This window comes from Musa acuminata, chromosome BXJ3-10 (genome assembly GCF_036884655.1).
Source record: "Musa acuminata AAA Group cultivar baxijiao chromosome BXJ3-10, Cavendish_Baxijiao_AAA, whole genome shotgun sequence".
Classification (NCBI taxonomy): Eukaryota; Viridiplantae; Streptophyta; class Magnoliopsida; order Zingiberales; family Musaceae; genus Musa; species Musa acuminata.
Genome location: NC_088358.1, coordinates 28,187,513 through 28,240,878, shown reverse-complemented (window position 1 = coordinate 28,240,878; position 53,366 = coordinate 28,187,513). Strand labels below are relative to the sequence as shown.

Sequence of the window (53,366 nt, the reverse complement as noted above, 5' to 3'; positions counted from 1 at the left end):
TGGTTTTCATGCATTTTGATAAAGTAAAAGGCATCAAATCTTCCTTCGTTGGACTTGCATGGGTATTTTGCAAAATGACAACAAAATTAAAGACATGGAAACTATTGTATTGCATGTTAATGTAGACTAGTTCAATTTCTTTTACCATGGGAATGTTCTTGGTTCATTTCGGGTTTTATGTCTTTGTCCTTAAGCAATACTCAGTATTATATAGAGTGATTTGTTTATTGTTTGAATGTTGTTTTTAAATATTAGTTATCAAGAAAAAAAATAGTTGACACTGATATGCATATTTTTAGAGTTCTATATAGAATGTAACTGAGTTGTAGGACAGTCATGGTTGGATTGTCTTTTGGATTTTTAAGATTTTTAAAATTAAGGTTAAACTGATTTTTGCCTGGCCTTCGTATATAGAAAGGTGATTAAGTAGAACAATTTAATTGTAGATAATGGTTTATTAATGATTAGATTTTTTCTTATCATTAGCCTTTATTCTCTTGTTTAATGCCTTTTTCTCTCCATTTTCTTCTCCCTTTTGTTTGCCATTCCTCCTGTTAAACGTCTGTTTTTGTTAACATGGAATTTTCTTGAGTCTCCTTTATTTGTTGTCCATGCAACCTTTTATTCTCTTGTTTAATGTCCTCTCTCCATTTTCTTCTCCCTTTTCTTTGCCATTCCTCCTATTAAATTTCTGTTTTCTTTAACATGGAATTTTCTTGAGTCTCCTCTATTTGCCATCCATGCAACCTTTTGTTATGACAATCCTTAAAATAGTAAGCAATTTGTAGATGGATAAAACAGTAAATGTATTTGAGAAAAGGAATGCGGAGATAAACATATCAACATAATCATATTGATGCCTATTGGTCTTGTGTATAATATGTTAATTCGATTTCAAATCTTGAAGAAGATTTAGACAATGAAGGATTCAGAAGAGGCACACAAACTATTGCTACATCATAAATGTTGAAGATTGTTTGGCCTCATGAGGATTCCATTGTGAAGAAACAAGATGTTGCAAGAATGGTAAAAGCTGATGATATGCTATGCAAGGAGAAACATGAAAATAGTGTATACTGAGCATCTAATTGGTAAAATAATGGTAAAATTTTCAATTTTTTTCTTACTGCAAATTTCAAGGCCCTAGTGGGAGAATTTGAAGGGCAAATAATGCCGATCTATTGGTTCACCCACCAAACAATGGGGACCTCCATGTTAGTTTTCATCAATCCCTGGTTCTTGAATCCTTATTCTTAATTGAAGAGTCATGGGAATTTGATCGCAGATAGGGAAAACATTTTGGTGCAACCTGAGTTCATTAGGGTTTACCTTAGTCTGGAAGGGGTTTTGGTTGCTTTTTCCCAGTTTTTATTGTCAGATTTGCTTGTCTTATGAGCCCACAAAGGTTTCAGGTTAATGTAAGGATGAAAGTCTATTTGGAAGGATTAAAATTGATATTTGTTTTTTCATATTGAAGTGGGATATAATTGAGTCTTAAACTAAGTCTTGATTGTTTAGAGGTTCAACTATCTTTTTCTTTTTACAAAGCCTTGTCATGGTCTACTTAGATTTTGTTTGATGTATGGTTAAGGAAGACATGCTTTATTGACATGTAGATTACGAAAATGATGTATTCTTGGTTGGAGATCTTCTTTAATGCTTCTATTGCTTACATTTTTATTTTGCCTCTCCTTTTCCTTGACTACAGTTGTCTTATTTATCTCTTTTCTGTTGACAATACTAATCTGCTGGAAGAAAAGATACATGTTTCTCTTTAATTGTCTTTCTTACCTTGTCAAACTGTTTCAAATATCTGATAGAGAAAACAGTGTTCAAACTTTCCCTTTTTCAAAAAACTTCTGTTTGCTTACATTGTGAACTTTTGTCACATCTTTATTACAGCCTGTAGGTTCACACATGACAGAGAGAACGATGTATATCATGCAAGGATGAAGGACATATAAATCGAATCAAAATTGTTTTCATCAAACTTGTGATTTGTGAAGTGTATAGAAGAAATATGGTCTGATTTTTGAAGCTCAAAGAAGAAACGTAAAGGGTATAGAAGTTTGATAACTTATCATTAAGAGATTTTGAAGATCTAGAAGAAGTTTAGGAATCCAAAAAATAAACCAAGGTAGCAATGGAGTTATTAGCAGAATACGGAAGGCCTTCCATCTGAAGAGAGCAGCATGAAAATTATATCTATTGTCAATAGATGGACTATAGTTACCTAGAATGTGGTACATTTCGGGTTGTTGTGAGGGGTATGCCACCTAGCTTTATGCTAGGCATTGTAGGATTAGCTTATTTGTTAGTTCAGACAATGGTACATTTTGGGTCACTTTGCTTCTCTTGCAAGTAGGTAAGATAGTTCGGTAGAAATGCATGGGTCTCTGTCAATGCAGGACATGGAGGATCAACTATGCAGCCAGATCTCTGGAAGAAGACAAGATATTTTGGTACTGCTAATTAATTATGCTTCTAATTGGGTCAACAATAATGATCATTGAAGATTTAAAAGCTATAGAATAAATTTATATTGTCATTTTGTGATTTTTTTAAAAGAATCTGGGAGTAGGAATGCTATGAATTTCCTTTGCCTTTAATCAATTCGTATCTATAGTTTGAATAACATTAATGAGGTTTGATCCTCTATTTCGGCCATAGATCATAAGGTTGGTGTCAATACCGGCACGAGATGATATGACCGCAATCAACAAGATTGGTTGAACTGGATTTAAGCTATTGAAATCAACTGAAAAATAATTCAAAAATAAAATGACAAAATTATTACGAATTTTAATTTATTATTTTCTCTCTGATTTTTATCAAGAACACCATGTATTTTAGTGCTAATTTTCTCTAGTCTATATTTGTTTGCCAATTACCATCATGTTCATCAGTGTTTTTTCCTTCTTTAAATTGTCGTTATCGTTTTAGTTTTCAATAGATGGAGAATTTAAAATAGAATTATTTTTTTGACATTTTACTTTTTTAGGAACTTGCAATGGTTCTGTCAATGGTGATTCAGATATTACTTCAAATCAAGATGAAAATCAGAAAGCCATTTCAATGCCAAAGGAATTTTTGGCCAAAGAAATAAGTGATGGCATGATGGTATGATCTTATATATGAATAAGAAATGTTCAAGAGCTTCATGTAAATGAAAAAAATGTCATTTAGCATTATGGTTCAACCAAGAAATTAAACCAGAAAACAAAATCTTGTAGGTTAATGTTGTTGAAGGACTGAAGCTTTATGAAGATTTGCTGGATAGCTCAGAGATCACCAGACTTGTTTCACTAGCCAATGAAATGAGAGCTGCTGGTCATAGAGGAGAACTCCCAGGCAAGCTAACCAATTACCTGTTTCCTTATGTCTTGAAGGATGAGACAATAATCTTCTCGGATGTATTTACACTATAATTTTAATATCTTGATTTGGGATTTATTTACAAATGTATGCTTTTATATAATAATCAAGTTCTTAAAATAATAGCATATAACTGATCAGAGCTTTTCTTTCCTGGATAATAATATAATCTTAGGACTAAAGGGAATGATTTCTATATGATTTTTGCGAGAGTGTGAACTAATCCTGTGAAACTTGTCTTGCAATACAAATTTTGAAGGATGCTACACTTATTTTTCCTGCCTTTTTTACTAAGAATCAAAACAATGCTATACTATGAGCATATATATATTTAACTAAATTTGCATTTCAAGGATATAAGCTGATATCATTGGTTTCTGCTCATCATGCTTAAATGATGGATTTGAAAAACATGGTGCCTACTTTATTTATTGCTGCAATATTGTCTCATTTAACGCATTAAAGATTGTCTAACACAAATTTTACAATCAAATGTTATGGACTGACAATCATCAGACATAAAGGCCTAGAGATCAATTTAGAGAAGCTTGCTCTTGACATTGTATATTCATAATAGATTAACAGATCTATGGTTTTCAGACAGTATTTAGATATTTTTTGCAACAGGAATTGGAAAGATGCCTACTGGACATTTTGTAGAAAAGGTTATATGGAACATGTTTGTTGGGGTTTCCTTGGATTTGTTAGCCAGCGGAACTATCTCCCATAGTATGAGGACCAATTTTTTTTCCATTTCATATAGACAATTCTTTTGTTGTCTGAATTATATTACAAATTTTAGATTTTTAGGTAGTTGTCCATTGTGGTGACAAACATGACAATCTTTTCTCGATAAGGAAGTATAATACAAATACTCATACCTTGTTAAAGATTTTTTTCCCAAAAAACCTGAAATTTTTTAATGCTTCAAGTAGTTTTTTGAAATAATTCCAGATTTTGTTAGCTGCTACATTTTACACTTGCAAAAATGAAAAGCAGGACAAACACTTGCAATACTGAAAAGGCCAATGAGGGGGCATGGAAGGGAAATGCTTCAGTTTGGCATTCCCATTAGTGAGGGACCTGCAGAAGATGAAAACACAACTGTGACCTCTGGAGGTAAAGTCTGCCTTGATGACAAAAAAATTGTATTGTTTTCCTTTAGATGAAATATAAAATCCTCTTTATGTTGAATGCAAAACTTTCAGAAAGAAGGGTAGAGGCCATTCCTAGCTTACTACAGGATGTGTTTGATAACTTGGTTCAGCTACAAGTTTTGCCAGTTAAACCTGATTATTGCATTATTGACTTCTTTAATGAGGTGAGGAAATTTTATACATTTGTGATGCTCTGGAAACTTGTTTAAATGCGAGCTAACATGGGGTGCTTCTGTAAAGGGGGACCATTCACAACCTCGAACTTGGCCTCCTTGGTATGGAAGGCCTGTCTGTAACTTATTATTGACCGAGTGCGATATCGTATATGGCCGAGCAGTAGAATCAGATCACAGGGGAGACTACAATGGTTCTCTGAAGCTCTCTCTCACTGCAGGGTATGGTTTCTTTCACCAGAATTCTCATTGTACTTGTTTCTTCAAGTTTCAATCTGAGAAATGATTAGTAGGTGATTTAGTTTGTTTTTTTTATTTGCTTTTGATTAATCAACTATTTCATTGTTTCTCCTGTTTAGGTGTGTAAAGTCTGTTGAGAATTAAAATAAAAAAAATACTGAATCAGTTTACATAAAATATCAAAAAAGGAGAGTCAAAATCTTTAGTACTTTGGTATCAATGAGTTGGAACAGTAGTTACGAATGATTGAAACATTTCACTATTAGCAGGAAATTTTTGTCTATTCTAGTAGTCTCTTGAAATTTTTGAAAATGATATTATTTTTAGTCCTATGCAATCCACTGTTAGTGAGTTCATAACTCAATTTATTTGACAATGAACACGACAAATTCAAACTTGATGACTCAACAATGAGCACTCATGATAGAACCAGAACTGGGTATAACTTACGAGGCAAGCTGGTAACCTGGTTATTAATAAGTGCAACCTTTGAGTTGTGTTTCTTCACTTTACAGAATATCTTCTTTAAACAATTCTCCATATGAGACAAACACCTCGTAAACTACCAATTACCATCCTCTTTCGACTATCATCAACTACTGGATCTGACTTTCAAAAGTTGTCATGACTTGAAAACTACAAAGAACCTTAAAATAGTGGAAATCTTCATTTCTGCTCAGAACTGATAATTGAACGATTCCTCCCCTAGACAACTCTTGATCATTATAAACTGATATTTTATGTCCCTTAACAATAACTCACCTTGAAACTAAATTGCAATCTTAGCAGTCATATGACACTTTGAAATAGCATAAAGGTTCTTTTCATACACCAAATCCTTAAACTGCAAAGAAGCCGTGTGATTGTCTTATTGACTTCATTAAATTATATTTCTAGGTTTACAAAAGAGAACATCTATTGCTATTGCATTTTAACTATTTATAAGTTGGAAGCAACTAATAATGCTAAAAATCAATGTTGAGCTGAGCCATATCCTATCAGGAGACTGAGATATCAATCCTATCATATCAAATCATCATCGAGGCTTTGAAGATTTGCCCCATTAAACATTATCTAAAAACTAATATTCACATTATTTGGATATATCTTTTTTATTCATTTGACACATTGAATGGTGTAAAAAGCGATCATGCATGAAGCTATGTTCTAGATCACTTTAAGAAATAATCGATACAATTGATCTTGGTATACCATATTGAATACCAGACGGATATTATTGTTTTGATATTCCTATATTATTCTCAAATCAAATTTCATTCTATACCAGTAAAGTTACTTAAATCTTTTTCATTTGCTGCTTACTTTAACTAAAAAAGATTTTTTTTTGCAAACATCTCATCTCCATTACTCAAAAGAAAAAATAAATATCATAGAACTAGAACACATTTCTGAAAAGGCCAAAACAGGTCATAATTGCAGGTAGGATTGTTGTGGTTGAATTATGATACAATAAAACACTTCTTTGATATGTCATAACCTTTTTTTGTTTTATATTTATTGGCATTCCAGGGCTCTTCTCGTGATGCAAGGGAAAAGTGCAGATCTAGCCAAACGTGCTATCCCTGCCCTCCGCAAGCAGCGATTCCTTTTAACATTTGGAAAATCCCGACCAAAGAATACTCTACCAACTGTACATCCTGCCTCAGGCCTATCATCAGTTAGGTCACCAAATTTCTACCGTCATCCATCAGGTCGTAAGTACTATGGAGACATCCCCACTACTGGAGTCCTACAAGCGCTGCCATTCCATTCTCAAAACATGCCACCTCCAAATGGAGCCCAACCGGTGTTTGTGACACCTCCTGTGGTAGCTTCTACCGCTGTGCCTTACCCTACACCTACTATGATGGCACCTACAACGGCTGGATGGACGGTGGCAGCTCCTCCTAGGCACACAGCTCCTCAAGTCCCTGTTCCTGGCACTGGAGTGTTCCTTCCCCCTGGATCTGTTCATTTGCCTCCATCTCAACAATTTTCAGTGGCTCCAATCTCGGTTGCAGCTAGCTATACTCCACATACATTTGCATCACCTGAGAGCAATGGGGTGGAGAAACCAAGTTGTAACAATGATGCTTCTCCAAAGATCTCTCCGAGGACCTCTCCAAATAGTATTACAGATTTGACTGGGCCTAAGCTGGAAAACAATGGATGCTTGAGCGCTGGTAATGCTGCCCCTGATGAAGAACAACAAGCCGTTGCCAAGAAGTTTGTGAACAAGCTCACAGAAAATGTTGCCAAGTCAATGAACGAATAGAGACAGAAGAGGGTGAGAAAAAAAGCTCTTTTTGAGCACCAGCCAGATGGTCAGGAAATTGCAAAGGTATTTTTGGAGCAAATGTAAAGAGCGGCACAGGAATCACTAAATCACCTCTTATCCTTTTTTGCATGTTAAGAATTGATCAAACCTTTCTTTTAAGTTTTGTAGTGTTTTTGGGACTTTTTGTTTTATATTCAACTGTTAAACTTGCACTACTGACTTATAGCAAATGATGGCATCTTAAACTTAGTAGGATTCTTTTAGTACAATCTTGACTTTGATGCCATGATGCATAGACTCAGGAGAGTAAATATTCTACCAGAAATCAGTAGTGAATTGAGTGCTTTCAGGGCTTGTTTGATTGATTATTGCTCTTTAAACATAGTTGGGCAATAGTTGATGCCTTTGATTTGGATTTAATTAATGCTATTCACGAGCAGCAGCAGCACTTCTTATAGATCTTGTGCCTGTTATCGTTTCCAGACTGCTGCACCACGAGGAATTCAATTCCTCTCTCAACAATTGGCAGATTGACATTATGAATTCTCGTCCCTCGAGATCAATATCTGTGCCTTTTGGTTGTCATCGAGGGAACTTAGGCTCTTAATCCGCATGTAATAGACTTGTTCCAGTTTTGTTTACATATTTGACAAGATGTAGTACCTCCATTATTTTGGTTCCTTCTAAATGTTATACTAGATTGACTACCAAAATCACACTCCCATGTCACATGCTCTAGGACAATATCCGTCTAACACATTCTCCCATGGAGGTATGATGTTAAGTGCACATCAGATGCAGCTTGTGTTTCATGTGCATGTCTGACAGAACAACGCCACAAGTGCAAAAACAATGGCTACGAGACGATGCTTTTGGAAACAAAGAAGCATAAAAGGATATATCAAACCACGGTTGTTTAATATAAACATAGACCGGTAAGGTCCGTTGAGATAATTTGTTGTCCGTATACCACAGCTTTGCCTTCTCTTCTCCCTTGCCTTGAAAGCTTAAAACTTCGAAGCAACACCTCCATTCAAATCATGTAAAAAACATAAAGAGCTTGGAGGCAAAATTAGAATGTGTGTATCTATCCTTGAAGGGCGACTTGTGACGAAACACCATAAATGCCAACCAAGGGAATATAACCTGTGGCCAAAGGAATGGTGTATGACTTCTAATAAACTATTATATTTGTATCCCCAAAATTGATTGGTTATCGGTGGTCGAAGGATTCGTCGAGACAAAGAGGTTACATTGTTTATAACCGTTACGGTATTCACTGTTATATTGGCATGTTCAATAAAAATTATTCGATATATACTGTTTTATATGGTTTATCACAGCCGTTACTTCAAGATTTCTCAACAGAACACACCGACCTCCCGGATGACAAGAAATCCCCGGCGCCCATACGCCGCATTAAGCCACGTGTCAAGCGAACACGACCTCTACTAGACACGTGGTCCACTAACCGCCACCGGCTCTACGTTCCATCAAACAAAAGCAACGCCCTTTCCGGAGCCGAAAAATTCTGCGGCGCCAACATATACTCCTCGAAAAGGTACCTACTCCGATACCTTTCACTTCCCGTCCTGTGGGGCCCGTTCGACCTCTCGCTTTCTGTGGCCTACATTTCATAATGCACGTGCACACGTCGAACCGGCGGTTTTCCTCCACGGCGTTCCTTTGGCTTCGGCGCCGGCGTTAAAAGAGCGACCCGAAGGCGAAGCATCAGTCGACGCCTTCTCCGCATCCCTCGGTCGGTCGTTTCCTTTTGGTGTTGTTTGAACCCCTACAGATTAGGGACCAACAACTCTCGGTTCGTCTCTCCGATCAAGAAATAAAAGAATTGGAATCTTCTGGGGGATAAAAGCTTCGATTTTTCCACCCCACCCGCTTTGTCATCCCCTACCCTTCTTGTTGTTGATTTCTACGAGGCGCTGATGCTGACATCGGGTGCGAGCGGCCGCGTCACGGCCCTCTTCTCACTCCGCGTCCTCCGGGGGCTCGTTCTCCTCCTCCGGGCCGCCGCCCTCCTCCTCCTTCCCTTCCGATGGCGGCCGAGGTTCGTGCCGGCGGCGGAGCGGTCGGCCCCGACCCCCGCTGACGGGCGCCCGGAGTCCAGCAGCTGGAAGGGCGGGCACAGCGGGATGGTGGTGAGGGTGCCTGCCGCGATGGTGCCGCGGAGGCAGCGGGAGCAGGAGGCGGCCGGCAGGCGGGCGCTGGCGATGCGGCTGGTGGTGGAGGCGAGGAAGGAGGGGCAACGGGGGAGGGACTTCTCCATGTTCACGACGACTAGAGGCGACACTCTCTTCACTCAGTCCTGGACGCCTGTAAACAGGGAGACGAGGTAGGGTGTGAGTTCTCAAAGTCCACATGTTCTGGAGGATAAATCTTGTTCTTTTCTAATTTATCTTTTCTGTTTCTTTTCCTTTATGTGGATTTCGTATGTCGTAGAAATTTTAGGTAATCTTGCTCGTCGTGTTCGGATATTGGGCATCTATGCCATTTCTTGTATGTTCTTGTTCATGTCTGGGTTAATTTTGGAGGTTGCTTCTTGATTTTAATGAGCTTGCAACATTTCTCTAATTTTTCTTTCCCCAAAAAAAATCTCATGTCGTTGGATTGACAATCTCGGGTCACAAGTCTTGATCATGGGCTGTGAAGATAGGCAGTAACATCGGGAACATCTTTATTTCTTGCATTTCGTTGTTGATTCTTGTGATTCACGCTCCTTGCTTCACCTTGCAGTTATTTTTATTTTCATGGATGAAAAACCATTGATCCGATTGGAATTCCACCCAACTAGGATTGTTTTATAATAGATGCTTCTCTAGCTGCTAATGTACATACACAGTTTAGTGATGCTTCTCTACCCATGCTCTATGTCTAGCTATCAGTGCCAAGAAGATTACATATCTTCATATCTTCCCATTAGATGCTTATAAGCCACAACATCATGACTGCACATAGTGTGCCTTAATCAGTAGGATGTCTCCTGAAAACAAAGAAGTGCATACACTTTTATGGATATATAAAACCCATCTTACTTTGAATGCGATGGTCAAGGTTTTTTTGTTTTATTCTTGTTTGGTTTGAGGCAAAAGTCTATTTCAAATCAAATAAGCAACATTTGCATGTTGAAATTGTATCTTAAGTTCTTCCATGTTGTCTCGTTTGAATTCCTACAAATGGATCAGTTTGGTGCTTTTCTAGCTGCAATATGTTAATCGTTTCAAAGAGCTTTGTTAATATAGAGCAGGAGAGGTACTGGAAGGTTCAATGGCTTTTGCAATGACTCTAATTTTAACAACACCAGTTCCATATGACTTCAATGTGTTACCTCTCTTTTGAGCATACTCTTCTTTTTAAGAGTACGAGCTATTCAAGTTGGCCTGTTTAATGTTGCCCTTGACATAAAGAGCCTGTTGGAGCCTCATGTTTAATTTAGCTAGGTGATATATTAGACTCATATTTCTGTGATTTTAATGTAAAAAAGCGTTCTCAGTTAATTTCTATAATTTGACCAAAAGATAGATAACCACTTCTTGTTTTCAAATATTGACTATGTATTGTTATGCAGGGGTGTGGTTGTTCTGTTGCATGGATTGAATGAGCACAGGTATTGTGATAATTCAAAATCCTTTAAGTTGTACTCTTTGTCTTGTTATTTATGATCTTTGTGCGTAAGTGCATTTGTGCATCAACTGTGGTAGAGATGATTATTTAAAAGTGCTGTTGTTATCAATTTTGCAGTGGTAGATATGATCACTTTGCAAAGAAACTCAATGAGAATGGTTTTAAAGCATATGCAATGGATTGGATAGGTAAGTTCTTCCTCCGGGCTCTTCTTCATTGGTGCATTCACCTTGAGGTTGCTTTTGCTATTCATTGTTGTAAATATTACCATGTTTTTGTATAGACTATGTTTCTTGTTGCAAGTTATTTTTGTTGCAAAACTTGACTTTCTTTGCAGTAATGAGATGCTTTTACTTGTCAACAAAATAAATGAATCTTATGGCAATCCTATTTTACTTCTGTTGGCCTCAATTAAATATTAGGAACAAGCTTCTTGAGGGTTGACGTAAGGAGGTCAGATACAATTATTATCACCCTCATTCATTAGTCATGTATGGCTGCCTGTCATATGGTCAGCACTGAGAACAGAATCCATCATTGCTAGAATCATCATAATTGGATCTCATAGGCAACTACAGTGTTAAGATAAATGACTGTGACAGTTAGGTCCTTGCAATTATCCTAAACCAACTGAAATCAGAGAGGGATCAACAAATATATCTCACCTCCAACTCAGATTGTATCCAATTAAAATCAAGATAGGCACAGTCAGGTCAGTTAATCTGGTGAAGTTATGATCTTGTTTGGAGAATGGATAATACTTTGAATGAAATATTAGCAACAGTGTGACAATGGGCATAAACTGGAGTATGGAATACTTAAACATGAACAATATTTAAGGCTAATAATTTTGTTATTTCTTATGGCTTTTGCACGTTTCTGATATATTCTTGATCTCATTGTTTGTGTGTTCAAGTTAATCAGAGGCAGGTCCTGGTGTGACAGCAAGGTTGCTTGTCTGCTGTCTCGGTTTTATGGTTTCAATCATGATAGCCTATGTGCATGCAAGAGTAAAAGATGCATACACCTAGCCTCCACTGATCATACAATTGACAGGAGCCTTGTGCAATGAGTTAGGTGCATGTGCCTAACCTCCACTGATAATTCAATTAGCAAGACCGTCGTGCAATGAGTTGCTTATGTGGTCATCATAGACTAGTCATCAATGGTCATAGATTTAATGTTTGGCCTTAATCAAGGAAAGTAGGTCTGACCACAGTTCCGGAATCGGCAGTTTCAGTTCCCCCAAACCAGGAACCGGAACCGAACTGGCAAGGCTTGATTTTGGAACGAAAACCAAAACCGGCTTTTAAAATATAAAAAAATCATAAATTTATTTTTGAATAATAAAAATAATTAAAATTAATAAAACCGGTTCCAGTTCCTGAATCGCCGGTTTTGGTTTTCCAAACCTAGGAACCAAAACTGAACCGCCTAGGGTTGGTTCCGATTTAGTTTGGAATTGGCGAACCGACGAGTTGGTGCGGTTCGAGTTCAAACCGAATCGTGGTCGGGCCTAATGGAAAGGAACCTTGAGAAGTGTTGCTAACAGACCTTTTAGGATCACATGGTAGGATGAATTGCCATCATATGCTATTGGTCTAGTTGAATTGGAACTGGCAAAATTTGTTCTTGATGCAAGAGTAAAGCCATCATGTGGATGGACAGCAAACAGCTTTTCTGCGCCAGGATTATTACTGAATTTGATAGTTATGCCGAGTTTGCTTTGTGAATGATGGAAATAAATTGAAGTGCAAGTCAAACTTCTGCGAAGCATTCATGCAAAATTATGCACAGGCTTGTCAATAAATTTTGGTATTCTACAGTGTTCAATAACTTATCGCTTATTGGATATGGACTTAAAACTGTGTAACATGTACTTTTGATATAATTGCTTAATTTTGTATAATATATAGATGATATGACCTAGATGTGTTAATAAGTTAAAAATCTAATGTTGGTGATAATTCTCTTGTGGATCGCATCGGATATGCAGATTGTTCTGATTAGTTTTGTTCATAAATGTTGGTTGTCAGTTAATGACTTCTTGAGTTCTTTGTGCATGTGTATAATCTCACAATAACCTGTTACTAAAAACAGAACATATTTGTTATGTTCTGCACCTTTTGCATGCACTTGGCATTTACTTTAATATGTATTTTAACTAAATATTACAATTCTATCATGGACTTCATTTTCCTCATACCTTTCTTTATGATGATTTAAATTTTATATTGATAAGGATAAAAATATTGTGACTGGTAGAAAGAACAAAAATAGTGGTCTCTCTTTCCATTTAGGCTTCTGAAGTTGTACTACCTAATCATAGAGGAATTATGCTATGAATGTACTACCAAAATAGGTACTGCCTCATAATAACAGTTCCCCTGTATAAGTTTTGCCTAATAAAATATTTCTGGTTTGAACCTTGTTTTGTTTTGTGTTTCTCCTCAGGGCATGGGGGAAGTGATGGGTTGCATGGATATGTTCATTCCCTTGATTACGCAGTTAGTGACTTGGTATGATATCTTAACCATGGTGCCATGTCTTCTATATGCAGTTTTGTTTTTCTGTATGATAAGGCAGGCTGACAATTGTTTTTCTTTTTTTTTTTGTGGAAAAAAGAAAGCATTTCTAGAGAAGGTTTTGGCTGAGAATCCTGGGATTCCTTGCTTTTGCTATGGACACTCAACTGGTGCAGCTATTGCCCTTAAGGTAAGATGTGTTGAAATGTCAGACATTATGTTGGTGTTGACTATGTGGAAAAATCATCTCATTGACTTAAATGTATTTTGAACTATTCTTTCACCATGAATATTTGAAGGCAGCTTGTGATCCAAAAGTAGAAGGCTGGATTAAAGGTATCCTGTTGACATCACCTGCTGTGCATGTTCAACCATCCCATCCAATTGTAATGGTTAGTATTGTTTTGATCTACCTGCACATTACTAGAAAAAATATTGTCAACTTGATTATATACTACGTGGACACCACATTATATATGTTGGTATTAATGCAGCTACTACCATAGGGTTTCTAGTATTTAGGAAGCCATTGTCAAAGAATCTTTTACTAAGGGCTTACTTTGTGACTCGGTGATTATATCTGATAATGATCATGCTGTAAGAAGTAATCATCTCTGCCCACCTGACTCCAATATCATTTGGGTTTCATGTGTTCCTAGAATGTTCACTCTGTTTCTTTCCTAAAATAGGTTACTTTTCTCTAAACTGTCATATAAAACTAGAACAATAAACTTATTTTGTCAATATGAAGAACACATACCAGTTAATATTTGTTTGATGCCATATTTTTTATGACTAATTTCTATTAGTAGCTTTGAAATAAGAAAAGCTGGTTGTGTAGAATGCATTTAGATATGATACTGCTGCAAGTATGTTCAGAGTAAGAGAAAGAAATGGTGCATCAGTCGACAGCCAAAATATTGAGCTTGTGGCATCCTTACCTTATTAAAAATATGAAACATTGTATGTGGAAACAGTAAGAATCTGGTCAAAAAAATATTAAAAAAAATTTGACTCGAGTATTCTTTTCAACCTCCCTTTTGATTGGTATAATTGATCTTTGTTTTCTATTAAAACCACTGAATCATAGTACATTTATGAAAAATTTAAGGTATTCGATACGCTGCTTTGTTTCTAGGAAAAAATCGGCAGATTATATCCTTTCATTCACCTCTGCCAGTTGAAGAAATTATATATGTTCTTGCAAACAGCAAATAAAAAATGATAATACATTGTTATTGGACATCTTGTTTGTGGTAAATATTTGATAATGGTTGACTGTAGGTGTAGATGTAGTATTTCACATAACAAATGCAAGTTTGTGTGCAGAGTCTCAATGAATAATGTTTCTTTAGTATACTTCCAAAAAAACTGTTGTGAGTTTTGTTTGTAGAAGATGATAATATGACCTGGGAAATTATAAGCCATAATTCTTATGTTTTTATTTTGATAATTTCTGTTACCATATAGATCCAGGGAATTCTTATGTGTTTTAAATTGATATTCTGATGCAAATTGGAATTGGTAAGAGATGTTATTTTAGTTATCATATATGACATACATTTAGTCCTAAAGATTATATGGCTACTCATTGTTATGGTACTACCAAAATAAAAATGTCAAGGTCTGATGGTTATCTATTTGCACCTTTTTGTTAGTTTTAAAATTTTGAGATGAGATATGGTGAAGGTCTTTGATCATCGTTACATTACCTGTATCAGGTTCTGGCCCCTGTTTTCTGTCTCGTAGCCCCAAAGTACCAATTCAGTGCTGCTAATGGCGTTTCACCTGTTTCCCGTGACCCTGAGGCCCTCAGGTCCAAATACTCTGATCCATTGGTTTTCATTGGTTCTATTAGAGTTAGGACTAGATGCGAGATCCTACGCTTGTCAACCTACCTACTGCAGAGCCTGTACAAAGTTAACATCCCTTTTATGGTTCTCCATGGTACTTCTGACACACTAACCGACCCTGGAGGTTCGCAAAGGCTATTTGATTTGGCTTCCTCGACAGATAAGTCGATCAAACTGTACGACGGGCTCCTACATGACCTTCTAATTGAACCCGAGGGAGATAAGATCATGCAAGACATGATCGATTGGTTGAGCTTCAGAGTTTGATAGTTTGTTCGTGCTCAGACAAGCAGACTCAGATGAGCAGTGCTAAAATGACGATGCGGCGCCAAGTCTTAGCCAATTGTTGTTGAAAAGATAATACTTCAATGCAGCCAGTCGCTAACCAGCTGAAGATTATGATGTTGTCATAGGAGATTGAAAAATCATCTGATGTCCCCTTTCTGGTGTCGATGCATCAGCCAGGATACTAATTATTGTAATGCTATTTCGCCTGGAGCATAGGAGGGATGCCTCGTGATGTATCTTCTTTCATGTAAACAGTTCAAGTCCTTATGATTGGATTAATCTGCTACTCATCTTCATTGTAAATTGTGCTTTGTAAATTATGATTATATATAGTATATATATATAGTGTGTATATATATATATATATATATATATATATATATATATATATAATATTTATTTATTTGAGAGGGAGACAAGAAGATTAATCCTCGGAGGGTGCCGAGAGGGAGGCCCGATAGAGATAGATATGGAGATAGATGGATATGAAGATGGATTTCTTATAGGAATCGTGACGAATTGTAATAAGAGGACTCGTTAGCTGTTATAGTGTTGGGATGCTTGTCTCTAGTTGGATTACTAGGATGTGGAGTAGTTTTAGTGGCGGAATAGACCTACAATCATAAAATGGGGAACAACTAGCCTCTTCTGCGACTATGGATCAGGTGTATCGTAAGAAGCACGGACACGGAACACAACACTAATGTGAATAAGATTTAATTAATATACGTTTTATAGTATTTAGATTTAAATTTTATAAATTTAATAATATGAAAAAATAAATATCATCATACAAGTTAAAACAATTAAAAAATCTAAATTTAAGCATCCAAAATAAAAATTTATTATATCAAATAATATGTTTGATAATCTTCGAATATAATTGATATATGTTTTCTTATGACGGTTGTGGGAAGAAGTCGTTGACGTTCTGGTTAGCCCGGCGTGGTTCGGACCCATATGAGGTGCCTATAAGATGAAAACATCAAGCTCTTGATGTGCCACTTGCATGAAGATCGAGGTCTGAAGATTTTTCCCAACCCGATCTCTCATATGCCCAAGTTAGTAACCCAAGGTAGGTGAGTGTAGGCATAAGTAGTCAAAAAGTGATTCTCTCTTTCATTGTATTGAGGATGAGTTTTTATACTTGATCGTAAAGGGATAGAATATTCCACGGGGAGACAACCTCTAATTGCTTCCAACAACCTCCCCTTAGCCTTTTATCCATGTGAGTGATAAGGGGAGGGACAATTTATAACCGTCTATCCTAGACCCTTCTGTACTTGGACAAACAGACGATGGGTGGCCTTTGTCTTCTCCTTCCATCCTGGATACCACGTTGAAGCCATGTGTCGGGTGATTATTGGCTGGTGATTCTCTCTCTATCATTTGTCTCCCATAAGGTGTGCTTTAGGGGCTCTCGCTAGAGGGATCTAAAGTACGATGTCTAATTCAACCAATATGTTAAGCATATATCTTCTCGATTATTCTTCGACTTGGAGCATTAGACGAACACTTATGGGGTCGAGGGGAATCCGATCTATGCCTCGAATTGATGACCTTCATCCCTCGATAAGATGTCGCTCCTCACAAACAAGCAAATCCTCAATAGCAGATCAATCCTTGTCGAAGTGAAATAGACCTTCCTTCAAGCGTGGATGTCGAAAGTAATAGGGATCGGTTCCCCAACCTCCGTAGTTTGACAATGGTGAGAAGGGAGGGTTGGGTGCCCGACCTCCATATCTCTGATGGATTTAGGGGTTAGGTTTCCTGACCTCCCTGATTCGATGAGGACCTCAGGTGAGGGGTGCGAGGGCTATTGTCGAGTTTGTCAACTCCATGCTTTAGACAGAGAAGGGAGACAGGTTTTCCTATTGTCATGCCTTAGAGGAGGAGGGGGTCATATTCTGACCTCCACACCTCGAGTGGAAGGGATTGAGATTTCCCAACCTCTATATCTCATATGGAGTTAGGGTTGGGTTTCCTGACCTCCACGCTTTGGGTGAAGGAGGAACTCGACCTCGATGTCTCGAGCGAAGGAGAGACCTGATCTTCACCACTCAAGCGAACGAGGGGATCAAGATTTCCGGGCCTCTAGACCTCGAGTGGAGTTAGCGATCGGGTTTCTCGACCTTTATGCCTCGGTTAGAGGAGGGGGCTAGGTTTTCCACCCTCCCTAGCTCAGTGAGGACTATAGCGAGGGGTGCAGGCATTGCTAGTGGTAGTCCATTGCCGACCTATCCCTCTTCTTCTACTCGCTATCAAGGCATTCCTCATTTGCTTGTCCCCATGAGATCCATGTCAAGCAACGAGTTCATAACGGGGATGTTGCAAAGCCCCTCATCATCCACTTGCCCCTCTTCTTATGCTCACTATGAGGCAAGCTATGAGAGGAGATGAGGTGAGCTATAGGTGATGCAGAGGTGGGCTCCTCCCTTGCTTGTCCCCAAGGGACCCATTTCGAGCAACATGTCCACAACAAGGGTGCTACGAAGCACCCAATCGCCAACCTACCCCCCTTCTTTCGCTCATCATGAGGCAAGCTATGAGAGGAGCCAAGGTGGGTTACAGGTAGGCTAGAGGTGGGCTCCTTCTCTGCTCATCCCTGAGGGATCTATGTCAAGTAACTGGTCCACGACAGGGATGCTAAGAAGCACTTTGTCATCAACCTACCCTTCTTCTTATACTCACCGTGAGGCGAGCTGCAAGGGATGTAGAGGTGGGCTTCTCCTTTTCTTATCCCTAAGGACCCACATTGGGTAAAGAGTCCACAATGGAGATGCCGCCAAGCCCTCCATTACTAACTTACCCCTCTTCTTACGCTTGCCATGAGGTGAGCAATGAGAGGAGCCAAGACAAGTTGCTGGCAGTGCTAGGTAGACTCCTCTGCTTATCCCCGAGGGACCTAAATTGGCAACGGGTCTATAACGGGGATACTGCCAAGCCCTCCATCAATGACCTGCCCCTCATATCATCGATGGAACTATGTCATACAACATGTCCATAACAAGAATGCTATGAAGCCCCACATTATTGACTTGCCCCTCTTCATTTGCTCATTATAAGACAGGCTGTGAGAGGAGCTAAGGCAGGCTATAGGTGGTGCAGAGGTGGGCTCCTCTGCTCATTCCAAGAGACCCACATCGACAAAAAGTCTACAGCGAGAATGCTGCTAAGCCCCTCATCGTTGGCTTGCCCCTCTTCTTTTGCTCGTCATGAGGCGGGCTGTGAGAGGAGCCAAGGTGGGCTATTGGCGGTGTGGAGGTGGGCTCCTCCTTTATTCATCTTGAGGGACCCACATTGATAACATGTCCATACTACCAAGACCCCCATCATCGACCTGCCTATCTTCTTTCGCTTGTCGTGAGGCGAGCTGTGAGAGAAGCTGAGGTGGGTTGCAAGTAATATAAAAGTGGGCTCCTCTTCTACTCGTCCCCAAGTGACCGATGTGGGGTAATAGGTCCATAGTGGGAATGCTACAAAGTCCCTCGTCGTTGACCTACCCTTCTTTTTTTCTTTTTTTTTTATAGGCCTCTAGGCCAATGGACTGCGTTGGATCCTGTGCTACCCACCTCGAGTAAAGGAAGGGTCTGCACTCGACCTCCCTACTTCAGACATTTTTTCCCTTATGTCTCTTGCCCATGATGGATTTACTCTCATGCAGGTCAGATTTTTCTTACTCACGTACCTTAAACACATATCATCTTGTGCCTCCCCCATGACATGTTTCTTCTTACGTAGATTAGGTTTTTCTGACTCATGTATCTTAAACACATTTGATCTTATGCCTCCCATCATAGTATGTTTTTTATTACGCGAGTTGGGTTTTCTCGACTCATATGTCTTAGGTATATTTTAACTTGAGTATCTCATCACAATGAGTTTTTTATTATGCAGGTCATGTTTTCCCGACTCATATGCCCATAATATATTTTGTCTTATGCCTTGTGTCATGATGAGTTTTTTACTATATGGGTCAGGTTTTCTCAACTCATGTGCCTTGGACATATTTTAACTTGTACCTCCCGTCATTCTAGGTTTCTTTTTACATAGGTTAGGTTTTCTCTACTCATACACATTAAGTATATTTTACCTTGTGCCTCCCATTGTAATAAGTTTTTTCTTACATGAGTCAAGTTTTTTTTTTACTCATGTGCCTTAGGCACATTCTGTCTTATGTTGTCGCCATGGTGGGTTTCTTTTTACGCAGGTTGGGTTTATCTGACTCAGACACCTCGACCATATTTTATCTTATGCCTCTTGTTGTAGCGGATTTCTTATTATGTAGGTTAGGTTTTCCTAACTCACGTGTCTTGTTGTTGAGGCAAAAGCTCAATGGTCGAGGCATAATCACCCCGACCTAACCTCGAGGGATGCCTCACGGGTGAAACTTTTTTAAGTTCGTAATGTGTTATGTCCTCGATAGTATCACCCTTTCTATTGTTTTGAGATGATAGGTTCTAATCACATATTCGTCGAGAATTTTATCACCATGTGGTAGGTCGAAACCACCACCCTTAGTTTATTTAGTGTGGATCAACCTATGATCATATTATACACCAAGGGGATGTTCACCACCATGAACTTAGCTATTATTATATTGGAGCAATGCTCGTCTCCAAATGTGATGTGCATATTCATAGTCCCGAGAGACGTGATAGATTTGCCAATTAACACCATCAGTGAAGAAGTTATAAGGGTAAGGTCGTTAGTTAATAACCTAAGATTTCAGAAAGCATCAAAATAAAGGATATCAACAAAGCTGTCGATCGTGATCCTATTTAGTCAAGTATTGATCATCCTCACATAAACCCCTAAGACATTATTATTATTTGGATTAAGGTATTCTTTCTCTTTCCTCTTGAAGGTTAACTCTAGATAGTCCTCCATCCTTGGGCTTTTTTCAATGGTAGCTCAAATATAAGCGTTACAACCCAAGGGACTATCTCCCTACACCTCGGGACAGGTCCACCAATGATAACATCAATTTATTTTTCCATCAACCCATAAGGTTGAGGTGAGGGTTCCTAATGCTTTCGAACGAACTACCTGAGGTGTCCCCGATGTATGAGCTTTTCAATCTGTTCTTTCAAGTCATGATAATCCTTCATGTCATGATTATAATCCAGCGGAACCGTAGTATTTGGACCTATCTCTTTTTGCCAATGAGGTCTTCATTAGGTGAGGGTCTTTTAATAGATTATTCTCTTTTATCTGTATAAAAAATCAGTTTTAGTCATATTTATGGGTCAACTCAGAACATGGGCAAAGTAATTATGGTCATTTGTTTCTCTTTCGTCATGGTGAACTTAGGGTCATGGTTGATTATAGCCACTCTTGCTTTGGTCTTTTGTATGACTCCTCACGCTTGCCCAAGGCTATTGCCTCGACGGTGATATATTGATTGGTCTTTTTAAGTGCTTTTAGTATAGCTATTGGTGGTCTCTTTATCAATAACTAGAAGAAATGAGAGGGTTTTAGCCTCATCACGAAAGTATGTCTTTTGAGTGATGGATGGGCATCTAGCACACTTCGAATCTTACTCGTGAATTGAGTGACAAAGTCTGTGAGAATTTCTTCCTTGCCTTGCTTGAGTCAAATAAGTGTTGCTGCTGAAGGCCACAGGCATATGTTCTCCAAGAAGTGAAGTTTGAACTCCCTTACAAGCTGGGCAAAAGAACTGATGGAAAATGATTTTAGGCAAACATATCATTCTCATGCTAAGCCTTTTAACATAGTCAGGAAAGTGTGACATAACAAGGCATCCGAAGTATTATACAATGATAGTTGAACACAAAAAGTTGCAATGTGCTTCATCGGGTTAGCATTACTACCAAATGCCTCCAAGGACGAGAGATGAAAGTTCACTAGAATTGGTTTCTTCTAGATTTTTTGGATGAACAGTGATCGTCTCGAGGTGGGGTCGACCAGCCCTTACTCTTTTGATTGTTGAAACTCTTGTAACATCTCCTTCAAATGTCGATTCATATTACAGTAGGATCCGCAAGGAATCCTATGTCAAATCCGTCAACTGAGCCTTAGATTCAAGTAAGATAGAGTAGTAGTGCGATTTGCTGAATTCTACGATTAGGGATCAAAGTGCCCCCTTGGCCGACTGTTCGATAGGTCTTGGGTGCTCTTGGGATGTCAACACCACATCAAGTCAAGAAACTTCGATAAGTGCTAGTGGAGGTGACAATTGAGTTAGGGACCGTGATTAAGTTGGTGGCATTACATGTTGGGCTAATTAGAGCAAAAGCGAAGCAATGACCTATATCATGCCTATCAACATCTGTACTTACTAAGTGAGATTTAGAAATACCTTGGTAGGGACGAGAATGTGGCTCGGGATCGTCCCTGGAGATGAGAGACCTGGGTCGTTGATTAGGCGCTCATATCACATCAGCGTCTAGGCCGAGGTGGATGGACTTATATGCAAAAAGGGTGGTTATTGCACCACTTAGATGAAAGTACTATAGGCAAGTGGCAAAACCTCTTCTAGTGCCAAAATGTTATGGGAAGAAGTCGTTAATGTCTTGATCTGCCCGACATAGTCCAAATCTATGTGCATAGTATTGCTCGAGGTGCTTTTAAAGTGGAAACGTCGAGCTCTCAAGGTACCACTTGCATGAAGACCGAGGCCGAGAGAGATTTCTGAACCCAATCCCTTTAATACCCAAGTTAGTAATCCGAGGTAAGTGAGTGCAGATACGAGTGATCGAAAATTGATCCTCCCTTTTATTATGTCGAAGATGAACTTTTATACCTAATTGTAAAAGGATAAAATATTTCATAGAGAACTAATCTCTAATTGTCTCTATAACCTTCCCTAAGTCTCTTATTCAACAGATGATAAGGAGAGACGGTTTATACCCATGTGTCTTAGACCCTTATCTAATTTGACAATAATCTTTTATGATATTTCTCTTTTACCCTTTTATCCTTAATATCATATAAAAGTTACACGTCCGAGAACTCCTTAACTTACTATTCTCTTCTTACCAACAGCCATCTTCACATTTCTTTTCTTGTAAAACTTATGTTTCTTGGCCACGCGAATATGGTGTTAGATGTGAGTGTTCGACATGTGTTCACGTTTCCAACATATGTCTGACACGGACACGTCCAGCAAAGCACTTGTCCATGCTGCTTCATCATGATGTGTCCCATCTTCTCCGCAAAAGCCGCCTGGATGCAATATGGATGTGAAGGTGCCAAGGTGTCCACACGTCAGACTCGATGACAGCCGCATATCCTTCCCTAGTTCGTCAGTACTGGACCCTCACCTGATCGTCTTCTCTGCTGCTCGACGCCACAAGGGAGGACGGTGTTCTAAAAAGTCCCAACTTGTAGCCATGACTGCATTGCTTGATGTTCTCAGCATGTGTCAAGTTCGGCTCGCTTACGGTCGGTCACTCATTACCTACTGCATGAGCTGTAACTTTGATTAAGAAGGATTAGTGGCCATTCCTTGATTTAGTTTGAGTCTTAGATAACACAATGACTGACCCATCAATCAACATATCACAAAATAAAATAAAAGCTATATTGTAAAAAATAAATTACTACTTGTCCAACTTGAACTCATAAGCCGCCGACAAGATTAAGTGACTAATTAATTATGTTTATCTTGTTGAGCCAAGTTGATTTATTGAGATCAAAAGTATCTCTTCTTCTTTTAACTCCTTTCACACAAACTTATACCTTTGTCCTCCAAATGGGTTCGTGCAGTGTGACATGTGAATACTAATTACACTGTCAGCTAACTTCACTTACCATCTTATTTATGCATCAGATTGCCGTATTTAATTAAATTCTTCACCAATCATGGTTTAGTTTAGGATAAGAGAAGATCTTGTCATACATCATCATTGGCAACTAGATAGTAGATTAAAGCTAATTAATCTATGTGTCTTGCAGATAACTGGGGGAAGGTGTCCCCCGGAGTGGAAACTTTTAATATCTTTGGTTGCATGAGAGGAAACCCTAAACAACAGCAACTTGTCTCATAAGAAACACAAGAAAAAATATATCTTAATCTATACTCGAAACATTATTGGGATTAAAAAAAGCTAATCCAATGCACTCTCCACTTGGGTCTTTGTATATGAGATCAGAAGGTTGATTGGCTAGCTTGCAAGATATTTTTCTTGATCATGTTTTAACTTGGCCCACAGCTACTGCATTCTGATGGTGACTTCATAGAACATATCCACACAATTGGTGGGTCCAAATTGAAACTTGTGGATCATGTTCAATCTGATCAATACTAAATGTTTGTAGAATTCAATACTTAAATGATCTCTGTACAGAAGAGTAAATGTTAATAGCTATCGATTGTTTTAGTATTGGAAGATGGGAATCTTTGTGGCAGGAAGAGCTCATACTATGATTAGTACAGAACACATTCACTATAAATCACAAATCAAACAAAAGAATAACCATTCAGATTGACATGATAATAATGACTAGTTTGAGACTGACGAGCACAGAAAGGTCAGATACATCCACCTACTCTTTTCAAGGGTGCATTCATGTATCATACAGAAAATGCTTATAAGTTTGAAGAGATTAATAATATGACTGCAAGCAGGTCAGAAACCATTGGCTTTGCTGAGGTTTTCAGGAGGTTGGATTTGGAGATGGCCAGGAAGATACACCTGCAGTTTCATACATCTCCATACAGAAGATAAAAAAAGGATCTGGAGATAAACAAGTGGGAGAAGTCAGCTGGAGAAGCTGGCAATTTGGGCTAAAGAAGCTGGTGCTGTGTTATCTACTTGATGGTAGAAGAAGACAACAACAAAGGATGGAACTACGTTGGGTCATGTGTGCTCATCTTAGTCTTCTTGTGATTATTATAGTGCCATTAATTTATGGCCTTAACTTCGTTCTGAGGAGGCATTTGATACTTCCTGTTGGGGTTGGCTGCAGGCCAACAGTGTGTTCTTCTGCAGATGATGATTCTCCAATGACAACTAGTCTCTACCACTTGGTTGTGATGTTGGGAAATGGTATTAGATAAGAAACAAGGATCGACTTTGGAGAGTGTCGATGAGACTTCTTTAACTCCAAGAAGTGAAGGATTTGTAAGCTCGGAAGAATAAATTTCTTGGTAGGTGTGTATTTCCCACATTAACTAAATTGCATCTGTTTAAATCTGATCTCATGTTATCTTACTTAACCAAGATATATGTCACATTTATATCCAAATTCTTAACATGTTAATCTTTTGGCTCATAGCATGAGCAGATAGCTAAGATATTGCTTGATTCTTTCCTGCATAAGAAGACACCAAGTTACAACACTTGATATATCCACTATGTAGATCAGGAATCTATAGGAGACATAATCCCAATGGCTGAGGTAAGGAGAGAGATGCTTCTCTGCAATTAAAATTCCACCATTGTCAATGTATGAACTGCAACAAGCATACTCTGCTGCAGAAGCATTGACAATGGGCTTCCATCTTCAACATCCATCCTCTTCTTCCTGGCAGATGATTCTCCTCAATGCACATGCACTCAGAAACTACAGGCAACATAATTTTATCAAGAATGATCAGCTCAAATCAAACTCGGTTATAGAAGACAGTTAAATGGCGGAGAGAACACTGGTGGTTCAGTCATATGTCTCAGATATACAAGTTGGCTCATAGAAAGAAGTTGGAGAGATTTTTTAGGGCAACTTGGAGTAGGCTCTGTTGGCACCAACCCTATGTTCCAATCCTATTGCAGCTTAAAGAACAGCATCATCCGCACCGAATCTTCCATGTCAATGACAGAAAGATCTAAATGGGCTCCAGTAGACTTGTCTCTATGTGACGTTAATTCTCACCGGTTGCATTCATTGACATCCAACATGCCACAGGTCAGAAGAGGCTCTCCTTCCTCCTCCCTCTGCAACTTGCCAGAGTCTTTTACCTCTTACCAGGACTTTCTTGGGGTCAGTTGGCTTCCTTCTTGCTTATATATTCCCCCTTCCACCCCTTTGTTTCTCTCTCCTCCTGCACTGAAGCAAACCCTCTCTTCTCTCTCCACCGCTAACCATCATGCAGCAGAAAGAAAAGCAAGGAGATGTAAGCATATGCTGCTTCTCCATTCTTATTCCTCTGTAAATGTTCTCTGCAAGAACTAAAAGGCTAACCTTCATGCAGGTCATGTGGCTTAAATCGGTAGCAAACAAGCTGCTGAGGAAGCCGGTCGGCACCGATGCGTTGCTCGAGGGTGCGACTTTTGATGAGTTCATCAACCCAAATGAACCCCAGAAAGATCAGATAGACACTCGCAAGTACAAGTATGCTCCAAACCTATCATCCCTTGGATTTCTGTCTAACCATTAGAGTTCAGTGTTGACATGGGTGTTCGCTCTCTTCTCCGCCTCTCAGACTATTCGTCAGTACTTGGAATGTTGGTGGCGTCCTCCCATCGGATGATGTGAACTTGGAGGACTGGTTGGATGTAAACAACAAGTACTATGACATTTATGTTCTTGGGTAAATTCATGGACTTCCTCAGCTAAATTGCAAGCTACTGTGAGTTAGAATGACGGAAGCAGATGAACTTGTCTTCCTGCATGAGATTAAAGCTGGCTGCTGCTTTCCCCCAGATTCCAGGAAATCGTCCCGCTCAATGTCAAAAATGTTCTATGCCCAGAAAGGAGAAGAATCCTTGCGAGCTGGAACTCACTCATCGGCAGGACATTGAACAGGTCCTTATCTAACCTGAAGGGCCGAAAAGAAGCCAAGGCAGGGGAGAGGCAGAAGGTGCATCCGGTCAAGGAAGGAAGCTCTGATGAAGGCTCTTCACCAGATTTCCGCTGCATTATAAGCAAGCGGATGGTAGGAGTTCAGGTGTCGGTATGGGTCAGGCATGACCTCCAGTATCACATCCGCCACCCGGGCGTGTCTCGCGTCGGCTGCGGCATCATGGGCTGCCTGGGGAACAAGGTGCGTCATGTTACTCTCGATCGAACATGGAAATTCTAGATAGCATTCACGAGGTCTTGAAATCTAGAGATCTGGATTATGTTGGCGTGCAGGGTTCAGTTTCTGTCAGATTTTGGTTGCATGAAACCAGCTTCTGCTTCGTATGCTGTCATCTGGCTTCAGGAGGGAAAGAAGGGGATGAGCTGAAAAGGAACTCGGACGCCATGGAGATACTCTCGAGAACCAGCTTCCCTGGAGGTCCTCCTCTTCATCTGCCACAAAAGATTCTAGACCATGAGTGAGTAAACCGACGAGGACAACCTATTTCATGTGCAAAGGAAGACTTGGTCAGACTAAACCTGATGTTCTTGTGGGTTCCCTGCAGCCGAGTCATCTTGCTTGGTGATCTGAACTATAGAATCTCTTTGCCTGAGGCCACAACAAGATCCTTGGTGGAGCAAAAGCGATGGAGCATGTTGTTAGAGAAAGATCAGGTACATAGGAACGTTACTGCAGAGTTATTTCGTCTCTGTTGTCATCGAAGTCTCAAAGCTCGCCATGCATGCAGCTCAAAGCAGAGGTCACCGATGGCAGGGTGTTCGAAGATTGGCAGGAAGGTGCCATCGCATTCTGCCCCACGTACAAATACTACCCCAACTCCGACAAATACTATGGATGCATGCCAGGCCGGAAAGGCGAGAAAAGGCGAGCTCCGGCATGGTGAGTCACAGCACAACCTCCTTCGGGTCTTCTCCTGATCATGTTGTCGGCATTGCTCAACAAAGCTGCCATTGGTATTATGACCGCTCGCAGGTGCGACAGAATTCTCTGGCACGGCGAAGGAATGAAGCAAAAGCGCTACGACCGATGCGAGTCGAGACTGTCGGACCACCGGCCGGTGCGAGCAGTCTTTGCCGTTGACGTCGATGTGAGGAGGAGTTGGAACTCGCTAGGAAGCTTCTTCTCGTCGGAAAGATTTCATCTGCCGACAGAGCAAAGCCAATTATTGATGGACGATGAGCACACAAGTGAAGGAAGAACAAGCATCCACATTTAGATCTCACTGTTTGCAGCTGTAGCTACTTCACCTGATGCAACCATACAGCTTGGTCTTGCCAACTTTGCTCGCTGTGGCGCATTATGAGAGACAGCGAGATTTTGGGAGCATCTTTATCTCTTCCTATATATAGATATAGATATATATATATATATATATATATCTATCATCATTAAGGTTTTTGGTTGTGTGCACATCATATTGTTTTTAATTAAGGAGAGTTCTTTTCTCCTTCCATTTGGGGAGCTGAAATTTATGTGCGTTATGCTGATTCGTGATCATGGTTAATGGTTCGATAGCTTCGAATCAAACTGAAATCGGAACCATATGATTTGGTTCCGGTTCTTTAAAATTGGAATCAAAATCAGAACAGATGAATCTAACCAAGTGAATAATACTTTAGATTTGCTATTGATATGAACATAAATTATAATAAAAATCAGAATCGGAACTACTAAATCGACCAAGGTTTCGAAACCATGATCACCCACCCCTAGATTTGACATGAATTCATTGGAACTCGATGCATTCTGCATGCTGATATCCTCCTCAGTCCCTTTTTCTCGAGTCCGAGAGAGATGTCAGTCCTCATTTGAGGTCTGAGTCACTGACAGCAACCGATCCAAGTGGGAGATGTCTGTCCTCATCCGAGGTCATAGTCATCGACAGCAATGCCAAAACAGGAGTTTGGTAGAGGTTGTGATCATTCTCCCAACGAATGGGTATCCGAGAAGTTGTCTGGATATCTGAAACAGTGAGCCATCTCAATTCTTAGTGATTTGGTCCAACAATCTTCCTAAGGAGTAATCAAAGGAAATATTGCACTTCAAATGGCTGATACACATATCTGCAGGTTAAATGCATAGATTACAGTCTCTATCACGAAGCCAACAATTATAACCGTAGCGAATTCTAGATTAAATGCATACATCACACACCTTCCACGGTGTCAGACGAGATCTTCTCCTCCATAGGACATTAATTTCCGAGAGAGAGAATTGTACCACGGGAGTTCCGATCTGCTGTCCCAGTCGGACAGGATCCAGTTTTCTACCCACTCAAAGAAGTGCCCAGACTTGTGGGTCCCAATCAGTCGGCGAGTGAGAACCTTGAACCCTCGCTGGGGTTTAGCAGGAGGGCCGCACGGCCATTGGGGCTGCAAACATTACGTAGGTGGACGGTGCGTAGAACCGTCCATCTTGACGTGACTTTTGATCTCAGCCACCCACTTAAAATGGATTGGTCAAGTCAACTGTGTCATATCTGTTTATATTCATTTGGTGTCGAAAGAACAAATAAATGACGACGATCGATAGATATGATGAAATTGACGGTTCTGATGGCATCTTCCATCCATATCTAGTCTTATGCCTGCAAATAATAAAAGGAAAATAAATGCAGCATACGCAACCCTAAGCATCATCAATGGCCACAGTTGACCACAGACAACACGGAGACCATTGAATCCTATTAAAATTAACAACAACAGTGCGAATAGTGAGATTTCAATCACCAGAGATCGTCCTTCAAACAAATGCGACATAAACAACATGAAGATGAACAAGAATGAATCTTCATGGTGATTCTCGTCTATGATTAATTAATTTTCTCGAAATTAACATGATAAAATTGGATCGTTCAATCCGGAAGGTGATTCGGATCTTATCATAATATTTTTCTAAAGATATTATAAGTTGATCAAGAGCAAGAGCGTTAAATCTTCATGCTGAGATATAGTAATAAAGCCCCTTTAATGAACCGAGTTTCAAATTTTTAATCTAATATCAAATCTAAAGATAAATTAATTAGATTAAAGATGCGTATACCTCAAACTTTAATATCTATGAGGATCAAAGTTAATGCTTCGATATAGTGACCCAAGATTATCATGATATTATTATGCATTTAACTATGTCAAATTCAAACATCTCAGAGTTATTTAATGATTTCTTGATTCAAATATTTTTTTTAATATGATACCTTAACAATATTGTATATCATTTTTTTCATATAAAGCAAAAAAAAGACACTGAGTTATCTGATACATCATTTTTTTAGAACCATCTCTAGCAAACTGTATCCATCCAAATTGGATATGAAAGCATAGAATTGCGAATGGAGAGAGAGAGAGAGAGAGAGAGAGAGAGAGAGAGAGAGAGAGAGTTGAGGTAACCCCATCAACAAATGGAATAACCCACAGGTACATTAGGTTTATCAATTAAGGTTAGAATGATGGATTTGATTTGAAGGATGCAGGTGAGCTACTTGGTCCCAATCGCCGCCCTCATAGTAATGGAAATGCCAGCTTGATGCATGCAGAACATGGTTGATTCAGGTTTGAGCTGGCTAGGGTTTCAGCAGCTGGGAACAGCTTCAACATCAGTACTGAACCCCACCCAGTTCATGCAAGCCCCGAGCCCCCACTTTGCCTGTCCTATCATGCAGTGTATAGTTCTGGTGGTGGCCATGTCTATGGTTGGAGAATGAAGTACATGAAGCAAAACTTTGGAAAGATGTCACACTATCAGGTGGGCCTCATGTCTATTTCCACTTCGTAAATCGAATCTTATGTTTCTTTCAATCTATAAAATTAAACTTGGATAAAGGAAAACTTTAATCCTAATTTAGTAAGTTATTTCGCTTCCTATGCAGATACTGAAATCAGGTCCGACATCGACTCTATCAGAACCGGTGAATCAATTGATCCGATCACATGTTTGATAAAAATTAAAAATATTTTTTATATTTTCTCGTAATAAAATAACTTAAATAGTGAACTAATTTCAATCACAATAGGAATGGTTTAATTTTATTTCTTTTTCATCCTTCTAATAAAACAAAAGAGACTGCACCTCATTTGCCTAATTTAGCATATATATATATAATTAAAAGAGAGAGTGAGACGAACTGACATGAATGGTTTCGTAAGATAAACAGATTCATGAATGAATGAATTCCAGAGAGCTGTCAACCTTCTTTAGGAAAGGACGCATGCAGTGCGTGCATGCATTGATTCTCCCGATTGCCCACAGTCTTATTAGTACAACATCCCATAAGATCTCACTTTGAACTGTGATTATTTATATTTATATGTTGTTTATCTCGATTTGTTAATCCTAATACTACAATGTGATGCATGCAATTCTTCTGAGTACATTATATCATTCTTTTAATTACTTGGATACATTTAACACCTCACGTGGTTTGCATCTGTTTTTTTCATCACAATATTGTTTTTTTTTCTTTTTTTTTGTTGATACAATATTTTTGGAAATATAGAAAGAGAAGCCTCGTGAGATGTCATGGCCAACAATTCCAATGTGCTTTGACTAAGTTCTTTTTCTTTCTTTTTTTTTAAATTTTCAGATAATTTTAATCAGATAATTTTTTATTTGGATTATTGATGTGAAACATTCTAACTAGAAGTTGAAGTGTATTTCGTATAACAATTTCTAAAATTTTCTAATTTCATATATAAATCCGTCAAAATTAAGACACTTAACATATCAGATATTTCATTTGATTTAACAAACTAAAAATTAACGAAAATTGGCTCTTACATGAATACAAAATTGCACCAACTTTTTTCTTTTATCGCCAACTCATGAAGAAGAAATAAGAGACAAAAGTTTAAAGATATAAATAAGGAAAGATAGGGAGTACAAGAAGAAGAAATAAAAGTAAATGAGAAGGGGTTAGCTCCAATATAGAAGAAAATTAATAGACAGAAGGTAAAAGGTAATGAGAGGGAAGATAAGGGAATCTATGATGAAAGCTATAAGCGATTAGATTGAATATACAAAAACGAAGAAGCTGAAAAGAAGAAGAAATTAAAGTTTATTAAGAAGATTTTAAAAAAAATTGAACTGGATACAGCTAGAAGAAGATGGAAGATGAATTGGAGAAGAAAATGGGGGAGATGAGAGATTGAGGATTAAAGAGAGAAGAAGCTGAAAGTGCGAGATGAAAAATGAATTATGTCAAAAAAAAGTTTTAAACAAAAATTATTCCAGAAGGTATTGTTTTTATTCTAAACAACAAAAATGCTCATAATTTACTGATAATACTAGGAGAGGTAGAAACATTGCTTAGAAATTAAATGTACTAGCGGTGCTACCACTAGGAGAAAAAGAGAGACTTCAGAAAATTTATAAAAAATAAAAATAAAAATATTTTACTTTAACTACGGATATTATTTTTTATTATTTTCGATAACGATGAAAGATCTATGTATCCGATCGTAAATAATTAAGATGTTATAGTTTGTCGTTATCGTTATCGTTGATTATTTTTTTCCAAAAGTTGAACTACATAAATGTCTGCTTTGTAATTTACTCTCTCGACTACTACATTTGAACTTATTAAGTTTGAGAATATATATGAATTACTGATATATCTAATTTGTCGTATCTACGAGGAAATTTTATATCGTTACTAAAGTCACGATAGCTTAGGTTTGCGTCTTACAGTTTGAAAAACCGTTATCCTACTTATCATTGAGAGTTCAAAGGGATCAAATATGAAATTATATTATAGATTATATAATAATAATAAAATATATGATCAACTAAACAGTATCAAATTATATGGAAAGATCCATAAATCAGTATCCCAATATATATAGATAGAAATGTTCCAACGAGTATTTTGACACTTCATATGAAAGCCAATGATATCCTTGATTGTCATGTGGCTATCTTGAGCTACAATAGAAATGCTATTATGGACAAAAACTTTGGCCCTTCTTATGATGATACTTGAGTTTAAAGCCTGACAAGCTGCTCAATCATGAAAGGGATACACCCCCTTAGCAGGCATCAGTGTCACTGTAGTAGAGAGTAGCTTAGTCCAGGTATGTCCAGGAGCTGAATCCTTTCATACTGTATGCTTTGGGCTGGGCATCAAGAAGCATTGATGGTGGGGAAGGACCTCCCACCCCTGCATGGCTGTATGATTTTGGTTAGAAGGAGAGGAGGAATCACATGATGGAAACACTGGCCTTTTCATTCAAGGTGCTAGCTAAGTCATCATAAATTGGAATCACCAACCATAACAGCTGAATCCGAATGGCGAGGTGCAATGCAACCATAAATGTGCTTTGCTTACCCTACACATGTTCCTGTTTGCAAGGATGGCTGGTGAGTTATGAGCACGCTGATGCTGCAGATGCCAAGTCCTTCCATGGTGTCTTCTTCGGATCACATCAATTTATTATCCTACCTACGTTAAGCCGAGTAGTACAATATCACTGTTTACACCGTGTTCTTTTTTACCTCCCAATTCTATTATATATGTGTATGTATCAGCTCGAAAGTACTTGAGCTTTGGAGAGGTAACAGCAGAGAGAGAGAGAGAGAGAGAGAGTTGCGTCCCGCTTCTCGTCTTCCTTCAAAGCTTTGCCGCTTCAGAGGAGGCGAAAGATGAGATAGAGTACGGGAAGAAGGCAATCCAAAACCATTTAACTCGCGTCCTTCGTCAGTATTTTCCCTCAGCAAAGGATAGAACGGTATAATTCGTGAAGTTGTGAGCTTTTAATACAGAGAGAGAGAGAGAGAGAGAGAGAGAGATAGAGACGGGAATGATCGCTGTGCGTTAATGAGGAGGTCAAGCGGACTGAACCTTTTTAGATTTCTTCCGCGCGCGTCGCCGGTTTCCTTATTCGGCTTCAGAGCCGAACCCAGATGAAATCGGAATAGAGAATGGCGAGCGAGTAAGCACGAACTGGCTCGGCCGGGTGCCACCTGTCAGCCTCGCTGGGATGGGTCCCAGTGCCATGGAGGCGCTGTAGCGAACGCTCCTGTCATTATAAATAGCGGCAAGGAGGAGAGGTGTTGTAGGAGAGGTTGGAATAGAGGGGATGGATTCGGTCGGTGAGCGAGATGTTTCTGAGGTCCAGAGAAGGAAGAAGCGTTTCTACCGGCACACATCCCAGCAGATTCAGGAGCTCGAAGCGTACGCTCTCGATCTCTTTTTGCATTGTTTTCTCCTCTGATCTGGCTGCTTTTTCGTGGCCTGCATCGGTTGAATGCTTTTGGGTTGGTCAGGATGTTTAAGGTGTGTCCACACCCGGACGAGAAGCAACGGATGAAGCTGAGCCGAGATCTGGGGCTGGAGCCCCGGCAGATCAAGTTCTGGTTCCAGAACAGGAGGACCCTGATGAAGGCAACCTTTCCATTCCCCTTCTTCTCCATGATTTTACAGTGGGGTGATCTTTCTCGTTGATTAAATCTTGATCTTTCTTTGCAGACACAGCACGAGAGGTCGGACAACTGCTCACTGCGGGCTGAGAACGACAAGATACGGTGCGAGAACATCACCATGGAAGAGGCTCTCAAGAGAGCCGTCTGCTTGTCCTGCGGCGCCGGCCCGCCTCCCGACAACCCCTTCTTCGACGAGCAGAAGCTGCGGATGGAGAATACACGCCTGAAGGAAGAGGTACTTGAGCTGCTGCCTTACGATGGGATCTTGTCATCGCATGTTCCTGTGTAGACTTTGGCTTTCGAAAGTGGCAGTCGAGTAATCCTTCGTCTGATAGTAAATTTTAGATTACGATAAGCTCTACTTCGATGTTAAATTCATATTTATTTATTTTAATGAACTCAATTTTGTTAATTAATGCTAGGATGAAAGAACTATGAGGGTAATGAAATATTAGCATAAATCACCTTTCTTTGCTCTTGGGATTAATGAGGTCGAATTATTAACTACTTTGATTATAGTTTTTCACTGTCATTTAATGTCTCCGACATTTAACATCAGAATCCTTCCACCGCTTATTCGCATAAAACTTGTTTTGCTTCATGTAATTAAAGGGAGAGGTTATGCTAATGTGATTAATTTGGTCTCCCTGTGCCGGAAACTATCGCAGCATTTCATCTAACTACAAACCAACGCGTGATCTGTACTCGAGCCACTGTTGGTTTTGATTAGAACTCTGACACGTTCATTAATTTCTCTTTATTCCCAAAAGAAACATTTTTTTTTTGGGGTTAAACCGGGATCTAATATTCTTCGCATTGCTTGGCAAATTCCAAACTATTCAGGTTTTTCTTTTCTTTTCTTTTCTTTTTGTTTTCATGTGAATTATTTTATTTGTTTATCCTATCCTGGAATTGTTAGACACACACACACACACACACGTAAAGGGAATGAAAATTTTGATGCTAATGTCCTGCTGCAGGTAGATCGCCTCTCAGAAATTGCATCGAGGTACTTAGGCAGGCCTATCACTCAACTTCCTTCGAGTCAGCGACTATCGGTCTCACAACCTGAAGTGTCCGTAGGAACTTACTATAATCCAGGGATTAGCTCTTCCCTTGATCTCGGCCTCTTGTGCCAGAGTTCCTCTTCTATTTTATCGAACCCTTCTCCCACAACTATTTCTGATCTCGAGAAACCTATTATGATGGACATGGCCTCTGCTGCCTTGGAGGAAGTGGTCAAGTTGATTCAGACCAATGAACCCCTCTGGCTGAAGTCAGCAAGTATGGGGACAGAGGTCCTTCAATCTGAAACCTACGAGAGGATCTTTCAGAGACCGAGTCAGCAGCAGTTCAAGTTCTCAGATACGCGAACCGAGGCATCGAGGGACTCATCTTTAGTGATCATGGACGCAGTCACACTGGTTGATATGTTCATGGATTCTGTAAGCATTAGCCTTGCTTTAAATGACAACTTTTTTTTCTTCTTCTTCTTCTTCCTTTATCATGTTTCGATTGCGTCGGATTCGGTTTAATCGCAGAGCAAGTGGATGGAGTTATTTCCGACCATAGTTTCCAATTCAAGGACCATCGATGTTCTTGCTTCTGGAATGTCAGGAACGAGGAGCGGATCTCTACTATTGGTAATGATATGTTCTTTTGTACCTTCGATCGATACAAAGCTACTGATTTTTCTCGTCTATATTGATCTAACCCAAAGGTATGTAGATGTATGAGGAACTGCAGGTTCTGTCGCCGGTTGTTCCTACACGGCATTTCTGCTTCCTACGATATTGTCAGCAAATCGATCCTTGTTTATGGGTGATAGCTGATGTTTCGGTCAACTATCCTATGGACAGTCGTCATCTCCCTTCTCCCCTGTCGTGCAAGCTTCCATCTGGCTGCTTGATTGAGGCTATGCCCAATGGATACTCTAAGGTGATCGGTATCCAATTCTGTAGATGATACTCTCGAGATTGCTGTATCTTATTTAGTTAACAGGATGTTCTTGGTATCTTCGATGTAGATAAGTTGGGTCGAGCACGTACAGTTCCAAGAGAAGAACACAATCCATCGACTCTTCCGAGATCTAGTAAACAGTGGAACTTCTTTTGGCGCAAATCGATGGCTCACCACTCTACAGAGAATGTCTCAGAGGTTTGCGTGCCTGATGTCAGCTGGACTTTCTACCAGGGACATTGCAGGAGGTAATGGCTAACCGCTTGAAATGCATGGAAGCACTTTGACCGACTGGTTTATACGCTATTTGACTGTGAATTCAACTGTGGGTATCAGCGGTTCCCTCGGTCGAAGCTAAGAAGAGCATGATGAAGCTTGCCCACAGATTGGTGATGGACTTCTGTGCCAGTTTTAGTGCTTCTGTGGGGAATAAATGGACCATGCTGTCCGGGATAAATGATGATCTCCGAGTCACTCTTCACAGAACAGATTCCTCCCTGCCTCATGGTGTTGTCCTCAGTGCAGCTACATCAATATGGCTACCATTGCCCAGGGACAGAGTCTTTAGTTTCTTGAAGGATGAACAAAACCGACCTCAGGTCGCTCTGCAACTTCATGAGACATCGATCGTAGCTTGTCTCTCTTGTAATCAATCACTTATGACATCTAACTTGCTGTTTATATGATTGCTTTCAGTGGGACGTGTTCTCGATCGGAAACAATCTGCAAAAGGTTGCTCACATTACAAACGGTTCAGATCAAGGAAACGCAATCTCTATCCTTCGTGTAAGTTCTTAATCGTCTCCTTTCCTTATAGATATCAGGTAGTGTGTCATCACATTACGGAAATCATTCATTACTGTTCTTCTTCAATTTGCATCAAGCGTGAATTACTTCATTTCAGTTATGATCACTTTGATAGTTTTCTTTGTTTGATGGTGAACAACAGGGATTAAACTACACTCACAACATGTTGATACTCCAGGAGAGCTGCACTGATGCATCTGGCTCGGTCGTGGTGTATTCTCCTATTGATCTACCGGCCATGAACACTATCATGAGTGGTGAGGATCCATCCTACATACACATCTTGCCGTCGGGCTTCACCATACTACCTGATGGCAGATTCGGTGTGGGAGGAGGAGCTTCAACCAGCTCTTGTCCAACGGGAAGGCCTTCAGGGTCGCTGGTTACTGTTGCATTCCAAATGCTGATGAGCAGCTCTCCAGGTGCTAAACTGAGCTTTGAGTCAATAGCCACAGTGAACAACTCGATAAGCAATACGATTCATCAAATAAAGGCTGCCTTGAGCTGCCCCAGCGTCTAATAATCTGAAGACCATTAAGATCTCCCTCCTCTCTCTAAAATTTCCAGTGGCTGCTTCAAGTTTTGATGAGATGGGGAGGTCATCTTGTTGTGGCATTCGGAAGAAGATTAAAGCGGTCTTGTTTTGTTGGTTGGTCGTCAATACTTCCGTCAGCATGGAAGCTGCTGCTGCTGCTGTTAGTCTCGGGACAACTCCGGTCTTCGTGTCAAAGAAACCAATCAAGTGCTTACATTTAGAAGCTAAGCACTTGAAGGAGTCAAGAACGCACCATACCTTCTCTCTCTTCCTCTGTTGTCAAAGCTGTAGGCTTTTTCTTTTCCTGTGTCCCATCTTTTCCATTCTTCGTGCAGCAAGGGGGTGTAGGTTCGGGTATTGACTTCTGTCTATGAACTTTCATGTATCAATAAGCAAATCTTCTCCAAACTGACTTGTTCTGAAATTGAGAAGCATTTCCACATCTCAAATCTTTGGCACGATGAGCAGGAAACAGCAGATGCAGATGCCGCACCCGGAAATTGATCGGGAGCTTCAGGTGACAAGATGGTGTTGATGCTGCAGAAAATCAATAAAGTCCCTGACAGACATATACTTGACGTGGGACATCAGACATAACTCTGCATTGGTTCTTCTTCGTGATGCCACTTCCAGATGCGGTTTTCTAATGCATTAAAACGAAAAGTAAATATGCTATACCTACTCGGTCAGCTTTGATCCTCTGGTGTTGTTCCTACCAAGAACTGTCTACTTGCTAGACAAATTAACCTGTCGCTCGTGGCCTCAGCACTATTTCAGCCAACTAGAGCTTTTAATCCTCTCTGCAACCATCCTTCTTCATCCCTCTCGTTCATTCATCAGAAGCTTTTTATAATTAATCTTCTCCCTCCCCCCCCCCCCCCTCGTCTCTCTCAAGTAACATAAACTAAGTTAATATCATTTATGATGGCTACAGGGATCTTTCATTTTCAACGAATTATAAGAAAAGATCTTAGTATTGAGAAATTTTCTCGAAATGCGCTAATTCTTAAAAATTATCAAAGTATTTTTTTCATGAATAATAATTTTGCCCTTATGCTTCAATTCTGGGCTCCATTGTTAATAGTCAAGCCTTAGCCAATTGTACTACGGGTGAGAGTGAGATGGGACAAGCTCGACAAAGACCAATGGGGTTTCACAAAGATAAGAGCAAGTTCAACGAGAGTTAGCGGGATTCATAAAGACAAAAGTGGCTCCAACACGTAAATGAGAGGGGAGGTAGGGTAACAATGTTGGTTGTCCATGATGTGGGCAAGGACGCTAAAGGCAATGCACCAGTTCAATAGGGGCAATGCAGGCAAGCAAGAGCGATAACGCTGGCTACTTATATTGCGAGCGAGAACGATGAAAACAAAACACACGATAAGGCAAGGACAAGTTCAATGAGGGTTAACGAAATTCATACAGACAAAAGTAGCTTCAACGAGTAGACGAGAGGGGAGATAGGGCAATAGTATTGGTTGTTTGTAATGTGGGTGAAGACGCTCAAGGTAAGGCATTGGTTCAATAGGGGCAATACAAGGAGGTGAGGGCGACAATGCTAGCTGCTTACATCGCAAGCAAGAACGACGAGTACAAAACACACAAGAAAGGATCCAATAAAAATCAATAGAAATAAGGATGGTATAAGGAGACAAGAGCGTGGATAGAGATGATGATATATTTAATAAAGATACGTGTACAAGAGTGGTAAAAAGTTTTGGAAATGGGTGCTTCAAAAATTCTCAAAATTTGAGATTTTATTCGAAAATTTGCTCATTAATTTTTCGCTTAATTTATTTTGAGATAATATTTATAAAAAATGGATGTCCAAATCAGAATCGGGCTGGGTTCGAGTACCTAAATGGGCTCGAGATGATTCGTTGGAGCCATGTACGAGTATTAACCGGTCTGACGCCCGAGCCGCGTTATCGAGCCGGCTGTCTAGGTCCGGTTTGGGCTGGGCAAGGCCACTGGTTGCAGCGCGATGGACCGGTTCATTGAAGCGACCGATAATAAATTAGGCGTGGTTTCGTTCGGGTTCGGAACAGAAGTTGCGGTAGCGGCCGATGGAGTTCGGGATCTTAAGTTTGTAGTTGGCTAGGGCTCCTCCTGCACTCGCCTGCACCTCTCGCCGGCCCCGGCAACGGCGGCGCGTGGATCTCCGGCGGCCCCCTTGGCCTCCGCGGTTCAAAGTTTGTCCTGCCGGTACGCCCACCTCCTTCCCCCCTTTCTCTATCTCTAACGATCGTCTTGCCGTGCAACTTCTTTATGTGAGGCTGGGGTGTCGCCGAGGTAGAGAATGGAGAGGGTGAGTGGAAGATTCGAGAGGGGATGTTACCACGATTTCTCTGGCATCATCTCTTGCTTTTCCACTCTAATCCGCGTCAGTATGAATCTTTTTTGTTTCTTTACCATTGAAATGTTTTCTTTTGTTGTTTGTTTCTTCGTTTTAAGGGGAAGCGGTTCTTCTCGTACTAGTCGAATCTTTTTACCGACACCTATCACCGATATTTTTTTTCTTTTTTCCTCTAATGTTTCTCATGTTCTATATGGGTGCTGAATTTCGTAGTTCTCGCTAAAGGTTGATATCATTGACGGCCTCAGCAACCTATCAGAAAAGAAAAAGACACAGTGCTCATCCAAGCATAAGCAAAACAATTATTTTTATCTCATGTTGAAATGGGTCCTTAATATGTTCAACTATCATTTGGGCATCATTTTCTGTGTATTTTGTTAACTATAGAGAAAGTATCTTCTCTAATATATTATTATCCGATTTATGTATTATGTGTATATTCCCTGCAAACACACCCAATCAGTAATCTATAGACATTCTAAGTAGTTAGGAGGATATATAAAGTGCTGCATTAAATTTAGAGCCAGGCATTCACAGGGAATGACTGGTGATGTAGATTAGTGAAACCTCTGAATGGTTGGATCAGGGATTTTTATGATGACGGTTGACCTTGTTAAATGCTCTTTCATGGAGTTTTGGTTACCATTTTGCATCTCTCGGCAACATGTCTTCTGAGATGTGTGAGGCTTATATGTTTCTCGGTTTCTGAAGTGGCTTATGTCAATTGTGAACTGTCCAGGTCTGTGCAGTTCCTTTGATTATGGATGAATATTTTGTTGGCTCCTAAGTAATAGCCCGGGATAGGGTTATCAAAGTGAAAGCTGTGGACAATTTTTTTCTTGGTAAACTATAAGCATCTGGAGGTTTTTTTTTTTCATTTGTCCAGAGTTGTTATAGTTCATTTGTGCATTGGGATTAATTTGGGAGGCAATAATCAATTTATACATCAGTTAGTTTGACACACAAATTCTGTGTGTGGACAGGTTTATCTTCTATTGTGCCAATGTATATTTTAGTGTTCGCATCGACATTGACTACCTTTTATCCACTGATTCCTTCAAAGGTTAATACCATTTTGCATCAGTTTTGCAACAAATTCAATATTGCACATGTATTATCATGAACTGTCTCACTCTTCATAGTTGTTGACCAATTGAATTATCGTTATCAATATTGCACGTGTATTATTGTTATCAATTGCATGTTGCTATTTTTCATAGTTATTGACCAAGAAGGAACAAAATGGGTGGATAAATAACATGTGGACTTTTTGCTCTTTATTGTCTTATCTATGAAATCTTGGTAGCTGGTTCCCTTCTTTGTTATTCTGCTCAAAGTTGTGTTGATTGCTTTAAATTTTTTCGGTATGATAATTTTTCAGGTCCATGGAGACTACCTCAAGTGAGGATGAGGAATCACTTAAAGATAACAATGTGGACCTCAATGATGACAACATTGAACATCACATGGCATTTGATGTCAGCAATCAGTTGGCTGATGCAGGGAATCTCTTTTCCTCCCATCAACAGAACTCAGAGAATTCTGAGCCTTTTGTTGGTATGGAATTCGAATCAGAAGAGTCTGCAAAGTTGTTCTATATGGCATATGCTAGTCGTGTGGGGTTCTCTGTACGTATCAGCAAGTCTCGGCGTTCAAGAAATGATGAGTCCATCATTATGCGACGATTCGTGTGTTCCAAAGAGGGCTTCCATTTAAGAAAAGGGAAATTTGATGATGGTAAGAAGAAGAGAAAGCGTGCAACTATTAGAGAAGGTTGCAATGCTATGATTGAAGTAATACAAAAATACTATGGCAGATGGGTGGTTACTAAGCTTGTGAAGGAGCACAATCATGTGGTGGCAGCACCCAGTAGGGTCCTTTATGTTGCACCAGAGGCATATGGTAATGCAGATCCTTACCTGGGCATGGAGTTCCCATCACATGAAGCTGCACAGACATTCTATTATGCCTATGCTAGTCGTGTTGGATTTGATGTCCGAATCAGACTATCTCGTCGCTCAACAAGGGATGAAACCTTTGTTATGCGTCGTTTCGTGTGTACTAAAGAGGGTTTTACTCCACATGAAGACAGTTATGATGAGAGCAAGAAAAAGAGAAACCGGACTCCTACACGAGAAGGTTGCAAGGCCATGTTTGAGGTAATTAAAAAAGATTATGGTAAATGGATTGTTTCAAAGCTTATTTTGGAGCACACTCATGATCTGGCAGTTGCACCAAGCAAAGTGCATTATATCCAATCCGATAGTGAAGTAGTCGTCCTTGCTAAAAGTGGTGCACTTAATCGTGAAAAGTCAGTAACTCCTAATACAAAAACACATCTTGGAAAATTTGGGGACTTAAGCAATATTCCCTCAAGTGACAATGACTTTATGACTGAGGCAAGAGACATAAGCCCGACTGTCTTTGGTTTGGAAGACACTCAAAGTCTTTTGGAGTATTTCAAAAGGACGCAAGCTGAAAATCCCACATTCTACTATGCGTTTCAAGTTGACAAAAACAATTGTCTGTCCCATGCATTCTGGGCTGATGCAAAAGCTAAGATGGCCTACTATTGTTTTGGTGATGCTGTGACAGTTGACACATCATTTAAGGAGAATAAGAACATGGTTCCATTTGTTATGTTCACCGGTGTGAATCATCATTTGCAGTCTGTAAATTTTGGATTCGCCTTGCTTACTGATGAATCAGAAGCTTCATTTGTTTGGCTTCTGGAAAACTGGATCATAGCAATGTGTGGACGCCATCCAGTTTCTCTTAGCACTGACTATCATGAGGCTATTGGATCAGCGATTTCTAGGGTGTTCCCTGAGACACGTCACAGATTTTGCAAACGGCATGTATTAAATAAATGCAATGAAAGATTGTCCGATGTTTATGTGACACGTAATACTTTCAAACAGGAGTTTGAAAAGTGTTTAGATAAGTCTGAAACAACTGATATATTTGAGTCGAATTGGATGGTTATCCTTGAGAAGTATGACCTTGGTGATAACTCATGGCTAAAATTTTTGTTTAGCATTCGACAAAAATGGGTCCCTGTTTATCTGAAAGATGCATTTACAGCAGAAATTTCAGCAAGTCAAAAACCTGAAAGCCTGATCAGTTTTTTTGAGAAGTACTTCAATACAAAAACATCTTTGTTAGTGCTTGCTTCTTTGCTTGAACAAGCAATGACAGGTTGGTATGAAAGGGAGGCCTTAGAAGATTTAGCTACATCTTATACCCGACCAATTTTGAGAACTCCATCCAACATGTTGAAACAAGTAGCAGACATATATACACGAACAATATTCGATGTATTTCAGGAGGAATTTGTTGAATCACTAGGTTATTTTGTCGAGAAAATTGAGGATGGCTTAGTTAGCAAGTATAGTGTTACGAAAGATGAGGATGTCTCTACAACATTTATTGTGACTTATGATTTCTCAAACAAAAGAACAAACTGTAGCTGCTGCAAGTTTGAGACAGCTGGTATCTTGTGTAGGCATATATTGAGGGTCTTTTTAACAGTTGATGTTCGTGCACTTCCAGACTGTTACATATTGAAGAGGTGGACAAAAGATGCCAAGAATGGCTTTGTATTGGACGAGTGTGTTCGGTACAATGAACTTTATCGTGATGCTGTGAAATATGCAAAGGAGGGTTCAACCTCTGAAGACGTTTATACAGTAGCAAAGAGTGCACTTCAGATAGGTTTCGCCCAGGTATTGGCTGCAAAGAAGAGTATTGTCAGTCAATGTACAATGTGAGGAGGGCTGTCTTCTAGTCATGAAGTGGAGCCATATGAAACTGCTGCAGCCCTGGCATACTTGTATTATTAGGTCTAGAATTTTAATTTGAAGTTATTTATCTAATTTTGCTTTCTCTGATCTTTTATCTCTTCCTTAGCCTATTTCCTTACAGATGCCTGTACATAACCTGTTTCTAGAAGTACTGATATTTGTCTCTGAAACCATCCCTGTTTTCCTTTTTCCATTTGTTTCTTTTGTTCAGAAGGAAGTGCTGATCTTTAAATTGACTTTCTTTTTAAATTGTGCATTATCAGCAATATTTGTATATTATTTTATTCCTTAATGTCTATTAGCAAGAAATTATAGCCTTGTTTTCTTCATATGTTATCTGTTTCGTGATGTAACTGCTGCTTGAGAATCTAGTGTTATAATACTTCATGACAAAGGACAAGAGTCATTATATCTAATAATATGATCTAAAGGTTCTTTTAAGCAAGAGATCAAGGACAGAAGAATTCATGTTGCTGCACACAAGTAAACAAAAAAAAAGAAAGAAAAGGGAAGAGAAGGGAAGGGGAGGGGGTGGGGGGGTGGGGGGTTTGGGCGCGGGCACGGGCACGGGGCATACTCAGTGCATGATGTTCCCACCAATGTGGGGTCTGGGTGAGCGTCCTTATCGTTGATGTGCACAAACAGTTGAGAAATATGACTTGTTGCTATTGCAGACCATGTAAGAAGCAGTAGTCACATTACTTTGAATATTCAAGAGACCTGGGATTTTTCTTTTATTTTTACATTCATTTGATTGCTACAAGTGATTTGCTCTCTCTCTGTACTTCTAATTTGATTGTTTGTTTGTTCATATCCCATGAAGCAAGCCAGTTTAGAACTGCTAAATAATCTCCATATATTTTTTAGCTTGGTTCCCCAACCTCTGCTCATTTTTACTTGGAATCTGGATTAAACTCCCTGCAACATTTGGAGTATTTTCTTATTAGTGTTCACCTTAAGTTTTCTGCTAAATTATTGCACTTTATTTTAACCTGGACTTTTAAGGATCCTCAATAATGTTTTTGTCTTGTTGAAAAAGAGACTGTAATTTTTCATTTTTTGTGCTAGCTTTTTGGCTTGGTCAAAGAATCATAATGTAATAATTTATAGTCATGTGTTTTTTATTATAAGTTGAATTGTAGCAGATATAAGATCTTAAATTAAAAGGGACAACAATTGTTATTTGCAACTGTATGAATATTAACATGCTTCTAATGAAAATTAGGTGTGAATTATATTTATACTTAAGTTGCTTGGAAATTGATGGTACTAATTGACTTTTTCATTATTCTTAATAGAAAAGCATTTTAGGCTTGGGGTTCTCTGTTTTAATATCTTTGTAGTTTGGAAATGGAACCTGCAGCTTGGATGTTTCTATTTCGCATGGTAATCGACTTGGAAATAATGTAAGAAGTTGATCAATTATTCCTTGGAGCCTGCTCAACTAAAATGCTGTACAGGAACCCAATTTTCATGAAAATATCTTATGTTATGTTGGCATTTTAATTTTTGATTATATCTTGCCACAGTTTAATGCATCCAGGATATCAAGTGACTTTTGTTTCATCTTTCTATTATGGAAAGACATCCATGTGTTGCGTGAAGAAGATGATCTGAACCTGGAGCCATCATGTTTGCTTAATATGATATTCTTGTGAGGATTTTCTGTTTTCAATTGTAGACTGATGCTTTACCAAAGCCACAAGTACAGCTATAGATTGTTCTTGCATAAACAACAAATGATATGTAGGTAAGTTTTCTTTTTTTCGGATTTATTGGGAAGGCATGTGACATTTTTAAAGATAAAGCTACCTGTAAGCCTGTAACTGAGTAAAATGCTTACAGTTTCATTTGTCATTCTGCCTGACAGTTGATATGTTTTCATAATGACTATGAATGCACACCTGGATTGCATGTAGTCAAATTGATAAGTTCTTAATTAACTCTGAAAGGAATATTTTATGAAATAGAACTCTTCATGATCTGTTTAAAATTGTTGTGCTTTTGTATATGATTATTTTTTTATTACTCGGGTTCATGTTTTAAACAGTTAAGAAGTTGGTAAAAAGTCATGATATGGCTCATTTTTCTTCTACGAATTTAATTTGTATTCCTCATTCTTGCTGTAATCTTCTGCATCTTCCATTACCCACTTCAGTTTTGTCATAGAAAACTGTTTTGATTGCACGATTCAGCTCAACTATGATGATGATGTGTTCATTTACTCATCGAGTGTTACTATTGTGGCCAGATTAATATCTATCCTTCTCCGAGAATGTTATCAGATTGTAAAATGACACTCTTTGTAGTTTTCTGTCTAATGCCATGGTTTGATAAGTATAATAAGAATTATAATAGATAAAGAATTTTTTGTTATAAGTTATTAGTTCTTTTATTAGTTTGATTACTTTAGCCCTTGCCGTGCAGTCATACCCTTTGATAGTTTCACTATGTGCTCATCTTTCCTATATGATTTTTTATATAGATAATATCTGGTACAAACCGATTGCTGATGTTTAATTTGAAGTTTAGGACTGTTTGATGGATATTTAAAAAAAGATGAGCCTCAGAATGCCCTTAATTTTTGAACCTTGAAGCTGCTTGTGCTAATATGCACATGACTAGAACCAATATTCCACGCGTCTAGGGGCTTTGGTGGAAAGCACTGAAACTTCAATTTGGTGTAGTGCTTTATTGATATTTGGTTCATTGTGCAGCTAGTAACAGATAAAATTGGAATTCTGCCAAGTCCTGGATACTGGATGTCGATGTGATTATTTTTGCTGAATTAGTGGCTGAAGACTAAAAATCTTGGTTTCTTTTCCTCATCATTGTCCTTTTTTCTGCCATGTGTGTAATAGCAGTGTCCATGCTGTCAACTAGTTCATGATGATATTAGATTGAAATCTTTTTTCTGCCATGTGCAATAGTGGTGCCCATGCTGTCAAACTAGTTCATGATGGAATTAACTTGAGATCAGCTTCAATTGATCTCAACCTGTTCATAAAGGCTTAAGCCACCTGAAACTTTGGTCGTTGCATTGATGTGGATCAGAGTCTGCTTTATGATCAAAGTCTTGTTTTTGTGGCATATAAGTTTGATAGTGGAGGGAATTAGTTTAACTTGATTTTTATTGAATTTATGATTCAGCAATGGTCGCAAAAATCATTCACAACAATGTTCCCTTGCCTGATGGTTTTCATGAAGTTGGCTAAATCTTGCTTTACATGTATGTACAGGGCCAAAGAAGAAGCTGATACCAGGCAACAGAGTGCCCTAATTCTGCAGGTTCACTTTTGGATGGATGTCCTTGAGAAATTATTTCTGGCATTTCAGAGTATTTAACAGGGAATAATTTGAAGCATAAGCATAAGCATAAGCATACCAACAAAAGCTAGGAAACACTGCAGGCTTTCATATTGTTTGTGTCAGAAAGCCCAGGAATCTCACGTCGCCTCTGAGTAATGTGGTAGCTTGGTGAAGCTAGATGAGTTCTGATACATGGTTTGCTGCTCCTTGAGGAACAAAGATGAAGCCATCGGCAAAGGTTCCATGGCTTCTTGGCTTTTGCCTTCAACAAGATGCAGGGATCACATGGTGCGTGTTTGGTTCCTTGTGTTCTTTTGCAAGTGAAGGTTTGCCACGAGGCAAGAGAAAACCCACCATAAGCTCTGCCTGCCATACTCTATGAATTATTTGCTTGCCATTACTTAAAAAGGGGTGAAGGAGAGCACATAAATTATATGGAGCAATGTTCCACAAGGAACATCCTTTTTGAGAACACCATAACCCTTTTTCTTTCACTCCACAGAGCACCTTGGTTTGTCTTTGCTGAACATGCACAAGCTTTTGTGTTGCTGTGGAACCTTTAATCATCAACTCTTTCCAGTGTGACACACACAAACACTCCATGAGACACTTCTCACATCACTTTTTGTTCCATCTTTTTTGTCCGTCGTGCGATGTGATCCACCACCAAGGAGTGAGAAGGATGGTGGCACATGGAATGGGGACTCGTTCCTAAAGGGACTTGTCAGCCAGAAGAGGTCAGGGAGAGGTACCGAAAGCATGGCAAAGGGAGAAAAAGGAAGAGGAGGAACCCTCCGTTCATAACATTTAGATTCCTTTTGACTCATTATTAGCGATCACTACTCACCATATCATTATGGAGCAGTGAATTATACACTGTGAAAGACTGTAAACGTCAACGGAATGGGAAAAAGCTCTCTCTCTCTCTCTCTCTCTCTCTATCGCTCGCTCTCATTTTCAATCACTAATTGGTGGCTCACCGATGATTAATAATTAAGTTAAATAATTCCGCATGTAAGCTTACCATGTGAATATTCAAAATAAATGTCTATTATTTTGAATGCTATTTGTTTTCTTCCACATCTTATAAATATTAGTTCTGATCCCCTCATCCATCCACTACAAAGTACAAGGTGAAAGGTGGCGTTGAGATTATAATATTACCTGAGCTTATGATAGGTTGCACACGAGTTTTTCCATTTAGAGAGAGAGAGAGAGAGAGAGAGAGAGAGATTTGTGCAAGTGCGTGACGGCCGGCACGCCAAATTATGGAAAGAAGTAAACTCTCACGTGCGTTTCTCGTCTTATTCCTCGCAATATATGTTAGGCTTCATTAAGTCTTCAATCTACGCAATTCTTTAATCCTTCCTATACACACATTCAAATACATCATTTCTTGTGTTCTCTAAATTGGATAATCAGATTATCTGATGTTATCGATATTTGATGCGCAATAAGTCGAACCAAAAATGTTATCGATTTGATACTACAGTCCCCCGTCGTGTAACAGGGTTTCCCGCTGCAGCGGGAGGACGAAGGCGGTGCGGATGAACAGCGGCGGAGAGAAAGACGAGAGGTGAAAGGAAACATGGAGCGCGCGCGCCCGCGCACACACACGGACGATTCCTTCTCTTTTGGCAGGTTGGGGACGAAGTGGAAGATGGCGTTTGTGTGCGGTTTGACCACCCTTTTTTTTACCTGAAGGAGGCGATGATGGTGATGGTGATGATCGTCGCTTTAAATCAAATCGGTCAGTGGGATGTCTCCAACCCCCTCTCTCTCTCTCTCTCTCTCTCTCTCTCTTCGGTTCACCACTCTCTTTCCCGTACTTCTCGACACCTCGGTCTTCCTCCACCACCCTCTTGTTGTTTCATGGAATCAAGAACCCCTTAATTCTTGACATCCTGTTACGTTGATTCTTCCTCAAGATTGTTAATGATGGGATGATCCATTGGAAGGGAAAGTGTCGAAAAATTCTCGCCGAATTAAGTCGATTAAACATACGTGCTCGACATCCTTGGCAATGTAACCACTAACATGGGGACTAATCATCGCCCATGATGATTAATTAGGTGAAGATTCGAGCCCTACACTTCTCCTCGTTGGCAACAACGCATGTGCCTTTCTTGAGGCTGTGTTGCAAAGGAGAGAAAAAGGAAGGAAGGTGTGCGTTATAATGGGGGAATACAGCACATGAGATCCTGAAAGAAGCTTAGTTTAGCGAGTGATGATTAGGTTTTGAACTCCAAGTTAGCCTTTCCATGGAATATGGCCTGCAACAGTCATCTTCACATGTGCGAAGAATCTTCCTCACGTCATCTCACCATTCCTTCCGTCAAGCGTGCAGAGGCTGAGCCTCTTTTCCCTTGTCAAAGTTGGATATGATTCCAACACATGGTTCGATCTCTCAGAAAGATAAAAGAAACGAAACCCATAACTCAGCTTGGCCAAGAACTATGTGAAGTCTGTACAACCATATTAGCTAAGAGATGCTTCCTTCTCTTGAAAGGAAATGTGGAAGAAGGTTTACTGCATAGGGTTTGACTGCTTGAAGTTGGGACAGGAAGAAAGCCTTCGGTGAATGTGAGTTGTCGGCTTAAGCATTCATCCATGCTTTGCGGGAATGAAAGGGTGAGTGAAGGAAAGGGAGGGGTCAGAAGTGCATTCATTCATGCAAAATGCTGATGGGAATTGTAATGATGAAATGAAATCATGTATGTTTTTGTTTCTTTGTGAGTATGTTTGTTCTCTGTCACCACCCAACCCTCTCTGGTGGGTTCAAGGAGTGTGACCTGTTCAGAAGTTCTTTCTCCTTCCTCTTTCATCCCCTCATCTCTCTCTCTCTCTCTCTCTCTCTCTCTCTCTCTCTCTCTCTCTCTCTCTCTCTCTCGAGTTTCTCAAGCCTCTCCTTCCTAGCACATTCATGGAGTAAACCCCCTGTGAGAAAGCTGCCGGAGCTGAAGAACACAGCAAGTGGGAGAGGAAGAGAGATCCCTGTTCTCTCTTTATTTGCTTTCTCAAGCCTTTTCTTTCATTCCCCTTCCCCACTATACCTTCTTTTCTCTATCATGAGCTATTACGACAAACACCAAACCCTTACTTAGATCCCAAAGGTAAGCAAAAACCCATTGCAAGTCTGGAAGCAGAAGCGCAAAAAATGTTAAGCTCTCCTCAGAAAACTCCGCCGCATACTTCCATCTCTTGCTTGGAGGATGGCAGTTCCAGCAAGAGAAAAAGAAGGCCTGCAGGCACTCCAGGTACTGTGACCCTTATGCTACAACTTGTAGTCGTCATTCCTCGCACAGTTTGTGGTGATCCAACTTGCGAACACGGTGTCAGATCCTGACGCGGAGGTGGTGTCCCTGTCTCCGAGGACGTTGCTGGAGGCGGAGCGGTACGTGTGCGAGATCTGCAACCAGGGGTTCCAGAGGGACCAGAACTTGCAGATGCACCGGCGGCGGCACAAGGTGCCGTGGAAGCTGCTGAAGCGGGAGGCGGCGGCGGTGCGGAAGCGGGTGTTCGTGTGCCCGGAGCCGAGCTGCCTGCACCACGACCCGCAACACGCCCTCGGCGACCTCGTCGGCATCAAGAAGCACTTCCGGCGGAAACACAGCAACCACAAGCAGTGGGTCTGCTCCAAGTGCTCCAAGGCCTACGCCGTTCAGTCCGACTACAAGGCGCACCTCAAGACCTGCGGCACCCGCGGCCACTCCTGCGACTGCGGCCGCGTCTTCTCTCGGTACGCCCAATACTCGATCCCATCTGCTACTAATTAAACTCATCCGAAAGTTCTCGGAAAAGATCATTCTCCTTCTTTTCTTCTTTGTGGGAGATCCATCTTTGAGTTCTTTACTTACCATATATATTTTGCTCTCTCTCGACAACACTGATATCTCTATAGGGTGCTAAAACCCTCAAAAAGACTAAGACTCGAAGTTTGAGTTCTTGGTTTTAGTTCCTCACATTAATTAATGTGGTTGTGGTAGGAGTGATCTCAGAAACTCACACTAAATTCTCTAATCACGAAAACCTTACTTTAATTTCTTGGAGTTAAGATAGGGATCTTTGAGGATTTTACTTTATATACTATATATGAAGATAAAAAGATTTTGAGATTTGGTTTCTTTGGCCTCTCCATGCTTTCTGTGGGGTGTGAATTTAGGCTCATCATTTTATTGCTTCTGCACACACCTCCCAATACTTCTTGTGCTCATGAAGCTGATGATGATGATGATGTGAATGTCTGCCATACCATTCAATGCCAGCTTCTATATTCAAGAATTCAAAGCTCCTCCTCTCACAATCTTCTTCTTTGTAACGCGTAATAAATCGACTGGTTTAATGTCTTCTTCTCTAGCGTCGAAGCCATCCATCACACTTAAAAGCACTTGATGACATCGATGTCTTCTTCTTCTTCTATTGATCAACTACTGCAGAGTGGAAAGCTTCATAGAGCACCAAGATTCTTGCAATGGCGCCGGTGGCCTCTCCTGGACTGCCTCGAGCACGACTCCGTCGGCCGCTACAAATGCCAGTGCTCCGGCGCCAAACGACCACCACCGCCTTGGCCTCCTCCACAACCTCGAGCTCCAGTTACTTCCGACATCCAATACCCACCAATCTCACGCCACCTCCTCCCCTACTTCCTCTCTCACGCTCGTCTCGGACGGGGCTCAAGCCGCGGAGCTGCAGCTGTCTCTCGGCCCTCGTGAGAGCGAAACTGCACTCGCCAGCATTAGTCCCTCGTCGAAGGCAGGCTGCGAGCGCCAGGAGCAGGCAATGGCAAGCGAAGCGAGAGAACAAGCCATGAAGCAAGTCGAACTGGCGGAAAGGGAATTCGCCAACGCTAGGAGGATCCGGCAGCAGGCGCAAGCAGATCTCCAGAACGCCTACCTCTTGAGGGACCATGCAAGGAAGCAAATGAACCTACTGCTGCTCCAGATGACTTGTCATGCTTGCAGGAAGCAGTTCCAACCGAAGCCCGATTCAGCGTTCGCCGAGGTCTCACCTCCATCGGCTAGCTGTGTGTCATCGCTCATGACCGGAATCAAGCGAGACGACATTAATGTCGGTCACCACTTACCAAAGTTCTGGAGCACGTAGCCCGAATACTTTGTTCACTACATCGACGTTGGGTGATGTCTTCATGCCCAAAATAAACGTATGGGGTTGTATATTGAAATCTTTCTGTCATTCTTTTATGGTACATTTCCTTAGTTATTTGCAGGTCCGTATGAGCTCTACCGAGAGAGCAGTCATCCTTCTTTTGAGTCCAAGTTCGTCAATTTTAGCATTAGATTTTTCTTTTTGTGATTGAAGGGCATTTCAGTGCCATATAAGGATAAGAAATTTTTGTGCAGAAAGAGTTCTTAGGAGGGAAAAAATTCTGATAATTAGAGTTTGATTATTCAATAAAGAACTCTTTCTTAGGAGAATTTTTTTTTATAATTAGAGTTTGATTATTTAATAAAAAAGTACTTTATAAGAAAGAGCTCTCCGGGGAGGGGGGAAAATTATGACAATTAGAGTTTGATTATTTAATAAATATCTCATGGATTTTTATATTTTAGAGAGTAAGATTGATGAATACTTCTCTTTAGGATATCTAGAGAAGATTTTTTTTTTGAGAGAGAAAAATTATAAATTATTCAAAATTTATTTACGAGGTAAATAATGAAATTGTACTATGTACCATATGTGTTCTTTCATAAAGTATTAACCTTCTTGAAGTCTTTTATGATTCCCTAAGTGTTTAACTCGAAATATCACCGTAGACATTTCAATAAATACTTGATGTAATACAAATTACAAACATAGATTTCACAAACTTTAAATGGTTGTGCGACGAAAGATTCAATATAATCCATCGCGATCAAAAGTCTACAGAAGTGTCAGATATGTTATGGACTTAGCTGGTTTTGACTAGGCCGTGCGGCACCCTTGTATGTCTGTCTATAAATAGTCAACCTCTCTAATATCTCGTGTGGTTTCTTAAGAACTTGTATAAGAGAAATTGGGTTAGAAAAAACATTTAACTCGAATTCTCACAAGTAGACATTTTAGCAATCACTTGATATATGCAAATTATAAACAAAGATTTTACAAGTTTTAAATAGTTGTATAACAAAGGATCCAAAGTGATCTATTATAACAAAAAATCCTCAATAAGTATCGCATATCATATGTCACAGATTTAGCTGGTTTTATCTAAGTCATGCGACACCCTTACATGTTCGTCCGTAAAGAGTCAATCACTCTAAAACCTTGTATGGTTCTTTAAGGACCTACAAAAGAAAAGGTCAATTAAATGAAATATTTAATTCATAATATAAAATATAAATTGTAAGCTTTGACTGATCGGAGACTCTAGAATTGATTCCATATCTTATTGCATAATAATGTCATATATAAATATGTAATAATGTTATAAATTCAAAACCCCAAATTTTAATCCAAAATCATAAACCACGAACCTTAAATCTCATTATAATTAATTTTATAAAATAATAAAATTAATTATTTAATTTTTTGGATATAGATGAGAGTAGCGGAGTCACTTTAATATTTGAGTACTGTGAGTTATTTTAGGTTTGGAAGTCTTGTCTTCCTCGAAACAAAAGGCTTCGTGTTTCCTTACAGGGTACTATGTGCGTCGAAGTCTATGATTACGACGGTATTGTACGTTAGAGAAGACAAAGACATGTTCTTTATCTGATGTATAGATGTCACTGACATGGAAGAGTGGCAACTGGCAAAAAGCTGATGGAAGAGTATCTTTTCCCATATGAGACACAGGCATCACGTCAACACTAGTGGATCAACCTGTGTCGGCTGAGCCTTAGCCTTACAAGTATGACACAGCAACAACTCGCTGCAGTACTCAGA

At 39.7% G+C, this 53,366-nt stretch overlaps 6 protein-coding genes across 6 annotated transcripts in view; all 6 read left to right on the top strand.

Annotated features, from left to right (window-relative positions):
- LOC135651609 (RNA demethylase ALKBH10B-like) overlaps positions 1-7,472 on the top strand; it is a 9,231-nt gene extending 1,759 nt beyond the window's left edge. The window contains exons 3-8 of the mRNA XM_065171822.1: positions 3,002-3,120; positions 3,234-3,351; positions 4,375-4,494; positions 4,584-4,696; positions 4,773-4,927; positions 6,476-7,472. Coding sequence (XP_065027894.1) covers positions 3,002-3,120; positions 3,234-3,351; positions 4,375-4,494; positions 4,584-4,696; positions 4,773-4,927; positions 6,476-7,220 — 1,370 coding nt within the window. The 3' untranslated portion in view covers positions 7,221-7,472. The remainder of the gene's footprint in view (positions 1-3,001; positions 3,121-3,233; positions 3,352-4,374; positions 4,495-4,583; positions 4,697-4,772; positions 4,928-6,475) is intronic.
- Positions 7,473-8,909: 1,437 nt separating this feature from the next.
- Positions 8,910-15,831, top strand: LOC135651012 (uncharacterized). Its single transcript, XM_065170779.1, has 7 exons — positions 8,910-9,573; positions 10,807-10,845; positions 10,980-11,050; positions 13,317-13,381; positions 13,488-13,577; positions 13,687-13,779; positions 15,109-15,831. The coding sequence occupies exons 1-7, from the start codon at positions 9,167-9,169 to the stop codon at positions 15,505-15,507; spliced, it is 1,164 nt and encodes a 387-aa protein (XP_065026851.1). The 5' UTR covers positions 8,910-9,166; the 3' UTR covers positions 15,508-15,831.
- Positions 15,832-25,417: 9,586 nt separating this feature from the next.
- On the top strand, positions 25,418-27,776 carry LOC103968536 (type IV inositol polyphosphate 5-phosphatase 9). Its single transcript, XM_009381788.3, has 8 exons — positions 25,418-25,606; positions 25,685-25,824; positions 25,916-26,023; positions 26,137-26,476; positions 26,569-26,753; positions 26,841-26,949; positions 27,024-27,175; positions 27,269-27,776. The coding sequence occupies exons 1-8, from the start codon at positions 25,580-25,582 to the stop codon at positions 27,510-27,512; spliced, it is 1,305 nt and encodes a 434-aa protein (XP_009380063.2). The 5' UTR covers positions 25,418-25,579; the 3' UTR covers positions 27,513-27,776.
- Positions 27,777-33,752: 5,976 nt separating this feature from the next.
- Positions 33,753-37,352, top strand: LOC135651448 (homeobox-leucine zipper protein ROC8-like; the record flags this gene model as incomplete). Its single annotated transcript, XM_065171520.1, has 8 exons — positions 33,753-33,947; positions 34,693-35,157; positions 35,254-35,355; positions 35,441-35,650; positions 35,739-35,919; positions 36,008-36,270; positions 36,368-36,457; positions 36,621-37,352. Coding segments are annotated over 8 exons (1,884 nt in total), but the record flags the coding sequence as incomplete, so codon positions are not given.
- Positions 37,353-39,064: 1,712 nt separating this feature from the next.
- Positions 39,065-43,501, top strand: LOC135650360 (protein FAR1-RELATED SEQUENCE 5-like). The gene is made up of 2 exons (XM_065169589.1): positions 39,065-39,218; positions 40,751-43,501. The coding sequence occupies exon 2, from the start codon at positions 40,755-40,757 to the stop codon at positions 43,137-43,139; it is 2,385 nt and encodes a 794-aa protein (XP_065025661.1). The 5' UTR covers positions 39,065-39,218; positions 40,751-40,754; the 3' UTR covers positions 43,140-43,501.
- A 5,539-nt stretch (positions 43,502-49,040) lies between these two features.
- Positions 49,041-51,751, top strand: LOC135651681 (protein indeterminate-domain 16-like). The gene is made up of 3 exons (XM_065171979.1): positions 49,041-49,738; positions 49,821-50,220; positions 50,918-51,751. Exons 1-3 carry the CDS (start codon positions 49,639-49,641, stop codon positions 51,582-51,584), a joined length of 1,167 nt encoding a protein of 388 aa, XP_065028051.1. The 5' UTR covers positions 49,041-49,638; the 3' UTR covers positions 51,585-51,751.
- The last annotated feature ends 1,615 nt before the right edge of the window (positions 51,752-53,366 follow it).

Coding starts and splice junctions, on each gene's coding strand:
- LOC135651681 (XM_065171979.1), top strand. CDS start 49,639: ATGTTAAGCTCTCCTCAGAAAACTCCGCCGCATACTTCCATCTCTTGC. Junction 49,739..49,820: donor AAGGCCTGCAGGCACTCCAG/GTACTGTGACCC, acceptor ACACGGTGTCAG/ATCCTGACGCGGAGGTGGTG. Junction 50,221..50,917: donor TGCGGCCGCGTCTTCTCTCG/GTACGCCCAATA, acceptor CAACTACTGCAG/AGTGGAAAGCTTCATAGAGC.
- LOC135651012 (XM_065170779.1), top strand. CDS start 9,167: ATGCTGACATCGGGTGCGAGCGGCCGCGTCACGGCCCTCTTCTCACTC. Junction 9,574..10,806: donor CCTGTAAACAGGGAGACGAG/GTAGGGTGTGAG, acceptor ATTGTTATGCAG/GGGTGTGGTTGTTCTGTTGC. Junction 13,578..13,686: donor GTGCAGCTATTGCCCTTAAG/GTAAGATGTGTT, acceptor GAATATTTGAAG/GCAGCTTGTGATCCAAAAGT.
- LOC135650360 (XM_065169589.1), top strand. CDS start 40,755: ATGGAGACTACCTCAAGTGAGGATGAGGAATCACTTAAAGATAACAAT.
- LOC103968536 (XM_009381788.3), top strand. CDS start 25,580: ATGCAGCAGAAAGAAAAGCAAGGAGAT. Junction 26,024..26,136: donor TATGACATTTATGTTCTTGG/GTAAATTCATGG, acceptor GCTTTCCCCCAG/ATTCCAGGAAATCGTCCCGC. Junction 26,754..26,840: donor CAAAAGATTCTAGACCATGA/GTGAGTAAACCG, acceptor GGTTCCCTGCAG/CCGAGTCATCTTGCTTGGTG.